Source organism: Lactuca sativa, chromosome 1, assembly GCF_002870075.4.
Source record: "Lactuca sativa cultivar Salinas chromosome 1, Lsat_Salinas_v11, whole genome shotgun sequence".
Taxonomy (NCBI): domain Eukaryota; kingdom Viridiplantae; phylum Streptophyta; class Magnoliopsida; order Asterales; family Asteraceae; genus Lactuca; species Lactuca sativa.
This window is the reverse complement of record NC_056623.2, coordinates 92,555,617-92,627,705: the sequence shown is the minus strand read 5'-3', so window position 1 is coordinate 92,627,705 and position 72,089 is coordinate 92,555,617. Positions and strand designations below refer to the sequence as shown.

The following is a 72,089-nucleotide window of genomic DNA, read 5'->3' as shown; positions in this document are numbered from 1 at the left end:
TACGATTGACCTCTTATGTGGGCGGGCCTTAAACAGGTAGACATATATCGCTCAGATTATTTGTTTCACCATTTTTTTAGATGTTATCTAATTTACTTGTTGTGGACAACAACACTAGCTGAACATGTGGTAGTGGTGTGACGTATCAACACCATATTACTCAATTATTTCATGTTTTTAGGTCGATACAATGCATTGTTACACAAATAAATGAGTTACCAGTATTAAATGGACTAGACAAATTCTTGTTCGTTTATGCAATTCTTCCGGTAAACTAACCCAAAAATAAAAATTGTATATTATTATGTATTATAGATATAGAAAACTTATGTATAACGTCACGTCTAAAAGTAGTAAGACCTACCTAATGAAAATGAACGCACTTTGAAAATGAGTTTGTAACGCACTTTGAATAAACGCAATTAGTTGGTTCGGTACCCCAGAAGTTGACTCCCACTAACAGTTTGTGGATACGAGCTCTCATACCTATAAACCAATCATCTTCTTCCAAACAGTGGCTGCCCTTCCAATGACTATCGTATATAGTCATTTTGAATGTTTTCAAATCCAAAGCACCCAAAAACCAATGAGCTTGTGGTATATTGATTGGGATGTAAAGCTACAAAAAAGTTAGAAATAATTAATTAGTATATAAAAACTTAGGTAATGTAATCCAAACAAAATTATACCGTATCACACTATGCCCAAGTTGGGTAAACGGATCTGTCAGCTATGTCACTCCAGTCAAATGTATCAGTGTTGAAAGCTAACGACATAACCGTCCACCGAGCATCATCTGATCTATGCTTTAGCAGCAATGGGATCCACATCATGATGTGTTGCCAATTAATATTTTTGCAGTAAAATAAGCATTGTTTTTACAAGCATAATATGTAATGATCAAATAATTATATTACTTATATCACATGACAACCATCCTCCATGACTATCTGCATGTAACCGTGTCCAAAAATCAAGCGTAGCAAAAAACGGTAAAATAATTGTGAGCAAACAATAGTGAACCATCCCGTTCTTTATATACATTGTGTAAGGTAGGGTCTACAAGATTATCCAACGGTGCTGATTGTTGATGTATAACATTGTGATGGGTTTTGAGCACTACATCAATCCTATGGTGTACATGCAAACCCTAAAGCTTTGGATCTAATTTGTCTAATGAACATGCAATAATCATCCAAAGCTCATAAACTCTAGCTCTAGCATACAATAATCGAATCAACATATGAATTAGGGTTTAGATCTTACCTTGATTGTTATGTAGCAATAACAATCTCAATCCTTCTTGATCTTGACCTTTGAAAGCTTAGAGCCTCAAATGTTGCACCTCTAATGGAGTCACAAACACCATGAGCAACAAGATGAACAAAGAAGAAGGAGGAAGAGCCACAAAAATGTTCTAGGGTTCTCTCAAAGAGTTGGTCACGTTTTGGGGGGTTAGGGGTTCCTTATATAGGTAGGCTATTAGGGTTTTCAACTAGGAAACCCTAATTTGACTGCTTAGGCCATAAGCCGCCCATGGACTCCCTCCTTAAAAGCCTTGGATGAATTCTAATGGGTTTCTCCATAGATTTCGTCCACTCCAACTTCTATGGAGTCCATTAACCCAATATTCAACTATCACACAATTGACAGTTCTAGTCCCCTTTATTTAATTAATGTCTTTTAGCCACAAAATTAATTCTTATTAATTCTTGACTAATATTCATTAAACAATATGATTTCTCTTTTAATATTTATTCATATAATATATTAATAAATCATAATTAATCATTTTTCTCCTTAGTTCATCCTATCAGTTGCTATGATGAAGACAACCCAAAAGGATCATGCTCACAATCGGTCAAGTACATACCAAAATAGTTATGAGCTTAGACACCTAATCCAACACATTATTCCTCTTTATTTGTATCCATGGCGACTTATATCATATAGACATAACTTTTTGGCGCTTAGAACGCCTAAGAGGTGCTGGTGACAATGTTTTGTATTCATCCCGCGGAATCTCTTTTACACTCGACGATGGAATATCCGGAGACGGCTGCTCGGGGTCGTCATTCAGCGGCTTTTCGGGGGTGTTTAAGACATAATTATGCTCCCATAAGGCATCGTTATTGTAGTATGCCTATATGGTTCAATAGTGTAAACTTGTAAACGATGCAAAAACATAACAACCATAAACAATGAAATAATTAAGAATGTACCTCCACCCCCCTTCGAGGTACCAACAACGTCTCCGGTAGTCTTATTGATGAGTTTTAGAAGCATAGCTAAAGTAGCGTCATGCTCTGCTAAACGTTGATCCTGAGACCTTAAACACTCATCCTGAGACTGTAATTGCTCGCAACATTCACAGACCTCGTTTTTCAATTGACCGACCTCGTTTTTGAAGTCACTACTAATTCGGTCCTTATCAGTTGATGGGTCGGCGGCCGACAGTGATAGTGGTAGCGTGTGAGTTGGATCATCTATACATGCCTTCTTTTCTCAAGGCTCATGGATAAGGGAGTTTTTGGGTGATGGTGTTAGGGAAGGTGTCCTCTGAACTTCAATGTCGGGAAAATTGGGGCGATCAATCCACGTCGAGCTAACAATCCACCATTCAGCCCGCATCTCATCTTCCATCGGCTCTAACTTTGGTACGAGTCTATTACGCTGATAACAAAATTATAAAATTATAAATAAACATAAATTATAAAATAAATAAATATTTAAATAATAAAGTAATCATACATCGTCGAAGACACCAATATCGGCCCACTAGGTTATGTATCATGGTATGTAGGATGATGTTATGTTGGTTATATGATAGATTGGTAGATTTGTATAATTTTCTATATTTGTTGGATATGTGTTTATGTTATATGTTGTATATGTCGACATATTTTGGTTCGTTTGAGGCGGTCATGCTTCGTGCTGAATGTTAAGATATCGGGGCGGTCTGGATAGGTTGTGTAACATCCATAAATTTTACGCCAAATTTAAACTTTTTCAGTCATAAATAAAAATCGTAAAGCATCGTTTACAAAATGTTTTCAAATCATTTTCCACCAGAGTGTCCCAAAAATCATAACATAAGGATGATGAGCGGTACGGTCACGCCTTCTCCTTTCCATGGACTCCTAAAGTACCTGAAACAATAAATTGAAAACTCTAAGCCCGAGGGCTTAGTGAGCTACCCCCAAAATACCAATACCACACTGACAATACCATATCAGTAATAGTCGATCAATCATCATGCATACTAGGCCATCGGCTTGACTGGACCGCCCTACCGGGCCTACAGTCTGTCTGAATCTATCCCGAGCCTTCGGCATGACTGGTTCGCCACGTGGGCCTACAGTCTCCCCGGACCGCTCATAGGGTATGTTGGCCTTCAGCACAAAGCAGGACCGCCTCAACCCGACCAACAAGCAAATAACCATGTGTGCATAGCTATCATATACAGGCGTATACAGACATCAAGCATATCAATCTCACTGATCATAATCATAGAATTCTCCTATAACTAGAGTACCGACCTATCAGGTCACTAACACACCAATCCCTACGGATCATAAAAGCATAACATACTGTCTACCTCGATTCCGAACTAACAAATCATAACCACATGCAACATACCATAACAATAACAACTAAAGAGTCGGCCTTGGTGCCGTAGACCCTATCGATATAGTGAGGATAACTCACCTCGTAGATGTCGACACGAAAGGTAAACTCCAACTCTTGGATCACTTGACATAGGTTCCACCACCTATCATCATAGCACATCATACTCATAAGTCCTTAACCCTACAAGGTACTCCATAAACCACTAGTCAACCCCTGGTCAAAGTCAAAGTCCTCAATCAAGGTCAATAGTCCATGTTAACCTTAACTCGCCGAGTACCCTTGGCTACTCGCCGAGTTCCCTGAAGTACATTCCAACTCGCTGAGTCATCGGAGTGACTCGTCGAGTTCCTTTGATCCTCGATCAAACTTATGGTCACATGTTGAGTTCCCTCCTTGCAACTCGACAGATACACACGCATGCATAATCTAGGAAAACTCATCCGAATCGCCGAGTTGTTCTTCAACTCGTCGAGTCTTATGGTGATCTTCATCGGGCTCGACAAGTTGTTCATCCAACTCGTCGAGTTCGCGGCCATCTTCGTATGACTCATCGAGTCCATTCAGTTCTTTTTCCATGCAGACTTGATTTGAGCCATGCAGCGGCCCCAAATCACAGATCCAAGCTTCTAGGGCATACTTATCACGTAAAGTTGCAAACTTTACGTGCGTGCATGGCTATAAAGGCTCTAAATGTCTATTTTAAGTCCTTAATGAAGCTTTAAGTCTAAGAGGGACTTCAATCACAACCAATACAACAACTCTATGATTCTAGCATCCAAGGAGGGTCCAGATTTGAAGTTACAACCTCAGATCTAGCCCATAGTTCAACCTTTCAACTTAATACTTCACCAAAAACCCTAAAACTCAACAATGGAAGAGATTCACAAGAAGAAAGGTGATTTGGTTACCTCCAGAAGATGATAACTGAGATAAGAGCTGATTTCCACACTCCACTTGCTCCAATACCATTCTCCTCTAAGCCTTCTCTCTCCAAAATCATATTTTCAAGCTTCAATCACACAATGACACACACACGTATTTGGGTTTTAAGGGCTCTCAAAGACTGCAAGGAGGCCAAAGGAGGCTGAGGCTCCTTTAAATAGGGGTGCAAACCCCAAGATTTAGTGTTTCTTCTGCCAGATCCTACTCGCCGAGTCCCAAAGTGGACTCGTCGAGTAAGTCACTTAATACGCGGTCCCACCCCGCTGTTACTCGGCGCGTAGGTCGACTGACTCGTCGAGTAGGGCTTCATCCAATAATTCTTATGTAATTAATATCTAAGAATCGGGGCGTTACATGTTGTAGGCCCTACAAGGCGGTCCAGTCAAGCCGAATTCCTGGAGAGCAGTCCAGATAGGCTGTAGGCCCTACGAGGCGGTCCAGTCAAGCTGAAGGCTCATATATGCATGCTATTGTTTGTTATGTTGTGTGGTGGTACTTTGGGGGAACTCACTAAGCTTTGGCTTATGGTTTCAGTTTATTGTTTCAGGTACTTCAAAGGATCATGGGAAAGCGAAGGCGTGATCGTGCACATCTTCCTGTTTTTATCATAGTAGATTTTAGGATACTCTGATTATGATTATACTTTGGAAACAATGGTTTTGTAAACATTTTATGATTAATGGGTTGTTTTTGAAAAAAAAAATTCTAAGATTTTTGGGGTGTTACATGGCTAAAGTAGTGTCACGCTCTACTAAACGCTCATCCTGAGACCTTAAACGCTCATCTTGAGACCACAACTGCTCGCGACATTCACATACCTCATTTTTCAATTGACCGACCTCGTGTTGCAAGTCACTAGTAATTCGGTCATTTCCAGTTGATGGGTCAGTGGTTGGCGGTGGTGGTGGTGGCGGGTGGGTTGAATCATCTGTTTGTGCCTTCTTTTCTTGAGGCTCATGGGTAAGGGAGTTTTGGGTGATTGTGCTAGGGAAGGTGCCCTCTGAACTTTAGTGTCGGGAAAATCAAGACGATCAATCCACGTCGAGCTAACAATCCACCATTCAGCACGCATCTCATCTTCCGTCGCTCCAACTTCGGTACGCGTCTATGACCCTTATAACAAAATTATAAAATTATAAATAAACATAAATTATAAAATAAATAAATATTTAAATAATAAAGTAATTATACGTCGTCGATTTGTAAAAACTAGTTGCAGTGAGTCTTTTGTAACGACCTCAGTTTTGACCATGCAACAGCCCGAAGGATGACATTCTGTTTTCGGGTACCAAACAAACTGCTTACCGGAAAAGTCACAAGTTTAGTGGTGTTGATTATGATGACAAATGCAGAATATGAAAGATCTAGCGAATCATTGTAAGAATCATGAACATGAAGAACACAAGAGAGTAAATAAAATATGGTTTTAAGCTCTCATTAGTTTTTGATAGAAAGAGTAAAAATGGGTCTTGCTATTTCTCTCTCTAAACCTAATGCTCTCATAAAATGTTCCTTACATAAATAAGTGTCACTCACTTCCTATTTATAGCAAAGACAACTCATTACACAATACAATAGGGTAAGCACAAATTACATCCAAAGTAGGGGTGTTGAACGGGTAATTTTTTCGGGTTTCGGGTAATTCGGGTCGGGTAATTCGGGTTTTTCATGTTAGAAAAATTACCCGTTACCCTACCCAAACTAAATTCGGGTAATTCGGGTTTGGGTAATTCGGGTATCGCGTCGGGTTTGGGTAATTCGGGTATTACCCGAAATATATGATTTTTTTTTGAATTTCACCTAAAAATAAATTTAATGAAATAAATACGTCGTGCTTTATTAGTCTTGTTTATATAAACAAACGAGACATAAACGAAGTTACTCAAGCTTTGAACATTGAGATTTTCTACTCAATAATACATGAGATATCAAGTAATTTTTTAACGACTTAATCTAATCTAATAAGATGTTAAAAAAACAAATACCTAAAAATCTTAATTTAAAAGTTTAAAATGTTTAAGATAAATGTAGTAATAAGTTTTGCCATGTTCTAAAGTTTCATCAAGATAATGAGTTTGTTAGTTGTAATAAAAACTATAATCAAGAAAACAGTTAAATTTTAAAGAACGTGATGATATATAAAAATTACTTTTAATATTGTTAGTGACGTATTGTCATAATAAATATATTTATGTTTTACAATAATGATAGTTAGTTTAAGCGTGATCAAATACCTGTTATATAGTACAAGCTCTACAAAACAAAAAAAAATTAAATAATTTGGGTAATTCAGGTATACCCGAAACCCAAAAAATATACCCTTTACCCGATACCCGATTTACCCGACCCGTTTTACCCGATACCTGAAAAAATCGGGCGGGTAATTCGGGTATCGGGTATTTTCGACAGGGCTAATCCCAAGCGTGACTTTGCACCGTTACATTCTCCCCCTCAAAGTTAGGATTGGATGTCCTGGCTTCAATATCCAATGAGCTCGCGCGATCAAGACCAACTCCCCCTCAAAACACTATCGGTCTTCAAATCCACAAATGAATACTCGAGAAGCTTTGAATGCCCACTCTTCATTCTCCCCCTTTTTATAATCAAAAAATGATTATAAAACCTATTAAGGGTGAAAAGCGTCCGATGAATAATCTTCACATAACTCCCCCTTGATTGTGCCAAAAATGAAACCTTCCAAAAACTGATTTCGATTTTGACTTCCTGAAACTCGTTTGACTTTCAACTAAGGGACTTGTGATACAAACGAACAACTAATATCAACGAAATCACCATTGACGAAGACTCAATCAACAAATATTAGCAAAATCGAGTTCGATTTTAGGTTTTAATGACTCAAAGCCAAGTTCAATTTCAATCAAAATTGATTCCATACGAGTTAAAATGGAACATAGATTATACTTCTTTGATCTCGATCATTAATTCAATCGATTCCAAACATGTGATTTCAAGCCAATATGCATTGATTACCAAGCAACTAGGTTTTCGAATCCAGTGGGTAATATACAGACTTCGATTGAAAGAAACAATTTACACGGCGGATGCACAAGAAAGAAATTATATATATATATATATATATATATATATATATGGGCTTAACAAGATGAGTAGTAACAATTCATTATTTTGGATCGAATGAGATGTTGGACTGATTAATGAACATTAATGGATTCAAAATGTGGGCTTTGAAATATTAGCAGTGAATTTCGTTATTTTGAACTTGATCTAAGCAAAAAATAATTGGATCAACAATGAGGTTGAAACGAATTAGATCCAATGAGACAAAGCGATTAAAAAATGAAAAAAAGCAAAACACGAATCAAATTCATGAACGTTTTGGAATCCCTTTGAGAATTTGAGATACTTTTTTGACGATCCGAGTTCCATTTACAACGAACGAATCAAATTTTGAAGATTTTGGTTCTTTTGTTGGAACGAGAAAATCTCCAATTTGAACATTGTACCACCCATGATGCGTGTTGTACAACCCGTTCTTCGTGTTCTTCAACGATCTGTGAACATCTTCATAAGAACCATCAACACTTTTGGGTTTTGACTTCAAATTCAATGCAACACTTGGAGATTGTTTCTTTGGAACCCAAATTTGCTTCATGGATTTCGGCTTCACAACAACATTTGATGATTTTTGTGAATAAACCCGTTTGTTCTTACGTTTGATCTTCTTCTTCTTTTTCTTTCTCATATTCTTGCATCTTGAAGGTATGATTTCAAGAACAACTACTTCATTCTTGACAACTTTAACTTTGCAAGTTTGAATCAAATTTTTTGGAGTTTGATACTTGTGAACTTCTTTGATTGATGGCTTTCGATAAGGAATCATTCCTTCAAACGAATCACAAGAACACAAAATATCATCGATTTGAACTCTAATCGCGCAAAAAACGTTTTCATCTTCATGAGAATCAATTTGAATCTTCTTGTCATGGACTTCAAGAACATTAAGAACATCACATTGAACTCCATAGTCTTGAACTTCAACAAACTTACGAGCATGAAGATCACATGGGTTTTTAATAAGAGAAATGTATTTCCTATTAAACAAAATCTCTTTCTTCTTCTTCCTTTTGATTTTCACTATGTGTTAATATGGACAAGGTGATTTGAACCAAACAATCAATCTTCCCAAGCGGTTGAAATATCAATCTTCCATGATCATCTTTCAAACCTCTATAAGAAACTAAAGTTTCCCATGTAATCAATCTGCCTTTCAACAATAACCCACACAATTGATTTTCGTTGACTTTCTATTTGACATCTTCAATGATCACAACCCAAGAATCATAATACAAATACACCATGATCACAAAAATTTAGAAATTTTCTAAAGAGAGAAAGTGACACAAACAAGTATTCTAGAGAGAGAAAATCGAATTATGGATCAAATCAAGGAAAAAATTGATTTCTATAATACAAAACACTCTCTAAACGAAGATCAAAACACAATGAAGAATAACCAAATCAAAAATGTCATCATAGATCAATTCTTGATCAAATAAAGAACATTCGCTCTGATACCAATTGTAGTGGTGTTGATTATGATGACAGATGTGGAATATGAAAGATCTAGTGAATCATTGTAAGAATCATGAACAAGAAGAACACAAGAGAGTAAATAAAAACTAGGTTTAAGCTCTCATTAGTTTTTGATATAAAGAATACAAATGGGTCTTTCTATTTCTCTCTCTAAAACTAATGCTCCCACAAAATGTTCCTTACATAAATGAGTGTCACTCACTTCCTATTTATAGGGAAGACAACTCATTACACAATACAAGAGGGTAAGCACAAATTACATTCAAGCATGACTTTGCACCTTAACATCAAGAATTCATATCTGAATGTTAGCAAACAAATAAATAAAAAATAGTTAGAATGTTAGCAAACAAAAAAATCATCATATACTTACCTTAAAAGCGTATAAAAACCTATGTAGGGTGTAGGTCAATTTTTGAGGTTCGTTCTCTTTTGGTCCGTCTGGATGTATAAGTTTGTCAACCTTATTGAATACAGTAAAAATTTGTTTGTACAATTGATCTCAACTTATCATCCCATATGGATATCTGTCACATCAAAAATTAGTTAAAAATTAAATTTCTAAAAAATATTAGTAACGGTAAGTAATTTTAATCAATAATTATAAAATATACGACATTATACTTGTTGAATTCATTAAGGTTGAATAGCAAAGCAAAATACTATTCTGTAACAGGCTATTTAGCCAACTGCCCATTGAAACCCTACTCTTACAGGTATAGAAGACATACACAGACTACATCCTCGTCCGATAACTCATTAAGTGAATGTTTAAACACACCCGTAACATGTTGTAATTTGACCGAGCCATTTCTCGGGAACATAGGAAAGGCACGGGAACGAAAGGCGCCGCTATATGCAAAAGCAGGAAAATAGTCAGCAAACCGGAAGCCAATGATGAGACAAAAAATTTTCTTCCCAAAAGACAACTCGTAACCGCCAATCTCAAAAACCATTTCCACTACTTGGCTTTGGGGTCGGTGACAACTTCGTGGCAAAAGACGTAATGTAGAAGCAAAGGATCCCCATCTACATTAGGAATGTATAACCACCTCCCGAAACATGTATTCCGGAACATAGTCTCGCATTCAGGTTTGTTTCTGAATGCCGCAAGAATTTCCCTGCCAATTTTGGGTTTACACGAGAGTGTAATTGATGCATCAAAAACCATGTCGTGCTGCACAAATAAAAAAAAGGTGTTATTACTTCATTCTAAAATGGAAATGAACAATATCCCGGAACAGTTTCGGACCTATTCTTCATGTTCCAGACGAGTTCATCGTGTTCCAGAATAGTTCTTCGCGTTCTAGAGGCTTCCGTAATGAAATTTTAAGATACAGAATACAAATTTTTGATGTAAATCAACAATACCTAAACATCTAAACCACTTTTCAGTTGGTCTTACAACAATTACCTCTTTAATTTAAACTCTGGAACGTTTTCAGTTCATTAAACAAACGAAGAACGTACCCGTAAAATAGTGGGGTCGTAGTGCTCGTCTTCCATGTCAGAAATGGGTGTCGATGTGTGTCAGGGATGGGGGTTGCATGTCGGAATCGAGTCGGAACGTCGTAATCGAGTCGGAATGTCATAATCGGAATGCACCTTTTCAGAATGAAATCGCCGCCTCAAATATATTTCTGATTTTGAAATTCAAAATCTCAATCTGGAACATATACGGTTGATCCGGAATAGGTTTTCCGGATCCAATGAAATGGGTTGGGAGACCCAAAAAAATAATCTGAAATTCGTTCCGTAACGACCCATTAGGGAATACGTGGTTATTTTGCAAAAAAAGAAAAAATGTTATACTAAAAAAACAAAAAAGTGGTTAGATTACTCAATTTACCTTTAATCTATGATATTTATTTTCTTCTATATAAGATTGTTTTTCTGCTCTGCAAAATCGTAATCGTAAGATCCTATATAGGTTGTAAAAAAAATATAAGATCCTACCAAAAAGTATTTTATAACATAAAAAAATATTTTCATATATCATTTCACCATTCAATTAACAATAAATACTACAAACTCAGTTGAAATGGAACTAGAAACTTACTTAGAGCTTACTAATCACAAATACATTCGCATTTGAAGGATTTTGCAAACCCTAGTTCAAAGTCAAGGAAAAAACATATGAAATGATTCCTTTTAAACCTCTATGAGTGATTCATAGCTTTAGTTGTTGTTTGTTTTTTCATAGACAAAATATTTATAGTCTACGAACCACATCTGCAATAGAAGATGTGGACTAAATGTTTGCAGTATGCAAGAAGAAGACTGTTTATTTTTTAACGTTTGCATGTTTTTAAAATAAACTGAGATTTAGATATACTAGTTTTTTTTTAAACATAAAAAATATTACAACAAACTAAAGTTTTCATCAACTGTAACTTAAGCAACTAAATAAAGCATACAACTAATCCACAAATATAGTTAGTGGTTAGCAAAAACGGAACCGATAAAAAAAAACTTGATAAAAACACAACAAACCGAAAATAATAAATTGGAACCGATACAAAATTCGACGATGTGATGATTCGAAGGGCTCAAATTATGTTGGAATTCAATAATCAAAAAATTAAATGAACTTAGTTATTAACATGGTATAAATTATGATAATTGAAAAATAAAACTTCATTAAGATTTTTGATACTATATATATGAACTAATTAATCGATGATATTGTTTCTATAATAAATAACATAAAAAAGCTATCAAATTTACTTACTAAATGTAAACTAGCACAAAAATAAAAATATCTACAAAACTATGTCAAATTTATTTGGATAAATATATTATCTAAATAGAAAAACATGAACATAATTATATACATAAACATTTGGGTTAATACATAATTATTATATAAAAAATTAAAGAAATAAATAATTACATAAAAAAGAAAGGATGACAAAAATATAAAAAATGAAAAACGAAAGTAATATTTACCAAAAAAAATATTTTCTTTTTTAAAAGTTAAATATACATTATAGAAGAGATAATAAAATGCTAGAAGATGTAAGAAGACATAAGTCTATATATGGATGAGAAGTTGGCCCGGAAACCCGAACCGAACCGAAACGAATTAGGCTCAAATAAGCAATTCGATTCGATTCTCGAGTATCTATATTAGGCTTATTCGGTTCTCGGGTTATTCGGTTCGGGTTACCCAAATAAGGGCTTATTCGGTTCTGAATACTCGACCCGAAATTGAAAAGTCGTTTTTTTAATCGTATTTTTCTTTGTTACACTGAATGACCTACATTTAATCGATTCGATTGTGTTTTTCCATGTCTCTCCTTCTGTGATCGAGTCGTACATTCAATACAGGAAAAAAAACCCTATGGTTTCGTGTTACCGAAGTCAACTTCCTACTCAATCGTATTACCAAAATCGACTTCCTACTCAAGCATTCCTATTCAAAAATTGAGTGTCGATCCTTCCTCTTTATATTCGAAAATCAACCATTCCTTCTTTGTCGCTAAGGATTCACAAATTCATATCTTCTCATAGTCATGGAAAATTATATTAGGTTCTTTTCGGGTTATAGAATCCTAATACAGTTTATTCGGTTCTTTTCGATTATATTAGGTCTTTAATCATTGTGTACATGTTATTCGAGTTATTTGGGTAATAACCGAATCGAGCCGATTAATATCCAAACCAAGTCGAACCCATATTGGTTATTTGATCCGGTTTTCGGTTCATGCAATTACCCTTATTCGGTTTTCGGGTTATTCGGGTTCGGGTCAGTTCGGTCCGATTCCAACCCAAATAACATCCCTAGGTTCATATCTATGCCAAGAAGAGGACGCATATACCTTTTTAGGTCTGTGGTCTTCTAAAAAACAAAGAGTCTACGAGACCAAAGTCTATGCGTTGTCTGCACGACACAAACATAAGAGGCCAAAAAAAGCTTTGCAGAAAAACAAACACCATTTTAGTTTTTCAACTAATCTTCAAGTTTCACTTCTAAATCTTCCTAAGCCATAAGAATCGCCATTTAGCTCCAAAGCTTCCAAAGTTGATTTTTGATTCAAACGGGGGAGGTAATGCTTTCTTCGTATTGACAATATGGACCCCTTATATCCCATATGTTTCACTTTGATCACAGATAGTCACCAACCAACCTAAAAGTTTCTATACTTGCTAGATTAACCCCCACATAATTAACTCCTAGCATTTTGGTAATCATACTAAGTTAAAGCTAGTTTTGCAAAATTGACACTTTTAGTCCTTCATTGTAAATTTGTAGTTTTAAACTAATATTAATCCTCTAATTAATTTATAACATGTTTTTACTTTTCTAACCTCGATTATTTATTGTATCCATTAATTACTTTATTTTATTATTTACTTCTTAACATTTAAAATTGCTCAAAATTAAGATGTTACAAGTAACACGGTTTAAACAAAATGAAAATATTGATAATCTATTTCGTACCATATCTTTGTAAATTGTAATTACGCTTTTCCTCCTAAAAGGAACACCAAGTAAAGGTGATAAGTAATGTACACTTAACTTGTTTGTTACAATATACAAAAAGTTTCAAACATTGGGTATATATCTTATACTAAGTTTATTTAGTCATTTAATTTGACCAATGTATTATAAACAACAACATGTAGATGAAGCATCTTAGATGCAAAAAAAACTCATTGATTGAGCATTTGGAGAAAGAAGAGCTTCAAAAGCACCTCAATTGATTGCAGATTGACATAATAACCACCAGAATCAAAACAATCACAATCCCCACAACTATCAGCTTAATCTTCATGTTCTGAATCCACATCTTCCTTTTCATCTTCGTTCCTTGTTTCTTGAAATCATTCGCCTAACCATTTATTCAAAAAGAAATTGAATTTATAAACAATTAATATAATAAAAAAATGTTGTTCATGTGATACAAACCTGATTGCGAAGATTGTCAGTTTTATCTACCAGAAGTTCAATCTTTTCTCCACGATCAAGAACCTACAAAACATCACACAAGATGCAAAAGTTTCTTATAGAATATTGAAGAAAATGTCTTAATGAGAAAAAGTCTTATTATAAAATAAGATACCTTTTCAATGTTACCCATCATAACTCCTTTGACTTCATCAACCTGAGCTTTGACCTTAGCAATCTTGTCAATCTCTTCAGGATGAGCAACACAGTATGCCATCTCCTCTTTCATTTTTGGTCTAAAATCCACCAATTGTTATAACATTCATGAAAATAATATTAAAAACAAACACCAATCTTAAAATTTATGTATTTTTTAAGTACCCAAAAGATTTGCTTAAACTCTTGGCAGCAGCAGTTGAAGCTTTTCCACCTCCATATTTCTTGTTAAATTCGTCTTTCACACGTTCCAAAAAGCCCATGGGAAGGGTCCTTCCAGCAGCTTCCACTGCAACAACACAGTATGCTGCAATACCCAAACACATCCTTTGTCTTCAACATTTTCCATTTCAATGGTTTCTCCTTTTTAGAGGATGTTTCTTTTTGATTTAATATACTTTTTCAATTGGTGTCATTTACAATGCATCTTGCTGGAAAAAAAAGGTAATTGAACCTCCAACATTCTCGATCCATGATTGGAGGAAATTCAAAGTCTTAAATATTAGAATTCAACAGCTAGTATATGCAAATTGCAAGCAAATATATTAAGCTGTAATCAATTAATATGGTATCCTCTAATTAGCAATGTGTCATTGATTTTTAACGACGGAGTTGGTCATGCAACAGGCTATAAGAACAGGGTCGTAAAGGAAATTCAAACGGTGATGAAGAAAACCCTAGGCCGGATTGTAATCAACGTAAGAATCTCAAAAAATTGACGAAATTAAAGGAAAATAACTCACTAAATTCAGTATCGATGTAGTAATTGAAGGTATGGCCATCGCAATTATACGTAAACCGAGGCTGATTGGCAGGAAGCTTTTGAAGACATTGTTGGGCGACGGTTGAGAAGTTCCCCTTGAATTCGGTATACTCAGCGAGGATCACCGTGCCTCTGGCAACGAAGCTGTAGATCAGGGATTTCTGTCCCATTTCCTGTTCTCCAAAACCCTAATGCGAACCAAAATTTTCAGAATTTTCGAAACCCCGATTGTAGAAACATCAAATTGATCAAATCGAGGACAAAATGGCTGATAATGCGTTCGGAAAATTCAAATTCTGTCGGCTTATGTTGGTTTGAAATCATATGAAATTTCAAGAAATGAGGATGGAAGAAAACACATCTATGTGAACAGATAATTTGTTGGAAAGAATAAAGGAAGGCCGAAAATCTATGATCGATTGGTGTTCGTTTTCAATGGTGATGGTGAATGTGTGTTTTGCGTGTTTGTGCGTGAGAGAGAAACAAATGTAGCTGTTTTAACAGTCACGCGGGTTCTTTTGAATTTCTGACGTATGCATTATGTCAATACTCATTTGGTATTTTAATTTGTACAAAAATAACAATTACTATTATTATGCCACTGGCTCTCTTACTTTTTGTTCACTTGGGTTAATTGGTATTTTATTTTTGTCAATTTATTTAATCAATCATTTTTGTTGCTAAATTTGACATCAAGTATAATCTTACCTGATATTTATGTTTAGGTTGTAACATGAGTCAAAATCTGGATATAGCTATTAGAGATGTTATATGGTTCGTTTAATTCATTTTAGTTTGTTGGGTTGGTTTAATAATTTTTTAACATGTATAAATAAAGAACGCGGCTCGAAGATCACCACGGCATAGCGAGATGATGACCACAATGTGATCGTTGTTGCATCAGCCTAGGATTCTATGGTTTTTTCCATATTTGAAGACACTAACTCTTAGATTATGTCATTCTCTTTAGCCTATATCCTCCCATCTTGAAACCCTAGCCTCCACCCATGGTTGTGGGCTTCTTTACTTAGTTTTGGAGCTTGTTCTTTGGATTGTGTGAAGCTTAATGAAGAAAGGACTTCATATTATTGCATAAAATCAAGGATATAGCTCAAATCTACCGTCTCCTTTAGATTTATGTGTATTTTAAGGTATAATGCTTGTACCTTGACATTTTTTCTTTTAAATCCAAGTTTATGCTCTTTTTGGTTGGATCTGGTCCCTTTCTTGGATGCTATTGGAGTTTGCGGAACTCTAGAGCTTAACATGACACTCTTGTGATCAATAGACTTCTGTTAAGTAAGAAAAAGAGTTCATGTTTGGGAGTTCTTGATCCCATGCACAAAGACTTAGCCTTTAGAAATCTTATTGGGCTTAGTTCAAGATTTTGCTTTGTGGTGGTGTCTTAGTGGATAAAGTTGAAAACTTTATCCATTAAGTCAATAAGAATAACTATAGGTTAAGAGCTTTGATTTGTAAGGATTAAGCTCTTAGTGAAGAGATTGCATTCTAACCGAGACCACGACATGATAAAAGGAATGCTTATGGTGTGGTGGTTTACTACATCACGACTGTTTTATCTGGACTTGCCCACTTCACAGCCAAAAACTTGCCACGCGCGTGGATGTCATTGACCTGGTTGACCGTTGACTTTTGTTGACCATTGAATTTTGACCCGTTTGAATTTTGTTCAACCTTGAGTAAGATGGCTAAATGACTAAAGGTTAGTTTTGATTTAGGTGTTAGGTAGCTTTCGTTACTCGTTCTGTTGTTGTGACTCCTGTTGAGCTTTTACTTCTTATCTCAGGTGAGTTTCCTCGCTATATTATGTGTTACGATGTATATCATTTCATGGTAGGATATAAGTGAGTAGTGGTATGTTGGTTTGAGTAACATTATGTTGGTGATTGCCGAATTGAGTGTCGTAGGGTTATGTGTAGTAATATATGATAATACGGGAACTCTTGATATAGGCTTTCTTGCTACAAAGCCATCCCACGTACCGGGAACAAATTTGGGCCATATACAATTATGTAATTGAGAACGCGAGAACAAATATTGTTCATATGTTTCTTTTTGCCGCAAAACCCTCCTGCATACCGGCGCACTGGATAAATGTAATATTCATATGTGAATATAAATCACCACCACTGCAACCACCATTGGACAACATGTTTCTTTTTGCCACATACCCTCTAGCGTAATGGCGCGAAGGAAGAATGTAATATACATAATTGAATATAAAGGTAAATATATTTTCGTGTTACCACCCCCTCCACCACAACCACCACTACCACAACCACCATTACCCCATCATCGCCACCAATTGCCATATTCATATATGAATAATTACTTTGGAATAGACACATACTTATTCATGTATGAATAAACTTATATATTTATATGTGAATATAAATGTAAGTATATTCTCACATTTACCACCCCTGCCGCCTCAATCACCATTAGCACAACCACCACTACTCCTGTCACCGTCACCACCTCGCCCACCAACCGTCATATTCATATATAAATAATCACTTGATAATAGACACACACACACACACACACACACATATATATATATATATATATATATATATATATATATATATATATATATATATATATGAATATTCGTCATCGTCGCCAACATCTCTGACACCTACCCACACCACCACTGCAACTGCCACCACCTCCGCCATAACCTACATATTCATATATGAATAATCACTTGTGAATAGACACAAACTTATTCATATATTAATATACTTGTATACTTATATATGAATATATTTATTCATATATGAGTATTATATGTTCCATCGTTTCGATACGGTAGAATGCTTAAGTGACAGATTTGAAATATGTGATAATATATTTACCTTTATATTCACATATGAATATTACATTCCTCATTCGTGTCGGTGCGTAGGAGGGTTTTGTGGCAAAAGGAAATATGTGTCTCAAAATTGTTCTCGCGTTCTTTTTTTCATAATTGATCTCATTTGAACCTTTATATATATATATATATATATATATATATATATATATATATATTATATATATATATATATATATCGAGATTATGAAAAAATAGAGATCTTGAGATTTAACCTCAACTACATATTAATCATTTGCCGCTCTAGCATTCTGGCGTATTGACACGGCGGGAGAGTTATAATTATAAATGATTATAGAGTACCACCGGTTCCATTTTCCCCAGACACCATAATCGCCATCGCGACTACCACAACTACTACCTCTTCTACTAACCGACCTTATCATTGCTACCTCCGTTACCTCTACTATCGTCACATCTGTCACCACCACTTCATTTGCGACCAAACACCATAATCACATATGATTAGTCATTTTGTGAACATACATATATGTGTAATCATTTATGATTAGATATATATGTATAAACATGTATAATCATATATGATTATACCTTATAATTATATATGATTATACATTTTTGTTATATAATCATTTATGATTAGGCATATGATGCTCGTAGATCTGGGCTAGTCAATATAGAGACAATAAACATCAAAAATAAGTTTTTGATGAAATATTATTTAGAAGGATTAATCTTAACTAAGTTATAATATATGTTACAAGGGTTCCGTACATATAAAGAACACCAAAATCCGAGTTATAACAAAGAAGTTATGGCCCGTCGAAGTTTTACGGTAAAACCGACACGACACTGGGAGACGTAAATAATGAATTTAGGATAGAAGACTTTTTGGCCTTAGTTATCTAAACAAAATTTTTAGAATATGTTAAACCGAGAGCATCCATGTAACATCCCAAATTTAGAGTCCAAAATTTTCAATTTTAATATGACAATTTAGGAAACATTTGTCTTAAAACATTATTGTGTCATGTCGTTTCATAAAACTATAATCTCATGTCTGGAAACCATATCATAAAAGTAGTAAAATTTAAGAGTACAATCCCAAGAATCTCATAATGCGGAAATCCAACGTGTGCGTGTATGATGTACAGCTACTGCGCCAGCTCCTTCCCCTTCGCTTAAGAGGTACCTAAAACAAAACTGAAAATTGTAAGCACGAAGCTTAGTGAGTTCCCCCATCATACCACATAACATACATATACTGTCAGGCATATTTGGGTGCCCGACCTACCCCTTCGGTCCTGTCGACCGAATACTGCCTAGCATATCTGGGTGTTGGCCTCCCCTTCGGTCATGTCGACCGGATACTGCCTAACATATTTGGTTGATGGCCTCCCATTCGGTCCTATCGACCGGATATTGGGGATTATTTCACTCCTCTACTACTACCACATAACATATATCACATAATTATATTCTATCTAGTATGACTGGGTATGACTACCCCTGTTCGGCCTTATCGACCGAAAATCTTGGGGACTATCTCCCCTCCTGGTACTGGCATATGACATCATATTATACCGGAACATAACATATCAGGTAGTAGTAAACCTAGATGAATATCACAAAAACAATCATCTAACATACAACTCTTGCTGGTGGGTCAGCATTGTGGCCGTAGACCCACCACTACTGAAAGGTAACTCACCTTGTACAAGTAGCTGCTGATAATCTGCACGAGAATTCTTTGTATGCTACTGCTCCAGAAATCCTCCGGCTATAATTCCCACAAAACACTCAGTCAGAACTTGATATCTACTCTTAGGGTAAAATGATTATTTTACCCTTGACCAAGTCCAAGTCAAAGTCAAAGTCAACTTCCAGTTAACCTGACTCGTCGAGTTGGGCCGCCAACTCGTCGAGTCCCTATCCTTTCGTCTGGCCTTGCTTCACGCCTCAACTCGTCGAGTTTGGCAATGACTCGACGAGTTCTCCTTCTAAAATAACTCCGAATGAGCCTTCATCCGACTCGCCAAGTTGTATGAACAACTCGTCGAGTTCATCTCCCTCATATGAACACGTTCAGTTTATGACTCGTCGAGTTGTATGAACAACTCGTCGAGTCTATCTTCGAAGATTGGGAGATTGCCTTGGACTTGCCGAGTCTGTTCATACACTCGTCGAGTCCCATGGTTCTCAGGTCCTTTTCGCATCTAAACATCTACGGGACTCCCCTCCCTAACAACTTGTCCATTCGTATAATGGATTCGGTGGTCATTATGCCTTAACTCGGCGAATCCCAAGAACAACTCGGCGAGTCCATCCTTGACAAATACCATGCAGTCGATTTAAATGGGTCTTAACATGTCAAAACCATATATCTAGCCTCCTAATGTCCATTTTATACGTAAAGTTCCAAACTTGGTGCACATGCATGGGGTTTTTGGATCAAAAATCCATAAAAGGTGCTCTACAATGTGCATGGAGCTCTCATGGACATAAAGTTGGCACCTTTATGCCATGAGACCCCTCCAAAAACTCAGATCTGAAAGTAGAGCTCCATGAATCGCTTCACAAATCTGGAAATGGCTTAGAAAGCCCTAAATGCACCCAAAATCTAAGTCATAAAGATGAACAACCAAAAGAAAGACCAAAACAGGGGGCATTTACCTTGATTGAGCTGAAAATGGAATAAGATATCTGGATCTACAAGCTCCAAATCGAATTCCCAAGCTTCCTCCTTCCTTCCAAGCTTCACAACCACCCAAAAGCACAAAAAATGGCCTTAGATCACTCAAAGCGGCTAGGGTTTCGATAAGGGGTGTTCTGAGAGCATAAGGGACAATGGAGGCTGCAATAAGACGTTTAAATACGGTGCAAACCCCTTAGATTAGGGTTTTTTCCAGACAGTGTGGACTCGTCGAGTCCGGACGCCGACTCATCAAGTTGCTCATTTAACTCCCATGTCCAATCCGCTTCTACTCGACGAGTTGGGCCACCAACTCGCCAAGTCCCAGGTCAAAATGAGAAATATACTCGAATAAAATACATACCAGGAATCGGATGCTACACTCCATAAAAAGAACGCCCAGATTTGACTTCGTATGAGTAAGTTATGAATTTTCTAAGATTTGGCATAGAAGTGCACGACCCGAAACTCGAATTTTAGATCGAGCGGTTTTTAGCCTATGTGACCTAGATGAGAGTTGAAGATCTCATTAATAGGAACTCAACAATAAAAAAGGCAGAAGAAAATGGAGTCCGTATGAAGGAGTTACCATTTTTTCGCGGTCATATAACAATATAATCTCCTCCTACCATTAAATTTAAGATCAATCGAGAATTAGCTGACATAGTCATAATGAAAGTTGTAGATCTTATTTTTACCCACGCGTGGATATAAAGAATGTCAAAAACGGAGCTCGTATGCAAAAGTTACAGATTTTAGAAGTTGGAAGTGTGTTGTGCGAAAATGGGTGACGTGGTACAATATTGGCCATTGCTTTCTCCCCAAGTCTTATCACCAGATGGTGACATGTGGCACAAAGTCCAGCTATATTTCACCCTATAAATAGAACCTATATCACTCTCATTTTCTTCACACCTTTCCCATTATTTATTCTCTCTACACTCTCTCTAAACCTCCCAAAACTCCCCTAGCGCTATAAGAAAGCCTCGGAGCGCTCGACGGATCCGAGAAGAAGAGCTTTCGGCTGGGAAGTTCTGCCCCTGCAGAGCCCGACTTCTAGCCAAACTCCCTCGCAGGTAAGATACGCCTACGCCATTTTAAATATGGTTTTTATTTAAATATAGTAATGTTATTAGGACCTTATAATAAATATTTGGGCTATTATTATGAGATATATAAGTGTCGTTATAATATCTTTTTAACCACTCGCGGTACGAGGAATTTGGTTTGGAAGGCCGCTTGGGTTGCTGGATTTCAGAAGTGCTTTATGCCAAAATGATCCTGCCCTCCGGTGTTCCATGTCTGGCCCCTGTCTGTACATAGTGGGTGAAAAGTATTATTTAACGCTTATATAATAGTAATAATAGCTAGACTATTAATTAGTCTCGTCGAACCTTCGAGTAAACTCTAGTTGTAATGATACTAGGTTTTGTCAAGGGAAAATTGTTTTAAGAGTTACGAAGCGTTGTCCGAGTACCGAGTCACCACCGTATCAAGTGAGTGCATAGTTACTTTCATCTTACACATAAATATGAAGTGTTTTATATAAATTACGTGTTATGTGTGCATATAACCTGTATACTTGCTATATATGCTGGATGAACGATTTTATCCATGTTTTAAATGATTTAAACTGTATACATATTTTATATCTACAAATATGTTGGGTATAACATGGGTAGACGAAGGATGAGAGATAAAAGATGATGTGAGTAAACATTGACATCTATGGACTTAGTGCCTATCGAGTAAACGTTGGTAGCTATAGACTTAGTACCTGATGGATAAACGTTGGTAGCTATGGACCTAGTACCTGATAGATAAACGTTGGTAGCTATGGACGTAGTACTTATTATATAAACATTGGTAGCTATGAATTTAGTACTCGGTGAATGAACTTTAGCAGCTATGGATTTAATGCTTTACAAATGAGCATTGACGGCTATGGACTTAATGTCTGTCTTATAAACCCTAGAAGCAAGGGACTTCAGAATGAACAAATGCATGATAGATGACTCTTAGGGTAAACCCTTAAGAGTGAGGAAGATAATGAGGATGGGTAATTGGGTTGATTGTTTGTTGTTTAAACATAATAATTATATTATCGTGGGTTGAAAAACCATATGTACTCACCAGGTTTTCCAACCTGACCCATTCAAGCTTATTTGTATCACAGGTGTCGATACGAAACTACTTTACACTGAGAGATTTAAAAGAGATGTAAATTACTAGTGTAAATAAATGTAAGTTCTGTTTATGCTAATATTTATGTATTGACGATGACATCCCAATGTTTTGAAAATGAATAAAAATAAATTTCTTCGGAAATGCTTTGATAACCTATTTATCATGTTTTCGGGGAACAAATTCAACAACATTTTTATTAAAAGAGGTACTCTGATTTTATAAAGCATAAACAAAATCGGTATTTTTTGGCCGTGAAAATGGGAATGTCACAAGACATTATCCCGTCATGCTGGTACGCTAGAACATTAGAGTGGAAAATGAAAAATGTATGACTGAAGTTGAACATTAAGATCTATATGGGACCCATTTTCATATGAGAGGGTATTTTTACAATGTTTTAGTGTCCGACGACAAGTTTTACCCCGATTTAATTTCCGGGAACGGGGAGTTCCTCGCCCCCGCGCCCCTTCGATATAATTACCATATGTTTAACTGTTTTATTTGTAAAAATAAACATTAAACTTAAAGTAGCCATTTGTAATGTATGTTTTGTATTTGAATAAATAGTGTAATATGTAAGGTTAAACAAAACAAAAGAGTGAAGAAATAAGATAAATAAGGTTAAACAGATAATATCAGGCCAAACGAGGTTAACTGGGATTAAGAGGAAATGATGACGACCTTTAAATTTGGGGGTAGGAAACGAGGGAATTCAAGATCAGGGGAAATCTACGAATTCGGGAGCGGTGACGGGGCAAAGGAGGCTATTTATACCCCGTTTTCTCCTGTTTATATTACTTATAGGACGAAAAAAAATATATATCAATGATTTTATTTATTTATTTATGTTTTGTCTTGTTAAAGCCATGTTGGAAAGATGCTGAAAACTTTAAATCTATGTGATCTATCAGAAAAAAATATAGTACTTATGTATAGTCGAAGGTGGGTACGAACGAGTGACAAGTCATTATTTTAATGGAGATTTTATAAGTTATTAAAAACTTTGAGTTATAGGACTTGTTTATATGATTTATTCCCCAAAAAGTGAGATAGAAACGTTAAACAATTTCTAAATATATGAATGATTTTGAAATTTAAAATACTAATCTAGTATTTTTCTTTAATTATTTTTAAGTTTTTTTTATTGTTATTTTTTTGTTGAAGAACAATAATAAAATCCATATAATTCAAAATTCTCACAATGATTGAAATACATCTTTTGAAACAATGTTATGAAGTGGTCAAAAATTTAATGGTGATTTTAGCTATTTTTCAAAAATATACCAAAAGTTAAATATAATTAGCATACTAGGATGATATTATTCTTGCTTTGCTGACTTTGTCTTAGGTAGGGATCATTTTTTGTAAAATTTTAAACATATGGATCATTTATGTGAAAAAATATTCTATGTAGGCATCAAACCTAACTTTTGTAAATTTATTATTAATAAGGGGCATTTATGTAATTTTATAAAACATATACACCATCTTGTAAATATAATTATGCACAAAGACCTCTTCCGTAAATTATAGTGTCCCTTATTGTAAACATGCCAATATACAAAAACTAAATGGGTGAAAATATCGGTGTTTACATTTGATGGGGGTAAAGCTACCATTTTACAAAGTATAAGGGTTAAAAAGGAATATTTAACAAAGTAATGGGGTGGGAAGCGTTAACGTAAGCATATATAGTGACCAAATATGCCGAAAGTTTTATTGCGAAAAAAAAAGTCTTATAGCCAAATAAATAAGTTTTATGGCCAAAGTTTTCCATCATTTGTGACTAAAGCTTAAAATGACAAACTTTTATCTTCAAGTGTAAAATATAAAACTATACACTATTACCAAAATCTAAAATCATAAAACTATAATATTACTTTTGTTTTAATATATATATATATATATATATATATATATATATATATATATAATATGATATTTTATTGAATATTTCTAAATCTTATAAAATAGACAAACTAATTGATTGCGGGCTAAAGTGGACAAAATACAAGACAAATTGGCTAAATGTAATCTCTTTATTCTTTGGGGGGTGTTGCGTAATTTTAAGAGTTTCACTGTATACCTTCCCCGCGTCTTTCTACTTTTCCCGCCAATACGTTTTCACTCGACCCTCATCGCCCTCTCTTTGACACACAAACGCAGATTCATCCACGCCGAGCTCAGATCGGAGATGGAAATGGACATTCCGATGCCGGACGAACTCGAATGGCTCGAAGCCGACTTGCAACTCCACGAAGAGTATCTCGACGAAGATCCCGAACCACCACCACTACCCGAAGAAGAAGCATCATACATTGAAGAAGTATATGAAGCTCTACAACCGGAACCCATCGTTAAACCTGCTTTACCGATCCCGGAGAAAGTACAACCGAAGAAGCGATTCCGCCCATTAAGCCCTAATTTACTCGACCCTAGCAATGTTGACGATTCGGTGGAAGATAAGCGATGCAAAGTTAATGATTCGAGTGCAATTGAAGCTGATGATGACTGGCTTCGGTACTCCCCGCCGCCTCAGGAAGAATCAGTGGTTATTGTTGAGGAGGAGAAGGAAACGTTTATCTCGCGATATGTAACTGATATTGAAGGAGATTTTATGCCTGTGACGGCGCCTGATGGCGATAGGGTTTATGCTAAGCTGGTTAAGGAGGAGAAGGATGGCAAGCTCAAGAAGTTGGACGTGAAAGCTCCATCCAAAGGTAGAGTACTGTTGACTTGGCTAATTTCTACTGTTAAATTTGGATGCTTATCTGTAATTGTAGTATAAGTATACGATATTGTGCATTTAATCATGATGAATTAATTGCGCAGGCCTTATGCTGGAACCTATAAGCGTTCTATTGCAGAGGGCGGAAGAAGATGCTATTCAAAAGGTACGCGTACTCTGTTGTCATGATCACCTGGTCACCATAATCTCTTACCATAGTCACCCTCTACTTCTTACATAGTGGAACACAATGAGTTTTATCTTGATTTGCCTCCTTTAGGACCTTCATATCCAATCTCTGTGATGATAGAGAGACAATAGCATGTTATGTATGGAATCACAATGTTACTACCTAGGCTAAAATTTTCAATCCTTTCCAATTGTTATAACACACTGACCATTATTACTGTGGTGTTCAGGCTTTGCAAGCCAGCGTGTCTAGTCAGGTTGATGCAAATCTTGTGGGAACACCTGTGGTAAATGAACGACTCTGGGTGGATAAATATTCTCCTAATTCATTCATGGAGCTTCTCAGTGATGAACATACCAACAGAGAGGTGCATATATATGCCTTCCAAACTGTGCTATAACCTTATTATTATCTTAAACTATTGAATCTTATCCAGTTTCCTAATTCCAGGTCCTTTTATGGTTGAAACAATGGGACACTTCTGTTTTTGGATCTGAACTCAAGAGTACAACAGACGATGTTTTATCCGCTTTAAAAAGGCATTCCACTGTTTCTCAACATAAGAAAGTTTCCAGCAAGAATTTGAATGGGTGGAACAAAGATTCTACATCTAACAATGAAACATTCAGAGAAGACAAATATGATCATCATGGCATGCAAGAACTTCATAACAAGAAGATCAAGGACTCTGGCCCACCAGAACAGAAGGTAAAGTAAACTTTATAACTTGTTTCATAATTCATACACTGTTGCTAGAGCTTTTCAATACCATATGTTCAATGTTCATACAACAATTGTTGCAGATCCTTCTACTATGTGGTGCACCAGGGCTTGGGAAAACAACACTTGCACATGTGGCAGCTCAACACTGTGGATATCGTGTGGTGGAGATTAATGCTAGTGATGACAGGTCATCATCAACAATTGAAACCAAAATTCTTGATGTGGTTCAGATGAACTCTGTCATGGCTGATTCAAGGCCAAAGTGTTTGGTAGGTTACATCACACAATACTATTATGACTTTCTATTTTGGGTAAGAATGTAATTTAACTTTTTTTGTTGTAGATAATTGATGAAATTGATGGAGCTCTTGGTGATGGTAAAGGGGCAGTGGATGTAATTTTAAAGATGGTAAATCATGCTTTTCTAATTTTCTTTATTAACCTAATATACACATTTTAACCTTCTCTTATATCACTTTATTTGTTCATTTTTTCACACAAGTTACAATTATCAATGCAGGTTGCTGGTGATAAGAGATCTGATAGTGGGGTTGAAAATATTGTTCAAACAGAACAATCAGGAAAAACATCTTCAAAAAAGAAAAAAAAGGACACTCCACTTTTAAGACCTGTAGGATCAATTTACTTATGTAGTTATGTGTTTATTCCATGATTTAGTCTTTCTCATTTATTTGATACTCATGGGTTGTCTTCATATGTAGATAATTTGCATTTGCAATGACCTATATGCCCCTGCCTTGAGACCATTGCGTCAAGTAGCAAAGTAAGTTTTATCTCAGTTTGTTGATTTTTCATGTATTATTCAGACTAAATTATTGACAACATGTTTTGAAAAATTGCAGGGTTCTTGTATTTGTTCAGCCAACAGTAAATCGTATTGTCAGCAGGTGATTATTTACATAGACACAGTAATCAAATGGTATTAAAAATTTAAAATGCAACTAATCTCAGATTTATTACTGAATATTTAGGCTTAAGTATATATGCAACAAAGAAGCTATGAGGACAAGCTCTGTTGCACTTTCTGCATTGGCTGAATATACTGGTATGTGATTTGCTAAATTGTATCTCTCAACATATTGTTTATGTCGATAATAAACTTTGATATTGTATTATTGTAGTTATATGAAAATATAAAAAAGTGGTTATCCCTTATCACTTATCGCTTATCACTTCATCTATATTTGTATATCTAATTTTTCTTTTCTTTTTTTTAGAATGTGACATTAGATCATGCTTGAATACTCTACAGTTCCTCAACAAAAAGAAAGAAATGCTCAATGTGGTATGTGGAATTCAGCTTGTTTATGTGTATTTCTATGCATAGAAATTATTATGAATTGACAAACTGTCTGTACTTTTTTTATTCAATTAAATTTAAAAGAACTGTTTTTCTTTTCTTGTAGTTGGATATCAGTTCTCAAGTGGTTGGTAGGAAGGATGCATCAAAAAGTGTTTTTGATGTATGGAAGGAGGTATGAATGCAAGAAATAACAATTTACTTTCATCTATTTGTGTATTATAACATGCCATTTTCATTTCTTTCTATTACATTGCTATTTTTTTGAATCTAACCCTTTTTTATTCAAAAGGTTTTCCAAAAGAGAAGATTAAAGGGGGCAAGAAAGTCCATTGAAAGTTCCAGAAGCATGTTTAACGAGTTCGACTCTCTTCACTCCTTGATCTCTAACTGGTATATTAAAATATTTCAAAATATTACAATCTCTTTTTCCAGAATTGCCACATCATTTTCTTTAACTGATGACTTTTCAGTGGCAACTATGATTTAATATTAGATGGAATCCATGAGAACATCCTCCATTTAAATTATCATGATCCTGTGATGAAAAAAACAGTGAGTTTTATACTTTTATTCCAAGGATATATATATATATATATTAAGTAACTCGACATATTAATTTAACAAATTTCCATTATGTAGGTCAAGTGTTTACACAGTCTTGAGGTTTCTGATATCTTTCATCAATATATTATGCGTACACAGAAAATGTCTCTTATGGGTATTTAACCTTTTTTCTGTGTACAAACATTTATAAAATTGTAGATTTTATATAAAAGCTAACACAAGTATGTTATCTTTTTGCAGCTTATCAACCCGCTATTGCAATTTCTATACATGGTGTGGTATCTCAAGTTGAAAAACCTAATATTCAATGGCCAAAATCTTTTCATAGGTATGTCAATCAAACTAAAGATTTATACTTTTTTTTTTAAATAAACACTAGCTTTTGTTTTTTAAGGTTGAATTAATTCATTGTTTACTACAGATATCGAACGACACTCATAGAAAAAGTGGAGTCATTGCACATGTGGCACAATAAAATATCTCCATCAATCTCAAGACACATATCCACTAAATCTTTTGTGGAAGATTTGGTTTCCCCATTATTGCATATTTTATCACCTCCAACTTTAAAGCCGGTAATTTATTTCTTCTCAATTCTTTTTTTTAATACTTTCTTTGTATTGAAGTTATTTTTTTTATTATCAGGTGGCTTTGCATTTATTATCAGAAAAAGAAAAAAAAGAAATGGCTCATCTGGTTAATACCATGGTGTCATATGCCATAACATACAAGAACAAAAAAATCGATCCTTTACCTAATAAACTTAAATTTGAAGTTGCTACAGACAAGGACACTCCAGTTCTTTCTTTTGATCCCCCAATTGCTGACTTTGTAAACTTTGAGGTTAGGGTTTTGACTTTTGATTTTTTTTTTTTTATAATAAAATCTAAATTGAAATTATATATATAATTTCTAATTTATAATAATCTGCTTGCAGGGGTGCAGTAGTAATTACTTCATTCTTGGCTTAGCTGTTAAGCAGCTTCTATGCCATGAGGTAAGCAATACGAGTTACAAGTTACAAAACCACCCACTTGACTTGTATGTGAAAAAGACTAAATTGCCCCTAACATCATATGGTTAATCTATGTTGCTATAATAGGTTGAAAACCAAAAGATACTACAAAGTAGCATCAACAGATCAATGCATGGAGATGATGGGAAAGAAATTGTGAAAGAGAAATTTAGTAAACCTAATCGTGTTGTGGAAAATGACAAAAATGCCACCAAAGTAAAGAATCCATCGGGTCCCACTCCCACACAGCAAGAAAAACATACTCCTATTATCACTGTAGTACCAAAATCATCTGAGACTTCTACTACTACAAAGAAGAAATCAAGCTCTTTCAATTTCTTTGAAAGGTAATTTAATCCAAATATTTTATATTTTTTGTTTTGTTTGTGGCTTATAGTGAAATTATTAATTATTAATTTGCAAACCAGGTTTAAGAAAGTGAGCGTGAATGGTTCTCAGCTGACCGAAACTGTGAAAAAAGTGGCAACATCTGAGAGGGATTCACGTCCGGTGTTATTCAAGTTTAATGAGGTAGGTAACTTAAATATTATGAAAAATTCAAATTTTATAAAATAATTAATTTATTAAATGTGTAACACTAATTTTATATTATCTTTATATGTGTTGTTGCATGAATGCAGGGATTCACTAATGCAGTTAAAAGGCCAGTCCGCATGCATGAATTTTTTTTATGACGTGTCATGTAATGTTGTTTTTGTTTGTATTTCGGCTTTTTAGTGTAATATTATTCTTGATGCACTTTTCTCAACATTAAATTATACATGAATTACTTAAATATTAGGTCATTATAACATAACTACCAAAAACATTTCCCTCCAAAATAAACCAACATTAAAACATATAACTCCATCACATATAGCTACACAATTAATGTAGACTTAACATATGTAATTCCATCTGAAATATTTTGGTGGTTGTAAAAACATAACTACAAAAAGTACCCCAGTCCCCTAAACATAGTTTCCTCCAAAATAAACCAGCATTAACTGTTATTTTCACATATAACTTGGAAGGTTTTTCACCAATTTATGTCATGATCATGCGTCTACAGAATGAATATCAATACCTTCAACAATGAGCCCAGATTTCCAATGAAGTTAACGTGTCTCCATAAAATATATCTCCACTTCATCATCAATCTCATTCTCACCTTTATAAAATCTACCCCATTCAATCTCCATTCACCCATCCACCCGCCTCTGCGGGCCCCCACCCATCACCTCTCCATATCTAGACCCACCCTCCAAATCACCGCTCATTTTTGGTGGTATTAAGTAAACAATCCTTGCCATGTCATATATATATATATATATATATATATATATATATATATATATATATATATATATATATATATATATATATATATATATATATATATCATTTTTTTTTCAAACACACATATTTTCAACACAAACACATATATTCACTAAAAAATATTCCTTCCTCATATATTGTTATGGATCCAAACCAAAATACCTCAGCCACTTCCAGTGGCGGATCTAGCTGGGAAGTCAAGTGGGGTGCACATTGACCGTTGACTTCACCGTTTTGTCCATGTTATTTTGTTAACTGTATGTCATTGTAAATTTTAAAATCTGAGTTTCCACGGAGGAGCACCAAACACAAGAAACAAGAGCAAACATGGGATGAAGAACATAACGCAAGGGTATTTTGGGAACTTTTTATGTTGGGATTTTATTTAATTAAAAAAACTCATGGTAAATATAAAAAACATCTTCTATTTATACTAGAAAAGAAAAGCTAACCAACTATTATTATCTACTAATAAATTTGCAGGAAAAAGATAATGAATCAAATGCAAAAACGGATATTTAAAGTTTGAAATTTCTGGATTATTCCAACATTATTCTCCTCTTTAAATAACATTCATAATAACATTTTGAAATGGTTCATACAAAACCATTACACAAATTAGAAAACCATTACACAAATTAGAGACAAATCAGATTTCACAGTATAACATTCCAAATAACATTTTGTATCAACTCGTCCCACCAAAAATCAGAAAAATCATATTTCAGAGTATAAAATAACCTTATGATTTAGTTTATACATATTATGATTTCTGAATCAAAAGCAATCAATGGAATAAGTTCATAAATATTATGATTTCAATGGAGTAAATGTACAAACTTTCCAACGAAGATGGTGTGTGCTAGGTTCGAGCAATTCCTTCATTTGTTCAATTATTTGTATTAATGGTTTCTATTATTTCCTTCATGAGTTCTTGCAATTGGTAGCTAGGTCAAAAACAGGGGAGAAAAGAGTCACACTAGAGAGAAAGAAATGTTGGATAACAGTTGGGAGTGGGGACCAAGTATTTTGAAGAGGGGACCAACCATTAATAAATAATAATATCATTATATATATATATATATATATATATATATATATATATATATATATATATATATATTACTGCTAGCAATTTTTTTTAAGTGGGGGCCATGCACCCCACTAGTTGCTAATTGAATCCGCCACTGGCCACTCCAAATGATCCATCAGTGAATCTTAGCTACATGCAATTGATATCCTTTCCAATTCAACAACCTCTATTCACCAATCTTTCATACCACCCATACTACTACCAACAACAACAACAACCACAATTCATTCAACCCCAATTTCAAGTCTTTCAATAACAACATTCTCCGCAATTTCAACCCCAAACTTCCCAACGTCAACAAACTTCACAATCATCTCAGGTTTCACTATCTCAATCTCAACCCATAAACCTCGACAATGACGACGACGACGAACGGGTTGAAGAAACACAACCAAATCGTAGAAGGCAAAAAAAATCAAAAGATCAAAGGAAAAAGAAAAGTATGCAATGGACCGAGGAGGAAAGTTTAGCTAAAGCTTGGATTTTCATATCACAAGACGGGGATGTTGGCAATGCGCAAACGAATCAAAGCTTTTGGAATCGTGTTTTAGACCACTTCCACACCTTATTAGGAAGACAAACGAGCCGGACATACGACTCGGTCAATGCAGAATGTCGTGACCTTCGAGCAGCTTGCACCAAATTTAACGACGTATTTGACAATCTTAAAAATATGCATAGAAGCGGTAGCAACGATTTCAACATTTTATCAACCGCGTTTTACCAATACAAAATTACCAACAATGGTAAACCATTTGCCAACCAAAAAGCGTGGGAAGTTGTTGCAATTGTCCAAAATGGGTCATTTATCCAGAAACTGCGTATTCGGGATCTACCACCGGCTCCAACAACCGAGAATGTCCGAGTCGAACATTGGTGTTAACCTTGACCTCAATGATGAGTTCGACGCCACCAAGGGGGAGGGTCCACCGGATGTCCAAATTCGTTGACCACCGGGAAGGGACAAAGCAAGAAAAGAGGCGTCTTCTAGCGGAAAATCAACAAACGAGGACGTACTAGCGGATAAAATCGACAAAACTCTAAATTTTTTAGAAATTTTTTTTGAATCAACAGAGGAAGCTCGTCGGCGACAATTGGCACACACCGATCTTCAAATTATAAACACGGTGCCGCAACCGAATCTCAACCCGGAAAATTTAAGTGTAACGTCCCAAAATTTAAGACTAAAAATTTCTTTTAATAAAACATTACTTTAAGAAAATTCATCATTTCAAAACATAAACAGAGTATTAGTTTCCAAAATACATCTTCGTTATCAGAGTAAACATTCCCAGGCTGTCTAAACTATGGTGTGTGCCATGCGATCACCCCGAGCTCTTCCCTCCGCTACCGGAAGTACCTGAAAACAAAACTGAAAACCGTAAGCACGAAGCTTAGTGAGTTCCCCATCCTACCACATACCATGCATAACCACATACTGCACATACCGGGCCACGCCCGCTATCCTGGGCCTCGCCCCTACCTCGGGCCTCGCCCGCTACAACGGCCTCGCCGCCCCAGGCCCCGCCTGGCTTCGATCCCCGCTCGGATACAGATCTGTTTTACTTAGGCCTCTCCTGTCACAGGGCCCCGCCCACTAACATATAATAACACATACACATATCACATAACATCACATAAGCTAAACATATACTAACGACTCTTGTTCTAAGGCCTCGCCTATCTCTGGGCCCCGCCCTTGTCCTGCTACTGATGAGTCATGGAACCCCGTCCATACTCCTGATGATAGTGAGGTACGGGCCCAACCCACCCTCACTCCTTCCCTAACTTGGGCCTCGCCCCTGCTCTGCTGCCACTGAGATGTGCACCATCCACACTCTGTTATTGGTGAGATACGGGACCTCGCCCACACTCACCTCCCTACCAGGCACATACAAGTATCACACAAACAACAAGTATAAACTACCACATAAACCATTCCTTGGGCACCTGCCCTTTATCATTGGACCTCGTCCCGAATATCATACTAGCATACCGGGCCTAGGGCTAACCCCTGATCTTCTACTCATAACTACATGGGCAAGCATTGTGGGCGTAGACCCATTCATACACAGGGAAACTCACCTGATACTGCTGAACTGTGACAACCGTCAATTTTCGGTCAAGTCAAAGTCAACTAAAGTCAACAAGTCAAACCGGTCAACCCAATTCGCCGTGAGTACTAGAGTTTACGTTATATAACTTCTAAACAACTCTCTATTCTAATGAGAGATCAGAAATCGAAGAGTGCGTTCATCTAAATCTCCTTAACCTAAAACGGTGGTACGTAGAAAGCCAAACCGATAAAACAATGTTACATACTCATCGGGAGTATGCAAGATCCCTAATCAAGGCTTAACGGGGTTTAAGGACCTTGCAGTGCGTAGCCGGACACTCAAAAAGGTCACCAGTGAAACCTCTCCCACATATCTCTAAGTATGTGAAACCTCTCCCGCATATCTCTAAGTATGTGAAACCTCTCCCACATATCTCTAAGTATGTGAAATCTCTCTCACATATCCCTTTGTATGTGAAATCTCTCCAAGTATGTCAAATCTCTCCCAAATCTCTCTAAGTATGTGAAATCTCTCTCACATATCCCTTTGTATGTGAAATCTCTCCAAGTATGTCAAACCTCTCCCAAATCTCTCTAAGTATGTGAAATCTCTCTCACATATCCCTTTGTATGTGAAATCTCTCCATGTATGTCAAATCTCTCCCAAATCTCTCTAAGTATGTGAAATCTCTCTCACATATCTCTTTGTATGTGAAATCTCTCCAAGTATGTCAAATCTCTCCCAAATCTCTCTAAGTATGTGAAATCTCTCTCACATATCCCTTTGTATGTGAAATCTCTCCAAGTATGTCAAATCTCTCCCAAATCTCTCTAAGTATGTCAAATCTCTCCCAAATCTCTCTAAGTATGTCAAATCTCTCCCAGTATGTGAAATCTCTCTCACGTATCTCTTTGTATGTGAAATCTCTCCAAGTACGTCAAATCTCTCCCAAATCTCTCTGAGAACGAGGAATCTCTCTCAAATCTCTCTCGAAATCTCTCCCCGACTTTCTATAATCACTCGGGGCATCCCGACCCTCGAATTTGGCGAAAAATAGCCCAAGAACGGAAGTCTACGCGAAAAACGGACTTAAGGAAACGAACCCTCCGAACCGAAAGTACTATTCATGAACCGAACCGAAAGCACTATTCATGAGGGTCCAAACCGAAAGTACTGTTCATGAGCTGAACCGAAAGTACTGTTCATCCGAACCGAACCCGGCCATGAAGGAGATCCGAACCGAACTCTGCTAAGAAGAAAGGTCCGAACCGAACCTAGTGTAGAAGGGAGATCCGAACCGAAGGTACTGTTCACTACTGTTCACTACAGTTCCTTCGGTTCTAGCCTGATCTCGGACCGAACCCTTGTTTTCGCACCTGACTCCTCATCGGACCGAGCCTTCGGACGGACCCCGCCTTCGCTTCTTGCCTTCGCGTCGGACTGCATCGCCTCGGACCGAGCCGTCGCTTCGCGCCTTCGCCTCCGGACCCAGCCACCCGCGTCCGAACCGAGCCCAGCTGACCGAGCCTCGGCCTAGATCCGAAGAAACACGCTGGAAATTTGCATTTTCGCCCCGTTTTTGCATATTTTTGCATTTTAAACCCATTTTTAATTATTTTAACATGAGATTTTCACCCAAAACTTTATTTTTAATTATAAGACCCCTAAATTTATGATTTAATCACATTTTAAGGATAAAATCTTATTTAAAAAGGAGTTGGTAAAGTACAAAAAGAAGAGTGTTGACATTACCTTAGTTATGACGCAAGCAACCTCCACACCCACTCCATGACAACCCACACTCCTCCCCACCATACCTTGTACTTTTTACCTCCCTCACAAGCCATCTCCATGTTTTGAGAGCTGGATATTCATCCTCTCTCCTCATTTTCTCTCATTTGTTCTCATTTCACAAGAAGATCAAACTCCTTTCTCTCTCACTTTCTCTCTCTAGAAATTCGAGATTCAAGGGCTGATCTTGAGTTTTTCCTCCACATTTGGTAAGCATAATCCATTCCCTTTATGATTATCTCAATTATTTCCACTCAAATCATGGATATCTTACACAAACTCCATTATATTTGTGTTAGAGCTTCGAATCTTCAAGTGATTCTTCAAGTGTTCTTGGGTTGAACACTTATCTTCTTCAACACTTATCTACTGAAATCACACAAGGTGAGTTCATACCCCTACATTTTCATGTTTTCTCAAGTTTTAGGGGGGGAATACAAGTTAAAACACCAAGAACATAACTACATTTTTCTAACAGCTTTCATCAGAAAAGTTCAACTCCATTCACGGACTGTTTTGGACATCTTAAACATTTTTGTTTTCAAAACTGTTTTAGGTGCATATAGTTCCACTTCTTAGCTTTAAAATGGCTACTTGCACATATCCATACGATTTTTCTACAATTTATGGTGATTTTTACAAAACTGCCTATCATTTCAAACACCAATCCGGACCAGTCTGTGATTATGGACTTTTTCACCTAAGTTACAGGTCATTAAAAATCATGATAAAAATTATGAGTAAACTAGACACATTTTGGGAACTCCCAGAATTTACGGATTTAGTTTTCGACTTCGTATGATTTTTCTATGAATTTTCAAAAACAGTGTAGAAAGGCTGAAAATTTGTTAACAGCTTGTAATTTTTAAAACACTTTGTATTATGTTGAGCAAAGTGTATAATGTCAAGTTCTAAATATTGAATGTGTTACCTTGTTAGTATATCATCATACTGAAGTATAGGCATATATGATAAGATTATTCATTTATTTGGAACAAGTACATTAAACCATAATGAGCATAGTTTATGAATTTATAACATTAAAGCATTCATAGAAGAATTTTTACATATTACAGACGTTTTGGATAAACTATAATAGGTATAGTTTATGTACCATTACCTCTTAAACTTATTTATCAAAGGTTTTCCGTTTAGTTCACGTAAATCTGTTAATGAATAAATTTGTGAGTCATTCCCTTCGGGTTACTTCCAAAGTAACCAATTTATAAGTCCTGTATTGTAACCAGAGTCTCCAGGAGGGAGAGCGTGATAGTTGTATATAGATCTATATTGGGTTTGACACCCCACACCTTGCTGCTAGCTACAGTTGGACCTGCAGGTCTACGGGTGACAAGTGTCATTTCAGTTCTACGACGCCTGAAGAACGTCGTTTTCAGGCCATCTAGGTCATAGTATGGTTATGATAGCTCACATGTGATATTAACAATCATAAGATTTACGGGTTCTAACTTTAAATTAGCAAGTTATGGCTATTTAGCTCACTGAAATTACTTTAAGTATAGAAAAATACTTGTACGCCTTCATATCAAAAAGGGTTTTATGCCGATTTAAAATCGCTTTTATATCTTTAAGTATGACATATAGTTGTTCATTTTCGGTCCTGGTATTTAGGACTACATAACTTTTGTAAGGAAAATATTGGATTTTCTTGGTATCATACATCTCTTTACAAAGATCGATTTTCAAACTTTTACTGTCAAAAGCTTATGAACTCACCAACCTTTGTGTTGACACTTTTCAAAACTACTTGTATTCTCAGGAATTCAGTGAAAACAGGAAACCAACAACGTTTTGAGGATGGGACGATAAATCGTCGAACAGTTCACTTTGTATCATAATGTAATTGATTTGAATCATGTAAACATATACTTTGGTGAAACTTTTTCAATTATATTTATGATGGTTGTATTTACTTTGAGCACTATTATACTCGTTGTTGTGATACTTTACATGAAGTCCTCCACCCCCGGACGTTTCCGCCATCCTTGGTTTGGGGGTGTGACATGAACTGCTGCTGCTAATCCCTTTGACTGCTACCTGACCATTGACTCCGAACTGCTGCTCCACTAGCTCCCCGAGCTACCAATATCAATACAACACTGAGTCAAACTGACCCCTGACAGACAACCAAGTAAACTCTGGTCAAGTCAAAGTCCTGGTCAAAGTCAACCTTCCAGGTCAACCCTACTCGCCGAGTCCACTTACTGACTCGCCGAGTCCCTATGCTCAAAGTCCTTCCAATCACGACTTGACTCGCCGAGTCTACTGATTCCTGAATCATGTCCTGTCCAACTCACTGAGTCCTTGCTCGACTCGCTGACTCGAGTCTTAACTCGAAGGGTTTGGGACTACGCGACTTGACTCGCCGAGTCTAAGAACAGACTCGCCGAGCACAAGGCAATCTTCATCCAACTCGCCGAGTTCATGCCCATCTTCATCCGACTCGACGAGTTGTTCATCCCACTCGTCGAGTTCCTCCTCATCTTCAAGCTACTCGCCGAGTCCACTCGAAGGACTCGCCGAGTCCATTCAGATCTACATTCATGCAAAGGACTTTTGAGTCATGCATGGACTCCAAACTGTAGATCTACCCTTCCCAAGCCTATCCCCCATGTAAAGTTGCAAACTTTACGTGTAGAGGGGGAGATCTAGGCAAAAAGCACCATAAACTAGAGTTTAAGGCCAAGGGGCTTCAAAATCGACTCAAGGGCTGATACTTTATGCTTCTCCAGTCCATAACACACTTGGATCTGAAGTAGCAACTCCAGATCCGGCTCCTAACTCAAAATAATATCATTATGGCTAAAGAGCCCCAACAACCACACATAAATCTAGATGCAAAAAGGGTCCAGGAACTAGTTTATACCTCCAAAAGCTCAGAAATGTCTTCCCAATCCCGGATCTACAACCCCTTTCTTGCACTCTCAAGATTCTTCTTCTTCCTCCAAGCTAAATGCACTCTTGAAGGCAATAAATGGTTCAAATAGAGGATATGGCGGCTAGGGTTTGATATCCAGGGCTTAAGAGGCAGTAAGGAACCCTAGGAAGGAGATTAAGACGTTTATATAGGCTCCAAGTCCCGAATTTAGGGTTTTCCACGCACAGACCAGACTCGCCGAGTCCACTTGGCCGACTCGCCGAGTTGGTCACTTACTCCTCAACCCGGATCCCGCTCCGACTCGCCGAGTCCCTCCTTGGACTCGCCGAGTCGACCCCTAAACTTAGGGTTTTCTTCCCTTTCTTGGCCTTCAAAACTTTGGGTGTTACATTAAGGGTGTTTTCAAAAATTCAACAAGAAGTTCTCGACAAATATCGCAACTAGATTCTATATTTTTATGTTTTTTTTAGTAATTTAAGTTTGATTTTCTATGTTATTTTTATGTTTTTTTAGTATTTTAGTTTTCATTTTCTATGTTCTTTACTAATTTAGGTTTAATTTCTATGTTTTTTTAATTAATGTAATGTGGTTTCAACTAATGTAAAATACTTTATTATGTTTTAAATTAATTTAATCATAAAAAAATAAAAAAGAAAATTGTGAAGTGGTAACTATTTCCTATGTCTTGTGGGTTGGTGGTGAAGTTGACGTGGCGTGAGGTGACAACACTTTTTCGGTGGGTTGGTGGTGACCACTTCCCATAACCTAATGTCTTTTCCGTGAAGTCAAGCCCATGTGACATGTATCCAATTTTATACACAAGATATGTTGCATAATTAGTCTTTGATGTCAACATATTTGTTCTGAAATTCCCTTTTATTTCAAGCCAACACACAGCTAAAAGCTCTGCTATCTTTGAAAATCTGCAAATTCTTCACAAAATAAATAAACGTTTGTCTCATGGTCCGATAAAGGGAATATCATAATAGCAACGCAATTACGATTAGTTTTTTTTTTTTTTTTTTTTGCTTATTTGACATCCAACCAATGATGACTTGGTAGATGTTAAGATCCTACACTGTTATATGACTGAAACCCCGTTGCCTCCATTTATTTTAGTAAATCACCTGACAATATTTTTTTTGAATGCTGATTGAATATTTGTATTGCCACATAAGCAAAAAATCAATTTGATATATTTGGTAGAAAATTGTAAGTACAATGCTATAATAGATTTATTTATTTATTTTGTTATTGGTTAAGAATGTAATAGATATGGGGCAAAATAACGAAAAGTCAAAGTCAATGGGAGAGAAAGAAGGGACCTTGATTCAGGCAAAGATCTCCACCTCCAGAATATACTAAAATGTCTCCCCATGCAATATAAAACGCCTTCGCTCCTAGCATTAAACATTTTTTTTCTGTTGTGTTTATTTAGGGAGAAGCTCTGTAGTGTACCAAATCGTTTTTAAAAATTGAGTTAGAAACAGAGTTATATGACAAACGTGTCACAATTTCCTGGATAATAGAATAAAAAGAAGGTGCCTTTTTAAAAAGGATTCCTTGTTAGATGTAACAATAATAATAGGTCTGTTGTTGTGACCAAAAAAAGATTTTCTTGAGGGAAAAGAGATGCGTCTTGTGAAATGTGAGTAAAAATCTCAAATTAAGTTAAAAAAAACGGGTGAATATGCCTAGTTTTGTAATTTTGTTCCATTATTTCAGCCCTAAACAATAAGATATTTAGAAACAAAACATATTAATTCAAATAATGGAAAAGGAAAATGACATAAAAGCATTACATTATCAGCCTAAAAATCAGCAATTATTAAATTTTGACAAAGTTATATGAATGTTCCTTGTAGTTTACCAAACCCAATATAATTTTTGAACCGGGTAATTATCCAGCTTTCTAATTATCCACTAGGGATAATTCTAGAAACCCTAAAGACTTTTTAAAACCCTCCATAGCCTCATGGAAGGTTCTAGAATGTATCTTGCTTAACTATTGAACAATTACACTTCAGTCTCTGCACTTTCAATTAATTATTTTAATCACCAAATTAATTCAAATTAAATTCTGATTAAATATTAATTAAATATTATTATTTCTAATTAATATATTATTTCCATAATATATTAACAAATTATTTATTTCAATTTATTAGTCAAATAATAAATCATTCTCTCTCTCCAAAAATATCATGTCCATTGCTATGTTTGAGGGCAACCCAAAAGGACTGTGCTATTATTAATTCAAGTTTATACCAGGTAATTTTTTTCTTCATTATCGTCTGTTCCTGGATCAATCGTTGTCCATGCTTTGTGAATTCAGAGCACTACTTTCATCCTTAGTGCCCAAAGAGTATAGTTGGTGGAAGAAAGCATCCAACAACTCGATCTCACAGCTTCTTAACTCAAGTTATGATACCAATTCTATTTGAGAAAACGAGAATGCAAAACAAAAGTAATCAAAATTCACTCTTTGATTTAATTGGAAAATCACTCAAAACCAATGGTTTTACAATCTGTTCTTATAATCATAAACTCGATTATAGATAGGTATATATAGATTCTAGAATAGGAAAATATGACCAACTTGCCATAAAACAAACTTGCCATAAATTGGATTGCTTGATCCTGAAACTTAGGATTCCAACAAAATCATGGGAAAGAAACTGTGAAAGAGAAATTTAGTAAACAAAATGGTGTTCTGGAAAATGACAGCAAAGTAAAGAATCCATTACAGCAAGAAAGACATACTCTTATTATCACTATGGTACCAAAGGCTACTACTACTACTACTAGATCAAGCTCTTTCAATTTCTTTGAATAGTAATCCAAATATGATTTTATATTTTTTGTTTTGATTGTGGCTTATAGTAAAATAACCAGGTTTAGAAAAGTGAGCGCCAATGGTTCTCAGATTACTGAAACTGTGAAACAAGTTTCGGCAACATGGGAGAGGGATTCACGTCCTGTGCTATTCAAGTTTAATGAGGTAACTTAACGATTCTGAAAATTCAAATCTTTTATTATCTTTTTGTCTTTTTGGCATAGTAGACATGTTTTGATGATATTATCTTATCTTTACGTTAGTGTTGATGCATTCATGCAGGGATTTACAAATGTAGTTAAAAGGCCAGTCAGCATGCATGGATTCTTTTTGTGACGTGACATCTATTTCAGCTTTTTAGTGTAATATTATGTATTCTTGCTCTGCCTTTTCTCAAAATTAATTATACGTACACACAATCCACTTGTATCAATATGGATTCTGTTTGTTCGTGGGATTTCAAGAATCATAACTAAACTACTTCATAGTGTTCTCGATGCTTCCATAATAATATACTAAGATAGTATCTATGGATAATGGATTGTACTTAGATTTTCAAACGAACATATAATCCTCAACTCTGTGTTTTAGAAAATCATTTTGATGGCTATCTTAGCATATTCTCCTCCAAAGAAGTAACTAGTAAACATATTTTCCCTCCAAAATAAACCTTCATTTCCCCACAAAAGAAAAAAAAAACATAGTGACGCTAATAAAACCCACATTCCAAGATTCAATCCAAAAGCATGGAAGCTTTCTTCCATTAGTAAGAGTATTACAAGAGGGATTTTCCTTTTAGTGCAATTTATTGAATTTCCTTCAAAACCCCATTCAGAATTTTGAAAGCTATGAGTCATTAGATATAGATAGCTTGCTTCTTTTTTCATCCAGCTCTTTCTAACCTCAAGGCTTCCTTCTATTCTAGGCTTTCCCTTTTGCAGCCATTTGAAATGACCAAAATACCCTTCTCTCAGCTTACGCTCAAATGAATGACTACAATAACAACCCGCTTAATTTCTTCAATCTATAGGCCGAATATCAATACCTTCAACAATGAGGCCAGATTTCCAATGAAGCTGACGTGTCTCCATAAAACACATCTCCACTTCATCATCAATCGCATTCTCGCCATTATAAAATCTCCCCAACTCAATTTCCATCCACCCATCCACCCGCCTCTGTGGGCCCCCACCCATCATCATCACTTCCCCATCTCTACACCCATCCTGCAAACCACCACCCGTTTTTGGTGGTTTCAAGTAAACAGTCTTTGCCACGTCATCATCATCATCATCTCCACCAACATGTCTCACCAATGTCTTCCCTGTGAAGTCAAGCCCATGTGAGATCTCTCCAATGTTGTACACAAGATATGCTGCATAACTAGTTGCTGATGTCAACATTTTTGTTCTGAAATTCCCCTTTATTTCAAGCCAACACACAGCTAAAAGCTCCGCTACCTTTGAAAACCTGAAAATTTGATATTCCTTACAAAAATCAGTAAAGATTTGTGTTGTATTTTTTTTAAAGTTAATGTCGTAAATGGGGAACAACTAACAACCTTGATGAAAGAAAGAAAACACAACGGGGAGAGAGAAAGGAAGGGGGGACCTTGATTCAGTTAAAGATCTCCACCTCCAGAAAACTAAAGTGTCTTGCCATGCAATTGAAAGCGCGTGTGCTCCTAACATAAAACATTTTTTCCCATTCTTTTTATTAAGGTAGAAGCTCTGTATCCAATCATATGATAAAATCTGGATTAGATACATATAACTACGTATATGTATATCACACACACGAGAGACACAATATTCACCATAATAAAAATAAAAAGAAGGCGTCTTTTTCCCTTGTAGATGTGATCAGTGAGAATCATAGGCTATAATACTCTACGTCTAAGGTGCTGTTTCTTTTTGAGATAACATGGAGCTGACTTAATAAGTAATCAATTATATATTATTACTGTTTCATAGTTGAAGTTAAGCATTTGTGACACTTCATTCCTCTTACTCACAGGTCTGTTGTAATGCACACTTCATTCTTTTCACATCTCACTTCACAATGAAATTTGGGTTAAGCTCATAATAGGCTCTTTCACATTCTGTTGTAGGAATTATCGACTCATTTACTTGCACCTTGATTATTTATCTACAATATGACAAACAAAATCTAACACATTCAACTTGACTCTAAATCAGAAGATTCATGATAAAGTTTTAGTTCTCTTCTTATTTTGCTTAGTGACTAGTGAGGAGGTCCTCTTCCCTTTTCTCTTTCTTCATGGTGTTCACCTCATCTCATGGCCACATCAAACATGCACGTTTCGATCACGATCAAGGTCCATACAACGTTTCATGAGCTATTTTTTGAATTATTTTTTATTTAATTTTAAATGGATTAGACTATTGGCTAATGAATAAATTTTAAGTGGATCGAGTCACTAAGAGAGTGTTTTGGGATAGCTTATTTAAAATGATAAACATTTAACTTATTAGATTATTGACTTATAGCAGTATCAAAAAGAGTTTTTAAAAAAATGTTTGACAAAGTTTTGATGAGTCAGTGAGGAGTGACTTATAAAAAATGGCTTATCTCCGGTGTAGAACCACTAGAAGCTATTTTTTTTTAAAAATCTCTATTTAAACACTAGTTTTAGCTTATACCGGTATCAATCTGATAATAAGTTAAAAAAACTCATTAAATAAGCTTTTAACCAAACACCCTCTAAGTGGATTTGAATATATAAAATATGAGCTTCATACATTTTGATATATATATATATATATATATATATATATATATATATATATATATATATATATATATATATATATATATATATATATATATATATATTAGTGGGTTGGCTTTCGGGTTTTGTTTTTACTATTAAGCAGGTTTTGGGTTCGGACCGTACCCAGAGCACGAGTTTTAACCCGGAACAGGAAAACATTTTCACTTTAATTTCTTTTATAGATATCCCCTACCAATATTTATCATTAATCTAATCATATATCTATGACGTTTCCAAATAGAAATAAGTGAATTTTAAGGATTTAAGTTACTGTTGTTATCGTCCTCTAATGATTATAAAGCCAAACAAGAACTTTTTTAAGTGAAATACATAATAAAAAGAATATATGATTAAATGATAATAATAATACTTTATTTTTTTCACCAAAATATGTTGTATTGGTTTTGAAGAGCACAACATAAAACTTATAACATTTATTTCATTACAGAATAACATATAACTTTATGCGACATCAATTTTTAAAAAAATCAGAGTAATATAATGCTACTTATTACCTTTATATTCATCTTCTTTTATGTATATTTTAGTCGAATTGTGAAAACAACAAAAATACGAATGATGGATGTTTCGTAGTAAGATTATAAGTTGAAATAGTACACTGGAGAGTAATATGACAAACAAAAGTCGAAACTGTAAACAACAAATATACGAAACCAATTTAGTGCTCATAACATAACTGGACCAAAACTGTAAACAACACTGCTAAAGTTTAATTTGGTCTAAAACCCGAAACCTGGTTTAGTACCCAGAACCGGACCGGGCCGAACGATAGACCCAAAAACGGTCCGGTTTTCAGTCTTCGGGTCAGTCCGGTCCAATCCGACCCATTGCTCATCCTTAGGACCGGACATAGACAAAAAAAAAAAAAAAAAACAACTTTCCAGATTGGTCCACAAAAAAATCTTCCCAATACAATTTATTAAATATAATTAAAAGACTAAATTGCACAAATGGTCCCTATGGTTTACTCAAATTGCCACCTTGATCCAAAAATATTTGGATTAGCACCACAGGTCCAAAGTTTTCATTTTGTTGCGACTTTGATCCAATTTGTTTTAAAAATATTTAAAATGACGGATCTTGATATATTCTTTTTCTATATTATTTATTTATTTATATGTTTTTCTGATTAAAAAAATAATCTCTCTCTCTCTCTCTCTCTCTCTCTCTCTCTCTCTCTCTCCACCGTATTCCCCTACATCTTTTTACTTTTTACCCAAGAACACTTCATATTCTTCATTTCTTCCTTCTTAAATCGAGATGGGGTTTTGCAGACCAGATTCCAGTGTTCTTGGATCTATTCTCCATGATTTCATCATCGTCTCTCAAAAACCCATAAAGCAATATGAAAAAACCCAGGAAATCGATCTATGTGCAGATTCAGAAACTGACCCAAAATCCATACATGCAGATCTTGATCTAGATGTGGATTCTTCAATAATGTAATGGTGGGAAAAGAAAGGAAAGATTTTTGAAAAATCCGTCTGATGACCTTCATCAGTTGTTACTTTGAGTTTTCAATTTTCATCACATCTTTAAGACTCTTGAGCTCACCTTGAGCTTTCTCCAATTGAGTCTCCAACTCTGTAAGTTGCGTTCAGAGCTTTTGCTAGTTAATCGGCTCAGAATGTGCACTTCTCGACGACCAGTCAGTCATTGGATGGTGTTGTAGCAGATTAGAGTAAAAAAACACTGAAACCCAAGAACCAAAGATTTGAAGAAAAAAAAACAGAGAGCCCTAGATCGGCGTTTTTAATGGTTTCCAGATTCGAAGACACGTATGTATTCATCTTCAACTGATTATTCATGTTTTTCATCTTCATCTGGGTTTCTTGAGGATGATTTGTAACGAGAAGCACACATATGTTTGGGTTCTTGAGATCCTGGGTTGTTCGATGGTAGGTTTTTTGAATTTGGCTTTTTTTCGTAATGGTGGATTTCTTAAAAATCAAGAACATGAACTCAGAGATGAACACATATTTGCGTAAAAAAATTCCTTGGATATTCAATTCTATTCTTGGGTTGAAGATTAAACACAAAAACCGTTTCCTAAATAACACACACATTTGATTTCTCTTTTTTTTAAATGATTTCTAGAAATATATATCTTTTTGAAATTGGGTTTTGATTTCTGATTTTTGGAATGGTGGGTTTCCTAAAAATCAATAACATAAACTCAAACATGAAAATAAATTTCTGCAAAAATTTCCTCATATCTTTGATTATTTGGTTAAAGAACACAAATAAAATCATAGAGAGAGAGAGAGTTTCTTTTTTATTTTTTTTAATTAAAAAAACATTTAAATAAACAAAAAAATAGAAAAAGAAAAATACCAAGAGTAAATCCGTTATTTTAAATATTTTTAAAACAAATTGGACCAAAGTTACAACAAAATGAAAACTTTGGACCTGTGATACTAGTCCAAACATTTTTGGACAAAAATGTCAATATTGAATAAACCACCACAGTGCAGTTTAGTCTAATTAAAACACATGCACTTTTAGGAAGTTGTGTAACTTTGCACAAATGGTCCCTGTTTTAGTGTAAATTTGCAAAAATGGTTTTTGTGTTTCACGAAATTTCATAAATGGTCCATGTCTAATTGGGATTTTAAATAATTACACAAATGGTGCCTTCTTTTATGTAGATTTGCAAAAATAATTTTGTGTTTCCCAAAATTTCATTAATGGTCCATGTCTAATTGGGAATCTATATAATTGGGCCTTGCAATTGTACAAAGTCACAAAAATGGTCCATTTCTAAGCGATTTTATAGAAATAGACCTGTGGTTTTTCAAAAATAGAAAAGTCATCTTTGCCTAATAGCAAATTCTAGAAATGGTCCATCCTAAATAGCAACATTAGATAAATGGTCCCTATGTTTCACAAAAGTTACATAGATAGTCCCTACGTAATATTGAAATTATAAAAATAATCCATGTGTTTCTACCCAAGTACATAAATAGTCCATGTTTAGGCAAAATTATAGAAATGGGCCCTATATTTTACAAAACTACATGAATGTTTAAATGGTCCTTGTTTGATAGAACAAATTTAAGTGTGCATGCAAATTTATAAAAACGGGTATGCTTAATAGAAAAATTTTAAAAATGGTCCTTTTGTTTCTTAAACTCATAGAAATAGTCCATGCCTAACTGGAAATTTACATAAATCGTCCTTATCTTTCACAAAATTACACAAAAGGTCCTTGCCTAATAGATAAATTGTCGATCTATTTTATTAAAATACATAAATGGTCCCTACAATTACCAGAAGTACAAAAAAGACCCTGCCTAATAGCAAAATTATAGAAACAATCCCTACATTCCATAAAACTACGTAAATGGTCCTTGCCTAATTACGAAATAACAGAAATGGTCCTTGTATTTCACAAAATTACAGAAAGGATCCCTTCCTAAAACGTTATTCTTTTTTCTTAAATCACTTTGGCCATTAAAGATTCAATCCGTGCAGCTGTAAGAATTGATACACTATAATATATTAACGGAAAGGAAGTATACGAAAAAGAGTAGAATAATCAAACAGTTGGTGGTAGAGATTAAAAAACATGAGCTAGGGACCTTACCAAGTTGCCATCATCCAGAAGGATCGGGGAATCACACAGACGAAAGTACAATTCTTTCTTGGATGAGTAAACCACCGGAGAAACCGATCGAGCAATGATGTCCAGGTAATCGGCCGGCAAAAATCGCTCCCAAACGGCGTCGGAATCAGCGAAACACTTGAAACCCCTAGAAATCGAAGACGCTCTACCCACATCGCGAGGTGAGGTTTGTGATAAAATATACGACACACAACCTTCTGAAAGAAGCGCAAAATTTGTAGGCTTCACAGCACTTGTTACACCTGAACTGCCTCCTCCTTCATTCTTCATGGTGAAGGACTTTATCTTTTTCTTTAAGACACAAACAAATAGTTATCGAATGGGAGAGATCTGGGAGCTTTATTGAATAACGGGCCATAAATTTTGCTGTGATTGGTGATGGGCGATGGCCACCGTCATGAATTTCTGGAGGTTTCTGCTTCGTTCACTATACGACCAGCCGAAAAGGGTGTGAACGCCCATCTACCCTAATAAATGAAAATGACTTTGCCACATGTCATTCTCTCATAAAATTAGCCACATGTCATTTTTTCATAATTTGAGATATATTTATTTTCCACTTGTCATTACTTTAATTTTCATTTTCATTATATTATTAATTTGGTTTCCATAAATTAAACCTATATTAATTTCAAATTTTAAATTTCAAATAATTTTACAGTTCAAACATTTGTGTTTATCATTTTGTTATAATTAACCCGTTTAGTACACACTAAACACATAATTTTAGTTTATTTATTTTTTGTATGTTTTTTTTCTCATAATTTTCATTTATTTCAATTTCAAATTCAAATAAAATTTCTATTTAATCGTTGGTACTTACCATTTTGTTTTAATCAACCCGTATAATATACGGGTCTCACAACTAGTAGAATAATAATGATAAAATGCAAAAACTGTCATGTGTTTTTTATTTATTTTAATCCAAATCCAAAAATATTATTTTGCAAAAATGATCGAGTATATTACAGTTTTGCAACCTGAACTTTGTAAGGTGTATGTGGTTTATTGTAAGTTGTAGATTTTTGGGTAAAATATGGGTTTTTCGCACTCCGTTTTGGTATTAAATGGAATGCGTATTATGTAAGATAAACTTGCTGATATATGATACAAACAGGGTATAATGGCTTGTAATGACTAATGACCATAGTTACAAATGATAATTACCAACAATTTGTACTTTAAGACAATTTAAACCCATCAAGAAACAAAGAACTATTAGGCTAGAATGAGTGGTAGCATGTATTAAGTTATCGTCACATCATATTTTTTATGGACACCTTAATATAGTTTGACGATATGGAGTGATATGTGTGTAGAAGGTAAATTTTTTTTCTTAAATCAAATAAATATTTATTTAAATATTAAATTAATATAAACTTTAATAAGGTACAAGTTATTAAGCTGAATTTACAACTGTTTAAAGTTGAAACAATGAAATGGTTAGTGGGGACCACCTGCTATCCTTTTCATATTCTCTTTCGTCTTGCCAAGCACTTGGCAAGACGATCGTTACACATGAGTTTAACAATTGTAAAAGAGTTGTAGTGAGTAAGCCATGTAAGCATAGCGAAGGAGATGACGAAGTCACTCCCTTCGGTCTTAGTGTCCCACATATTTATACATTAGTTGCCTTATATATGGTATTGTTGCAACATAAGTTAAACCCTTCAAAAAGTGTTCACTTGTATTTTTGGTACTTACTTGATATTGTTGTAACATTTTTTTTTTCTTTTTCTAAGTAATATAGCTATATTTTTTGGACCAAAATTTCAAAAAATCAGCTATACTTGTTACTTAGAGACCAAAAGTATTAATTTTATTTAAAACATGGACAAAAAACATTACAAAAACCTTAAATAAATATAAAAACCTACAAGAGAAAACATATTAGGACCGAAATAGAGAACAAAAGATCAACTGCAGTCAAGGACCAAAAAGGTAATTTATTCAAAAAAAAATTCATATGGTTAATGACTTATAAGTTAATAAATTTATCCCATATACACATTTAGTCACTTATATATTTTTTTTGTATATATATTAAGTCATTTATGATTTTTGATAAGACCTTATTCGAGAGGGCCAATCTCCACAGAAAAACAGAGGAAGAAAAGAATGATAACTAGATCAATTTTTTGATAATTTAGCCGTATTCTAATTGAAAGAGAGAGGTTACAAGTGTTCTTGATAGAAAGCATAAAAGCTAAAAAACAAGAAATGTAGCACCTGGTTCCTGGTACGTAAAATTTATCTTAGTGTTTTTCATTTTTAGCCTTGGACTCGGCGAGTTGCAGGTCCGACTCGCCGAGTAGAGGCGGGATCCGGAACACGTTTAAGTTGGCGACTCGGCGAGTCCCCGCTGTCTGATGAAACCCTGAATTTCAAGGGTTTGCACCCTATTTAAACCCTCTTATCCGCCCCCAAGCTCGCCCCCATTCACCCTCAGAGCTCTATACTTCGTTCAAGCCTTGTTCCTTGTGAGTTTGAAGCTTTTTGGTGTGTTTTCTTGAAGATTTGTTGAGGGAAGGAGTGTGGATCAAGAAGAGAAGAAGGAGGCCAGGCATATTTGGGTTATCTCAATGATTTCCTGGAGGTATAACTTAGTTTCCCTCTGTTTTCATGCTTATTGTCCTTTGTAGCTTCATGAAAGTCCTTCTTGAGCCTTTCCCCAAGCTTGTTTGTGCATTGTGGGTTGTAATAAGTTGTTAGCCTCCGGATCTAGGCATGATTGAGCTCCAGGAGCTTGGATCCACTGCCTTTATGGAGCCCTATTGCATGAAAGCCCTAGATATACTCTTTTGATGCATTTTGAGCCCTAAAACCCTCATGGGTGTTTATTTACACGTAAAGTTGGAAACTTTACGTGTTAACCAGGCCCTAGAAACCCAGATCTATGATTGTCATGAGTTGGATTCAAGCAGAATCACGTGTAGGGGTGAAATAGACCCCGAGGATCGGTTGTTAGGACCGATGGGTAGTCAGCACCCCAGAACGGCTTGACACGGGTAGTCAGCACCCTAGAACAGCTAGACACGGGTAGGTCGGCACCCCAGAATGGCCGTACCGGGTAGGTCGGGCACCCTAGAATTGCCCGGCAGTATGCATGATATGTAAATGTATATATGTGGTATGTTGGGGGAACTCACTAAGCTTCATGCTTACAGTTTTCAGTTTTGGTTTCAGGTACCTCTTCTTCGAAGGGGAAGGAGTTGGCGCGGTAGCGGTACATCACACACATGCTTGTATTCCGCATCATGAGATCTTCCTGGGGATTTGTACTCTGACACTTTTATGTTTTATCAAAATGTTTTCCAGACATGCACTATCTTTTGTGAAATGATATGATTGTTGAACGTTTATTTCTAATGTTTTGCTAAGTACATGTTATAAAAATGAAATTTTTGGCTCATATTTTTGGGATGTTAAAAGTTGGTATCAGAGCCCTGGTTTGAGGGATTCGGACACACCTTCGGGGGTGTTTGAACTCAAATCGAGGGATTAAAAGATTTTGGAAAAAGAAAATGTTTTCTAAAAGGCTAAGTAAAGGGTTTTAAGAAAGAACAAAGTGTGTGATGTGTGCGGCCGACCAAGCTCAAGTAAGTATTCCCCAAAGTACCCATACAAGCTTATGTTATGCTTATCAGTTTCAGTAGAACAGCATGCTAGAATAAGACTAAGGATCTAGGAGTGATGCCTTATGTGCCTGCTTTATGTGCTTCAGTGTATGAAAAGTTGCATGCTAGAATTGAGTAGACAACGGTAGGATAGCTTGTTTAGGTTATGCCTGATAGTACGAGTTTAGCATTGTATGCTAGTTCAGTTTTTCTCTACGAGGATAGAGTTGCTTGAGATTGTTTCCTTTTGTCCAAATGATGTTTGCTTTGTGCTTTGTGGGATTCTGAGTGATGGGAGTTAGCCATTAAGTGAATATGTCACGTCACATGTGATCAGAGTTGAATAATCTTAGAGTGCTGGATTTGGCCCTGTTGCACAGCTCTTGTTTGAGTCTAACTGTTATAGGGACGAATCTGTTACTCAAAGGATTATCTGAGCCTCATCACATGTGATGGTGTTCAGGTAATGGCTAACTGGCATCACAAGGAGGCCTTCAGCAGCTGAGGACCAGGTCGAGTAGAGATAAAGATATTCCTAGGGTAAGCCTAGGATGAGTATAGCGGTGGTCAGTGGTAGTGACAGGGATCTGGTGGAGTCAAGGCATCCCTTGGAGAAGGTACAGATAGATGTGGAAGGTATTATGGGCCCGTACTACTGAAAGCAAAGTATCCGTACCCGAACCGAGGAAGGCCAAGATAAGACCAGGAAACTTGTAGTAGGTGTGATTCCTCTAGAGGTATCAATATCACTAACGATTATTATTTATGTGTTTGAGAATGGTGGTACTACGCTCGAGGCCAGCAGTTGGCAGTACAGGAAAGGGATCGGGTTCGGGATAAGGTTCCGAGCCAGTAGATGAGGGGCTACGCGAGTTCATCGCGTAAGAGATCACCAGAGGCATCCTTGAGTCGACCCCCATTATCTTCGAGTCGATCAAGGAAGGGATATTGGAGTTGATGGAGGATTGCCTCCGGGCATTTAGGAGCGACATGGCATCTGGCCAGTCGGGATCTCGCACACTGTCCTTCAAGGACTTCTGGGGCAGTGGTGCACCGGATTTTCACGGGGCAAAGGACCCCATAGCTGCCAGACGATGGATCACAGACATTGAGTCTGCACAGAAGATTAGCTTCTGCCTTGAGGGGTCGAAGGTGAGGTTCGCAACAGGATGTTTACGAGATCGAGCTAGGGATTGGTGGGAGTCCGTGGGGGACTCGTTGGGAGCCTCGGCTGTCGAGGCTATGACTTGGTCGAACTTTGCGACCAGGTTCAGGGCAGAGTCCGCACCAGCTGTCAAGCTTCAGTAGTTGGCCAAGGAATTCTTGGATATGAGGCAGACGACGGAGACTGTGGCGGAGATCACCGCCAAGTTCCGGGAGAGGGCATTGTTGGTGCCCCAGTATGCGAGTGATGAGGACATGAGGAGGACCCGCTACCATGATATGCTCTGAGCTGATATTCGGGAGCATGTCAGTTTTTCAGCTTGCCCCACCCTGGACTCTATGATTGCCAGGGCGAGGGAGAGGGAGATAGATCTGGAGCACATCCGGAAGAGGAAGTCAGAGGAGGGACAGGCAGGAGGGGCTTTGGGGAAGAAGCCCAAGGGACCAGATGGTAGGCCAAAAGGCCAGTCAGGACTGAGCCGCTGCAAGAAATGCGGCAGACCTCATGAGGGGGCGTGTAGGTTGGGATCGTCGGGCTGCTATAAGTGCGGCAAGACGGGGAATTTCAGCAGGGATTGTACCTCCCCTGCACCTGTGTTTCAGACATTGGAGTTGCTATGTTTTCACTGCAACTAGAGGGGCCACAAGAAGGCCAGTTGCCCCCAGTTGACAGCATCAGCGCCTGTTAAAGCGCCGGCTCCAGCTACCCTGCGGATTACAGATGGCCGGCAGGGCAAGGCAGAGGCTCCAGTGGTGAGGAGCCGGGCGTTTCAGCTGATGGCAGAGGAGGCACGCGCCGCACCCGATGTGGTGACGGGATCGTTCCATGTGAACGATATTCCTGTCCAGGTGTTGTTTGACTCGGGTGCCACCCGATCATTTGTTTCCCTTGCGCTTAGCAAGAGGTTTACTGAGTCTTCGGGCATGTTGGATTGCCCTTTAGAGGTAGAGATTGCCGATGATCGATCGGTACGAGCATCAACAATATTCAGGGATTGTGTTCTGAGGTTATTTGAGGAGCGTTATTTGGTGGATTTGGTTCCCATCCCATTGCGGGGGAACAAGGTAATTATAGGCATGGATTGGTTGAGCCCTAATGGGGCGGTGATAGATTGCGCACAACAACTAGTGCGGATCAGGACCCCGAGTGGGGGAGAGTTGGTGATCCACGGCGAGAGGCCACAACGTGGACCAGCAGTATGTTCGGCAACGAGAGCTAGGCGCTACCTTCAGCAGGGTTGCGTGGGATACGTCGCGTATGTTATAGATACCCGGGAGACGGGTAAAGCGACGGTGAGCGAGGTTCCAGTAGTGCGAGACTACACTGATGTGTTCCCGGAAGAGCTTCCTGGAATACCTCCAGAGCGTCAGGTGGAGTTCAGAATCGACCTAGTTCCTGGTGTGGCTCTAATGGCCAAGGCACCCTATCGGTTGGCTCCTCCCGAGATGCAGGAGTTGTCTACGCAGCTGCAGGAGCTGCTAGACAAGGAATTTATTCGACCGAGCAATTCACCCTAGGGAGCCCCGATCCTGTTTGTGAAGAAGAAGGACGGGTCACATCGGATGTGTATAAATTATCAGGAGCTGAATAAGGTAACGGTGAAGAACCGTTACCCACTCCCGAGGATTGATGACCTCTTTGATCAGCTGCAGGGAGCATCTTGGTTCTCCAAGATCGATTTGCGTTCAGGTTATCATCAGATGAGGGTCAGAGAAGAGGATGTACAGAAGACCGCGTTTCGGAATCGCTATGGCCATTATGAGTTCGTGGTGATGCCGTTCGGGCTCACCAATGCTCCTACCGCGTTCATGGACCTCATGAACCACGTGTGTAGACCGATGTTGGGTCGGTCGGTGATAGTTTTCATTGATGACATCTTGGTTTATTCCAATACGCAGGAGGAGCACAATGAGCATCTGAGAGAGGTTTTGGAGACCTTGAGGAGGGAGAGCTTGTATGCCAAGTTCTCCAAATGTGAGTTTTGGTTGCGCGAGGTGCAGTTTCTTGGGCACCTCGTCAACCAGAACGGGATTTCTGTAGACCCGGCCAAGGTGGAGGCCGTGATGAGGTGGGAGGTTCCGAAGTCTCCATCCGAGATTCGGAGTTTCCTAGGATTGGCAGGCTACTATTGGAGATTCATTCAGGATTTCTCCAAGATAGTCGTAGCCCTGACACGGTTGACTAGGAAAGCCGTGGTCTTTCAATGGGGGCCTGAGCAGCAGGCAACGTTCGAGATTCTGAGGCAGAGATTGTGCGAGGCGCTGATCTTAGCCCTGCCCGAGGGTGTAGAGGATTTTGTGGTATACTGTGATGCGTCGATCTCAGGCCTAGGCGTAGTATTGATGCAGAGGGGGCATGTCATTGCTTATGCCTCGAGGCAGCTGAAGCCTCACGAGGCGAACTAACCGACGCATGATTTAGAGTTGGGGGCGGTGGTTTTCGCCCTCAAAATTTGGCGGCATTATCTCTACGGGGTTCGATGTAACATTTACACGGACCACAAGAGTTTGAGGTACCTCATGGATCAACCGAATCTGAACATGAGGCAGCGTCGGTGGTTGGACGTGGTGAAGGATTATGATTGCGAGATCCTTTATCACCCGAGGAAGGCCAATGTGGTGGCCGATGCGCTTAGCCAGTTAGCCGCAAGGCGGCACCGATCAGGGATATTTACATGAGGATGACTATGGTGACTCCCCTGTTGGAGCAAATTCGGGAAGCTCAGCAGGAGGCTATGAAGGAAGAACATCGGAAGAGTGAGCGAATAGTGGGTCAATTCACCTCCTTCGATTATGATAGCCGAGGATTATTGACACTACACCGTAGGGTGTGGGTGCCGTATCATGGAGGCGTGCGCCAGATCTTAATGGAGGAGGCGCCCAAATCCCAATTCTCTATTCATCCAGGGGCGAAGAAGATGTAACGGGATCTTCGCTTGGACTATTGGTAGCCCTACATGAAGCGGGATGTGGCGTTGTACGTCGAGCGGTGTTTGACCTGCAGGAAGGTCAAGGCCGAGCACCAGAGACCGCACGGCAAGATGCAGCCGTTGGATATCCCGTTGTGGAAATGGGAGTGATATGTGTATTTTTATATATATTTTTATGCATTATATCTTAATATTTTGGCCTTTATTATTCTCATTTAGAACTAAAAAGTACTCATAATGCTTTGAATTATGATTTGCAGCTATTCGTTGACGATAAAGCACAAAAGAAAAGACTGAAGCGGAAATCGAGCTTAGAAGCTAAAAGAAAGGAAAATGCTGGAGGAACGATTACGCCCCGCGTAAGTTGCAAGTACGCTAAGTGTAATGGCTAAATTCAAATTACGCCCAGCGTAATATAAGGTTACGCCCCACGTAATGGCTGGCATCAGATAACTCCAATCGCGTAATAATCTTCACTACGCCCAGCGTAATCCGACTTACGCCCAGTGTACGTAAGTCGGTTACAAGGGTTATAAAAGTCGATTATCAGCTAACCAGAAGGGGGGATTCGACTTCCAACTTAATTTAGTCGATATTAAACTTCTGTTAAGCCGTTTTGAGGGTCTAGAAGGCGGCCGAAAGGTCGTTAAGCTAACAGGAGCGGAGATCAGAAGGATTGGAGAGCGGATACATGTCGGTAATCATATGGGTTGTTAACGTGACCATGTTTAGCATTCCATTGTGTTACTATTATGTGTTTATTTTCTGATTTAGGTGTAAAACCCTTTTACTTTGCGTTTATGATTGAATGAAACTTTGATCATTAGACTAATTGCTATATTGAATTGTTTGTTTATGTTTAATTTATCTTGCCAAGCTTGTTAAAAGATCCTTACGGGTTAATGATAATTATTTTCTGTTAATTGTTAAGTAAATTGAGTTGTATGAACATCTGCTTGATTGCTTGTCTCTTATGATTTTGATGACCATCGAGATTATAAGTCTAGGAATAACGAACGTGAAACTAGGATTAACTTGGGAATAAGTAAGTTAATGTGTGAGCCTTGTTAGATGACCATCAACAAGAGGTTAATTGAATGAGTAATTTGATTAACTATATTTACAAGTCTTGCTTGATACGAACTGAACACTAGGAAGCATGTTAGTTTAATCAACTGATCACTGTTTGAATTGACTTGTTTGCTAAAGGATTAGTTATAGTGAACGCGAATCTAATCATTTTAGGAATCGGTGAACATGAATAAATGAATTTGTATATGCAATTGTCTATGTTTTTAAGGTGTAATTTATCTAAACCAAAGTACCTGAAGAGATTTTCTTTCCTGTTAGTTTATCGAGAGTTGTTAATTAATTGCTTGTTTGAGAATTATTAAATTACTTCTTTATTCTTTTCGTGTGACCTGTAACCTATAATCAAATATTTTAAATTAATTCACCACCGTTCCCTGTGATCGACACCCGACTTACCTAAGCTATACTGTAATCTGACTAGGTACACTGCCTATAAGTGGATAGTTAGTCTAAGTTTGTTAGGTTATAAATATTAAAATTAGTGGGTACTTTTGTGCACATCAAGTTTTTGGCGCCGTTGCCGGGGAACGACTTGTCATTAATTTAGTTTATTTGATTATTCGTTATAAGTTTTTAGTTAGTTTTTATTTTTAGTTTGATTTTCGTTGATATCATTTCACTTGTCAGGAAGGTTCTTGTTGTTATTTGCAGGAATTTGGGATTGTATACATTGCTTGATTTTACTTTTTGCATGGGTTTCGAGGATGAAAGCGATTAGCGAATTCTTGACCTGGTTGGCCTACTACTTTGTTGATTTGTCCAACTCAATTCATGAGGCGTAGTATAGCAAGGCGTATTGTGGTGGTTAAGTGGAAGACCGAGCTCTTGCTGTTCTTGACTAGTTAGGTCACTTCTTGTTCCGCTTTTAGTTAAAAGTGCAAAGAAAACAAAGGAAATATTCTAACCGGTCCCGAAAGTGGTTGTTTTCGCAAACCAATTCTTGCGTGCACAGGTTTTTGATCAACCGTTGTTGTTTGATCTCGACAAAGACAAGTGATTATGACGTCTCATTTTTTTTATGTCACTCATCAGAAAGTCATCAGTTGTTGAAGCAATTAAAAAGAAAAATAATTAATTATAATAAGTCCCTAAATTAATTAGTTAAAAGAAAGGAATTTCAATTAAAGAAAAGGGGAATATTTCAGTTTCAGTTACGCCCAACGTACATTTTAATTACGCCAAGCGTAATAGACCATTGATCGCGGATGGCCTTTTCACGGAGTTGGGGTTACGCCCAGCGTAACTTTGCCTTACGCCTAGCGTAAATCAACGACCAGGTTTTATCTGTTTACCTTTGACTTTTTTTTGTTATTCTTTCAAACTCTTCTACTTCACCGCATACGCTGTGACGAACAACCCTCTCCAAGAATCTCGATTTTTCTTCTTTTCCTGTAAAATTCGACACACAGGTATGTTTTTCGGGTACTCAATGGCTTTGATTTGTGTTTCAATCGATGAAATTGGCTGCATATTGCCTTTGTTCGAAATCTAGGGTTTATACAATTCTTGAATTAGGGCCGATTTCACAAATGTATGTTTTGATTAGGGCTTGAATGGACCGATTTCTATCAATAAAATGAACCCTAGGACTTAATTTATCCTTAACCCCGTGATAGACCCATCGATTTGCACTCGGGGACGGACGCCAAGCGTAACCCCTATTGACTTCGATTCTTGACTGCCCCTATGAAGTTTCCCTGTTAAGTGTTTGCTAATCTTGAATAGATAAGAAACGAACAGGGGATTGATTCATCTTTTTGGACATAAGATTAAAGGTGGTCCCATTTTTTACTGTCTTGGACCACGAGGTTGTATATTTGATATGGTCCCGTTTGCTAAACACGTATATGCCCCCATGTGTTTGACCCCTGGATTGTTTATACATATGGAAAATACCCCATGTGTTTAAATGTTTTGAAGAATACTCCTGCGAACAGGTTTTACCGGTGTAATATGGCCTTTGATCGAGAGGGACACAGATTAGTGAAACCTGGACGTACGCCCAGCGTAAGCTGGATGTACGCCCAGCGTACAGACCAAGTCCAAGACCATTATTTTGGTTTTAAAAAAATTGTTAATGCTGTTATATGTTGTTTGGTTTTGTGTTGGTGTTTATTTGTGCAGATTATGGCCCGAAGAACTCAAAGGACCAACCCACCCGAGGACGTGACCGATCACCGGTTCTTACAATTTCCGCAAACTCTGAACGATGCAACCCGGGCACGATATGTCACCAATCTGAGTTTACTTCTCACCAAGGAGATCGACATAGCACCCTCATTTGACTGGGAATTGGCGACCCGTACTGGACTTGTTGCACTGATCCAGGATTTTTTGCAATACACGCACTCGGACGCGAGTGGAGTGGATTTGTTCGTATGTCAGGGATGGGCACGATTGTTCAGGATCCAGGAGCCTGTTTATCGGGAATTTTTGTTGGAGTTCTACGCTACAGTTTCCTATGACCCTAGGAAGGCACCCGATGATAGGACAACTTTTGCCTTCAGACTGGGGGGTGTGAGCCGGGAGTGCAGTGTTATAGAGCTTGCGACTCGAGTGGCTATATACACAGTAGATGAGACGAGGAGTATCCACTTCCCGACATTCCTTGTTGATTGTCTCACGGACCGACCAGATGACTATAACGAGAACACTTTTTGGGCCGAGATTATAGGAGGAGTTTATACGCCATCTACTACACGGGGGAGGATGATTCGGTCTACTACATATAGACTGCTGCACCGTTTTATTTCTATGTCTCTCACGCATCATAAGAACAATAAGAGAGTGCCTTCGATAGACTTGTATTTCTTGTGGGCGCTTGTTACTCCAGGGAGGCACCTGAACCTTCCAGTTGCTTTAGCCGCATTTTTGGGACGGAGGGCCAGGGGACTTCGGGAGGATAGCCCGATTTGCGGAGGGCATTTTATCACGCGATTAGCCTGATCATATCAGTTGTTGACGCGTGAGATCACGAGATCAATGGTGTTTCATGATATGAGGCCGATGAGCCTTCAGTTGTTAGAGTCGATGCGTGTACTCGAGCGGGTCGGAGATGGTGTCTTGCGAGTACGAGCAGATGACGTGGCGGACGAGGAGGGTGCCATCAAGCCACAGCCGAGACGGGTCCAGCGGCGTAGACCTGCTCCTCGGGGAGCGCAGCAGGGACCTGAGCCGGAGATTGATATGCGCTACCTAGCTCAGGGCATTGACCGTCTTGACATGAGGGTTCAGAACCTTAGTGAGTATGTTGCACATGTGGACAGGCAACAACAGTGGTATGGGGATGCGTTGTGTAACAACCCGAAATTCATATCCCTAAATGTAACCCTTCTCGCGACTCGTTCCGATCATCCAATCGCCGTTTCCGATTTCGTTTCCGATTCCGACATTTTATTAAGTCATTAATGTATATTTTATTTTATGACTTAATAAGTGTCTTAATACCCTTAGAACTCATTCTAACGTCTCATATTAATGATCGGAACATTTCTAGAATCAACCATATCGGGTTACGGCAAATTGGCCGGGTGCGACCAAAAGCCCCGTCTAACGCCGGTATCGGGTAGAATTCTACCGTGTCCCGAACTTGGACACTATTTAAAGTGATCCAAGTCTTCATTTTGAAGCTTTTGCTCCATTCTACAACTTTCACTCCAACCTCTCTCCTCAAACTAGAATTAAAGGTCAAAATCTCAAGTTTAAGGTCTCAAATCTTCAAGGTACCTTCGTATACTCATTTTGCATCATATTGAGCCTTCAAATTCGAGTTTAAACCATGGATTAGGACCATTATCATGAGTTTACGGCCCTAGAACAGTCCTAGGCCGTAAACTCATATAAATGGGGTTTTTGGAGCAACAAAACCCTTCCAAACCACAATTAGACCTTGAATATGGCTAGATGACTTTATGAAATGGAATTAGAATGCCTCAAACCATGATTTAGAGCCTTATATATGAGTTTACGGCCCAGGATGGTTCTTAGGCCGTAAACCCATATTTAAAGGGTTTTTGAGCCCTTAAACCCTTCCAAGACACAAACAAGACTTAGATATGACTTTTAGAATATTGGTTATGGACCTAGAACACCTTAGACATGAATTTTGAGGGGTTTGTATGAGTTTACGGCCAAGTCATGTGCTTGGGCCGTAAACTCCTGTATCATGGGTGTAAACTCATTTTCAAGGTGTTAGAAAGCCATCCAACACCACCAAAAGCCTTGGAATAAATCATAGAACCAACCAAAAATAGTTTAAGGGCTTTAAACACATCAAAAACTCTTCATTTGAGATTTTACGGCCATATAAGGTGCTCCAAGGTCATAAACTCCAAAAAGGATGTCAATTGTGCCCAAAAATCATTTCAAGGCTTGTAGGAATTTTTAGAATCACATGTGATTAACTTTGGGACCTTAAAAACAATTATTCAAGGGAGTATGAGAGTTTACAGCCATAGGCTCCATGCCAAGGCCGTAAACTCCCTTAAGTGTTGTTTTTGGTGATTTTAATTCATTCCAAGCCTTAGGTAAAATTGTTCTAACCCTTTCCAAGTGATAATAGCCATTTATGACCCTTTAAGCACCATAAATCTTGCCAACATGAGTTCACGGCCGTGAACTCATGTGTGAGTGGTGTATAGGCCGTAAACTTCATTAGGGAGTTTACTCTTGGGGAGTAAACTCAAATCCCAAGTCCCTCGCTTCAATTCCCGTCCGTAGATGTCACCCGGGTCACTCCAAACACCCGTTTTGAGGTGTTTTCGTTCGTTGGAGTGTGACTTCATATCTAATTAGAGTTTATGAATTTAATTAGATATATTTGTATGCCATTTCATATTACATAGGAACCTCGCGTGTTATCAGGCCTCGATTCGACGTTTAGCATCCGAAATCGACACACTTCCGCGTCCGGTGAGTTCATACCCCTACCCTTTTTCAATGGTTTTTCAATGTTTTCAGGGGGGAATACAAGGAAAAGTACAAGAATATCTTGTACTTAATCACATGATTTCAGTTAAATGGTTTCATAATTGTACATTTTTAAGAATTGAAAACCTTTTAACAAACTATATTTTAACTTGCAGAGTTGTTTGTTTAACCCGATTTTCAATTCTTATTATACATTGTTATATTGTATACTTTATGTTTGATTGTTCACACTTAAACTGCTAGGACACATAAACCATTGTAATGTCTGTAATAAAACACTAAGGTTCGAGTGTAAAAGACAGACACCATCAGAAAACATAAAACATCTGTATGCCCTTAACAATACACCTAGGCTCGAGTGTGAAAGATAAATACCATCATGACACACAAATCAATTGTAATGTCCTTAATAATACACCTATGATCGAGTGTAAAGGGCAATCACCATAAGATAACACATATATATCATTTGTAACGTCCTTAATAATACACCTAGGATCGAGTGTAAAGGACAGTCATCATTAGATAACACCTAGGCTCGAGTGTAATGTCCTTAATAAAACACCTAGCACTACTAGAAAAACAGCCTTTTACGACGCTCATTGCGCGTCGTAAAAGGCTCAGACGACGCGCAAATGCGCGTCAAGGAAGGCCCTGTCATAAAGAGAGACGACGCGCATTTACGACGCTCATTTACGACGCGCAATTACGACGCGCGTTTACGACACGCAATGCGTATCAAGGAAGGCCCTGTCATAAAGGAAGACGACTCGCATTCGCGTGTCGTAACCTTACGACGCGCGTGTTAATGACACGTAATGCGTATTAAGAAAGCCCCTGTCAAGAAAGGCCATGTCATAAATGAAGATGACACGCATTTTTGCGTATCGTAAATTTAAATGTTTAAAAAAAATTATATATTTATTAATTTTTAAATTAAATTCGCATTTAATTTCTCTTAATAGAAATAAAATACTTTTTTGATAGATTTACTAATTTTCAAATTAAATAACACATTAAAAGTCTGATAATACAAAATAAAATACCATAAACAATAAAGATAATTCATTGCACTAAGGACCATGTTAACAAAAGAATATAACATTATATACCATAAGTACCCTCAAGTAATCAATCTCTTATAATGTTACTAAAAATACCCTCAAGTAATCAATGTCTTACAAAGTTAAGAGACTAAGTTGGTATGTAATATGGCACTAAGAAGCCCAAGAATTGTTTGTGTTTTTCCTGTTCCTGGTGGATCCTACATGGACAAAAGGTAAGAATTAATATTTTCAAAGTACAATGCCTCAATAAGGAAATCAATGGTAAAAGGAAAATCTGAATAAGAACAAACTTTATACATATATACATGGAAGTATTGTAATACACAATAACAACAACAAATACCAAATTACCCTTTGCTTACCTTTTCTTATGGCCACCTCCAAAAGGGAGAATTTGATAAAAGATTTAAAAAGTGGGAAAATATCAAGAATATAGAGGATAATACATTAAGAAAAAAAATTACCTTCACAAAGAGCAAGTTTCAACCTTCTTCCCCAACAATGTTTGAAAGCAAAAAGCTCATATATATCGATCTCTGCTAAAAGGATATCTATTGCTTGATGATCTTTCTGCAAATTGAAGTACAAAATATATTAGGCATATGATAATAAGGAGAGAATTATATTTTTGTTTTCGTTTTTTATTTTTAATGCTCCTTTCACTGCTGTAATCCAACACATAACAGGATAAATAAATAAATAAAAACTAACAGAGATTAATGTTCTCTAAAATGAAGAACATGATATTTGATAAAAGAGAGAGTTAATTCAAAATTGATGGATGTTTACCTTTAAAAAAGGAAAAAAGACCATGAAATATGTATATTCCTGATAGCAGAGAAGGCAGTGACAGTGAAAATCTTCATTTATCATGACAGATAACCATCCCCCAATCCTTCTACCCACTTATATACTCTGTTGCAACAAACAAAATATATAAAGAATTACCCAAAATGCCCCTCCCATTAATAAGCCCTTTATTCGTAGGATTTTCCCATAATACCCTTATCTAAAATATGTGGCAAGCTTTTTTGGTTAACTCATCAATTCATTATGTCCAAATTAAGTCAAAAGGAAACAACTATATGTAGCTTTCTGGATTAAGTGCTTAACCCATTAAGCATATTAAGATAAAAAAAGAAACAAAGTAAAACTAATATAATATCATATTATTTTCCATTCAGATTATATATATATATATATATATATATATATATATATATATATATATATATATATATATATATATATATATCATTTCACTTTCAAGACTTCAAGTTTTTAAAAAAATAAAAAATGCCAGTTTACAAAACTAAGCAATTTTAAGTTTAATAAAATATGGGAATACAAATCATCAAACTCACATCTGGACTTGTATGGCAATGATTCTTCTCCATTATGTATTCCATGTATCCCATCAAAAACCACACTAGGAGAACTTGTATAGATAAGCCTCTTCACATTAAGTTTAGTACAAGCATCAATTATGTTCTTAGTACTTGTAAATCCAAAAACAAAAGTTAATACTCTTTTATTATATTTCTTTTTACCTGTAATTATTATTATTAAATAATAATTAAAACTTAGGATGTGAGCAATAATATATATATCCATGGGTCCTACACAATATCAAATAAGGAAACTTACTAGCCCAATTACAGCAGAGACTACAATGGCTGCTAGAGCACACTGTAAAAAATAGTCAACAAGAGGTGAAGTGAAGTCAAGATAGAAAATAAAAAGTCTTAATAACTGTATTATACGTACCTGAGGTATAAATTCAAACAATGGTGTTATGAATAATAAAGCAGAGCAGATGATAATGCCCATGACAAATCCTGACAAACCGGTTTTCGCCCCACTTTCATTATTAACTGTTGACCTTGAAAAGGAACCTATAAAACATATTTAATTCCAAACTGGTCCTTTTAGAAGCATTTCAATATTTATAAAACCTAGCATGTATTACTATTATTAAGTTATATCACTTGTTCCTTTCTTACCTGTTGCAGGGTATGCTGAGAAAAAGGACCCAACAATATTAGCTACTCCTAGGCCAAACAACTGTTAAAAAAACATTGAATGAGTCAGGAAAGAACATTGATTGAATGATGCAGCTGGTAGTTATTAATGGAGGAATCAGGTGCAGCCATATGGAAAACCACTTCTGCCCCTTCACAAGCTGCATAATGGCAAAATCACACATCAAACCATGTCAAATGCTAGAAAAAATGACCATGTAGCTAAATGATCATAAAAAGTCTATATCTATAGGAAGGATTTAACAGACAAAACTAATTGAGTTACCTTTATACGCATGTACATGGTGGTGCTAAGGCAGATGTTGGATTTAACAGACAAAGTAAGTACGTTCCACCATTTTTGCAATAGCCATCATCACAGATGCAGGAATCTTGATTCTTGGCTTGCAAACTACATAAAATCATAAATAAAGGCAAAGTGGAGCTTAATCTTTCCATGAAAACAAAACAATAAGAAGAATATACCTTTCATACCCAAGACCTACAAGAATAAGTGACATGAACTCCCAAAATTGTATTGGTTCCATATTCGTTATAAAGTAAGCCTGAAAATTAAAAAATAATAAAAACTTCATACATTATCTCAAGTAAAATTGAAAAGGTTTATTTAAATTACATATCTTGCGGCTCCCTTTGATGTAGATCCATCTAAAGCTAGAGCAAGAAGGAAGTCAAGAATATATATTAGGATAGAAATAAAAAATAAAATTTAATGAAATATTAATCAGTACAGGTGTAGCAGCTGAGCCAGGGTTATAACTAGCAGGGGCTCCTGAAGCATATGGTCCATAGCTTCTCGCCATTCCAATATGTCCCGAGTTATTGCTTCCTAGCTTTATACTGTTAAAGTGGGTATTTAGAATTAGAGGCGGCAGCCACTGTTAGTGCTGGATACATGACACCACCTTGCTGTGGTTGTTTTGGGAATGTCCCATTGCTTAAAAACTGATGGATAGCAGTCAGTGAAGGGACATAAAATGGGGAAAAAGATTATTAGAATCTGAAAAACAAAAAACATGAAACAAAGTAAAATTTCACAATAATTTTAGCTTCTTATATGAAGATGATAGAAATTCGTAATTTTTACCTGCATTTCTGGTGGGCCCTAGCCAGATAGAATTTTCAGAGGGATGACTGGAACTTACTTTCCCATTAACATGAGTTTCAGGCATAAAGTAGTTACTGCGTTCATGAACAATATTTAACTTTACATATGTTCTCATACTTCTTGATATTTGCTTATGCGGAACACTAGTTTGACCAGAATCCCCTACAGAGGGTAAAAAGGTAACCTGATGCTGCTATGTATATAAGCATAACACTTTTTGGAGGGAGCTCATCACAAATTGCAGCCAATACCTGCACACACCAATCACAAATGAGTACACCACATTACATGTTTAATCAATTAGAAAACTAGAAAAATAGATAGTAACAAAGTGACCGGGCACCACACGTAAGTGTTATCAGCCTTGAATCTCAGTCCAAAACCCATAAAATTAGTTTTTTTAAACAGACATGAAAATGATAACCATAAACAATATACTGCTAATTATCATAACCCATATCATATATTCTAGATAGAAGAGATGAAGTAATAGTAAGGCGTAAGCATCTGACTAAAAAATATTTAAAAATGAAAAGCTCATAAAAGAAATAAATGAATTTTGGATTTAAGCCCTTTACCTGGATAGATTCCAGATTAGCATTCAGACAAGAAACAAATAATAGAGTTGTAATTTGGACTTAAAATTTACTGTTTTAGCTATTCTATGTCAATTCTTTCATTCATGTTACAATTAGAAAATCACAGGCTAGCTTATATGAAAGTTTCAGGGATATGTATTATGCATAATGTCTCTCTATACATACATACACTTCATGTCACATGAGTTATCTGAAAGATTCATGTTTTTTTATAAAACATTGAAATATTATCTTAAAGTTGTTGAGCCTCCTTGTACCCCTGTATCATTCAATCACAAATAAGGTGGTTATGATGGATTCTTAGCTAACTCGGTCATATTTTCAACAAACCCTTAACCAAATCCTTCATTACATATATTTTACTTTCCTTTTTCTCTATCTTGTTCACCTATATCTCCAATACCCCTTTTCACCCTAATGTGTCGATCTCAATGGAACATTTTTAGCTAAAAAGTAAGAAAAATGTATTGACAACTCATACCATTTTGCAAGAAAGGCACATACATGAAGACAGGGGCCATGATTCGATAATCAAATATTGCAAAACTCAGTGAAGCAAATAATCAAACACTTAGTGGGCAATAAAAATCCAACACATTAAAATAAAAAAATAATAAAAAAAACTTGCACCGGACATGGAAATAAAAAATAAAAAGAAGCTTGAACACAATAAAAAGGAAGTAAGTAGTTGGGGATGATGATGAATAGTTAGTGATGATGGATTTATTTTCAACATATGATTTACCTTGAGATCCAAAATTAGCATGAAGAATAGGAATCACTTTGATAACCCTGTTGTAAAGACTTTCCCACATCATTATGCTTGTCAAAATAAGAAATTACATCAACGAAACTGTAAAATAACATGTAGTAAGAAGCAATTAGCGTTAATTTTGAATTGGGGAAACAAACCTTAGTTCTTTTTTCTTCGCCATGGAAAAGCACACAAACGGAAGGATGTGTATGATGTTTTCCTTCAAGATCTTCGCCTTCAAAGGTACACGATTCATCTCCATTTTATCATGCTTCCCTACCGATTCCTAATCGAAAACCATGATTTCTAGAGCTTGAACTTTAGGAGGGGGAAGGAAGGAAGCATCGTAACTAGAGCAAGAGGGAAACAAAAATGGAGGATAAAAAAGAAGCGGGTTTTCAAAATGCTTGGGGATTTCATTTTCCCCAGTATCTACTAAAACCCTGGCGTAGCACGTGCTAGAGAGAAGGGAGGTGGCAATGGCTTAGGGTTTACAGAGAGATGGGAGGTAGACAATGAAGGGAGATCTAGAGGAGAGAGTATCAGAGAGAGGAGAGTGGATTGCAAGGATGAAAGATAGATAGAAGATTTCAAAACAAGGCGGGTTTTCAAAATTTTGGGGATTTCGTTTCCCCCATGTCTACTAAAAGCGTGTTTCATTAAAATTATAAAGCAATAGGTAAAGACGACGCGCGTTTAAGATAAAGCGCCCTCCGTGTTTTTAATTTTTTTCTTGAGACATTAAATTAAGGGCACGCAGTAATGCGTGACGTAAATCCTAATTTTTTTTGAAGAGATGACACTATTTTAAGGGCACGTCCTTTTGCGTATCATTAATCAGCGTGTGTCGTAAAAAGCGCGTCATTAAAGGTCTATTTTCTAGTAGTGTAGGCCCGAGTGTAAAGGACATGTACGTAGAATATAGCTAGTCGTAAATACTACTTTCCTAGTCGAAAAGTAAAGAGGAATCTTAAAGATTGGAGACACGTCCTTGTAACACTTCCATGGCACGAGATAGTGGAGGACTAACCCTGTAACCAGAATCTTCGAACATAGGAGGGCGTGGCTTGAGTGTATAGATCTATACGGGACTGACAATCCCACACTTGGCTGCTAGCTACAACCGAACCGAAAGGTTCAAGGGTGACGAAAGTCATAAAAAGGATATTGACCACGACTCGAGTCATATCCAGTCTGAGTATGGTTAAGGACTCGCAATCTAGATTGTTAACGCTTTAGACTCATTTACTAGCTTTATGTACGTAGTAAAGCTAATGTACGTTCAAGGATGACAGGCACACACATACACACATTCAGGAAAACATGGGGTTTTCCTGGGGAGAACACTGAACATAATTAGAATCAGTAACAGTCAGTATACACAGAATTGGTAATAGCACACCCTCACTCATTCAGGAAAACATGGGGTTTTCTTATGGATAATAATGAACATAATCGAAATCAGTATCAGATAGCTCACATAGAACCAGTAATAGTTCACACTCACACATGTAGGAAAATATAGGATTTTCCTGAGTAACAGTAGTATGTAACCAGAAAAGTATAACGAGTTGGATAACTGAACTACAATTCACAAGAACAATCATGTTTTCATTGTACATAGTTTACTTTACTTTTCGGATTTGGAAACTAACTTTACATAAGAAAATATGGGATTTTCTTGGATAACCACGTTTTCAGAAAACTAAGGGAACTCGTACATTTTCAGAAAACAAAACCGCTTATGAACTCACCAGCTTTATGCTGATTTTCAAACCGCTTGTATTCTCAGGTTCACATTAGATAGGTACCCGACGATCTCTTTTGGTGAAGAAGAAGTGCGTAGAAGACTCGTTTCTTGTTGTTTATATATGATATGTATCACTTGTATAACTTATGCTTTTGAAACAAATGTATAACTTTCATATATGTAATGTAATGGTTGATTTACTTTACTTACTATGTACATTGGATTTGATACTCAACGTGGAGTCAACCCCGGAAATGTTTCCGCCTTCAGTTTTCGGGGTGTGACACGTTGACCGCATTCTTTGCCCACCAGGGGTTTCAGTACTCGGTTCCCTACCCTCCACCATTCCAGCCACGACATGATTGGGCCGGTACTTTTGGGACACAGCAGCATGATGACGGAGATGATGAGTGATTTAGTTATCCTTTTTATTTTTATTTTTGTGTTATTTTTTTAGTTTAGTATTAGTTTTTTTTTATTTTGGTATGTAATTAAACTTTAATTTAGGTTGTTTTACTTTTGTTTTCCATGTTGATGTTCTTTGGTTGTTTAGATCTCTGCAGAATTTTTGCCCTTAGAAAGCTGGCAGTAAGTTCAGCAGCTAGGTCCGACTATTGCTAGAGAGAGTCGTATGAGAGTTCGAAGATTATAGTCAAGACCCACAATCTGTCATAAGTGTGGGGTGCATATTGATTTCGTGAGCGATTATTTAGAAGATTGACATTTTTACGATATTTTGACTCTTATGATATGGATGAGCTGTTCCCACACCATAGAGTTTTGTTTCGACGCGAGGAAGAAGTATCATCCCGACTGCCACGACATGGTTGACACTTTCCTATGTTGTGGGGGATTTTTCATCGTGAGAAGAGGATGTCATTCTTGAAGAGACGACGTGGTCGACACTTTTCCACGCCATGGTTATTACACATTGCATTTGTTTTCAATCTTGTGCACCACATTTTTTTGAAGTCGGCAGTCTTGATTTTTATTTTTCGGCAAATTCAGAAGCAGCAGTTCCAGTTTTCAGTCTTTCAGCAATATTTGAAGCAACTTGTAGCAGCCCCATTCGATCTTGCCACAACTACCCAGGGGAGTCTGTTCCTTTTTCTCCTTTTTATGTTCTTAATTCGTTTTAGCATACAATGAGGGCATTGTATGAAATAAGTGTTGGGTAGGGGGTCGGTAAAAGTAAATTAAATATATATATATATATATATATATATATATATATATATATATATATATATAATAGTTTGGAAATTGCTAGACTTAGGAAATTTAAAAACTTTAAAACTTGAAATAATAGTTTAATTTAGAAAAATCTAGTGATAATTTAAATTTTTGCTAATATTGTATGAGGTGATCCGATGAGAACTCAAATGTTTAGTTGAGCCAATATACGTTATAGTGCATTTGTGGCCTCCCTTATTTTAGTGAAATCATGGAACAAAAACATAACCCCGCTTGGTTTGAGGGATACAATATGTTTAGCAGCCTAAACCTGAAATGTATCCAGAAAAATTATTATCATTAACCAATAAAGGTTGAGGTTGAGCACCTCTTCTTAAGCATGTAAGTTTTGAGTGGAAAAAGTGAGGTACATGTAAAAAAAAGAGAGAGAATTGCAAGAAAAGTTTGAAGAATTTTGGAGCAAATAAAGTGAAGATCAAAAGATCAAAATTCCAAGAAATGCAAAAAGTTGAAGATACCAGAAATCAAATCAAACAAAGGTGGTGAATTCAAAGAAATCAAAGATCAAATTATCAAGGAAGTGAAGAATTCAAAAGAGCTCCATAGTGGTATCATAGATTGTAATTCTAGATTATGTATGCTTAGGTTGCTCAACTAAAAATACCTTGAGGATAAGGAGGTTTTCTGCGGATGGATTCGGAGGGTTGCATAAAATGAGCATTGTTCGGAAAAAGTGGGCGAGTGTTTATGAAGATTGTGAGTATTTAAAGTATGGGGTACTTTAGGAAAATTTTAGACACAAATGCATGCGTTGAGGTCTTGGCATAATAGCTGAGTTTTAAATGGATTGTTTAGTACGATATTGGTAAAATAAAAGTAAATTTGCTTGGGGGCAAGCAAAGGCTAAGTGTGAGGTATTTTGATATGTGTATTTTTATATATATTTTTATGCATTATATCTTAATATTTTGGCCTTTATTATTCTCATTTAGAACTAAAAAGTACTCATAATGCTTTGAATTATGATTTGCAGCTATTCGTTGAAGATAAAGCACAAAAGAAAAGACTGAAGCGGAAATCGAGCTTAGAAGCTAAAAGAAAGGAAAATGTTGGAGGAACGATTACGCCCCGCGTAAGTTGCAAGTACGCTAAGCATAATGGCTAAATTCAAATTACGCCCACCGTTTACGCCCAGCGTAATATAAGGTTACGCCCCGCGTAATGGCTGGCATCAGATAACTCCAATCGCGTAATAATCTTCACTACGCCCAGCGTAATCCGACTTACGCCCAGCGTACGTAAGTCGGTTACAAGGGTTATAAAAGTCGATTATCAGCTAACCAGAAGGGGGGATTCGACTTCCAACTTAATTTAGTCGATATTAAACTTCTGTTAAGCCGTTTTGAGGGTCTAGAAGGCAGCCGAAAGGTCGTTAAGCTAACGGGAGCGGAGATCGGAAGGATTGGAGAGCGGATACATGTCGGTAATCATATGGGTTGTTAACGTGACCATGTTTAGCATTCCATTGTGTTACTATTATGTGTTTAGTTTCTGATTTAGGTGTAAAACCCTTTTACTTTGCGTTTATGATTGAATGAAACTTTGATCATTAGACTAATTGCTATATTGAATTGTTTGTTTATGTTTAATTTATCTTGCCAAGCTTGTTAAAAGATTCTTACGGGTTAATGATAATTATTTGCTGTTAATTGTTAAGTAAATTGAGTTGTATGAACATCTGCTTGATTGCTTGTCTCTTATGATTTTGATGACCATCGAGATTATAAGTCTCGGAATAACAAACGTGAAACTAGGATTAACTTGGGAATAAGTAAGTTAATGTGTGAGCCTTGTTAGATGACCATCAACAAGAGGTTAATTGAATGACTAATTTGATTAACTATATTTACAAGTCTTGCTTGATATGAACTGAACACTAGGAAGCATGTTAGTTTAATCAACTGATCACTGTTTGAATTGACTTGTTTGCTAAAGGATTAGTTATAGTGAAAGCGAATCTAATCATTTTAGGAATCGGTGAACATGAATAAATGAATTTGTATATACAATTGTCTATGTTTTTAAGGTG

At 36.6% G+C, this 72,089-nt stretch overlaps 3 protein-coding genes across 3 annotated transcripts; 1 reads left to right on the top strand and 2 right to left on the bottom strand.

Moving 5' to 3' along the window:
* Positions 1-13,597: 13,597 nt before the first annotated feature.
* LOC111915879 (putative vesicle-associated membrane protein 726) lies at positions 13,598-15,591 on the bottom strand. Its single transcript, XM_023911507.3, has 5 exons — positions 14,998-15,591; positions 14,420-14,561; positions 14,214-14,334; positions 14,060-14,122; positions 13,598-13,982 (listed from the first exon to the last, which is right to left on the bottom strand). The coding sequence occupies exons 1-5, from the start codon at positions 15,185-15,187 to the stop codon at positions 13,836-13,838; spliced, it is 663 nt and encodes a 220-aa protein (XP_023767275.1). The 5' UTR covers positions 15,188-15,591; the 3' UTR covers positions 13,598-13,835.
* A 9,266-nt stretch (positions 15,592-24,857) lies between these two features.
* Positions 24,858-30,146, top strand: LOC111915909 (uncharacterized). The gene is made up of 22 exons (XM_023911548.3): positions 24,858-25,476; positions 25,589-25,650; positions 25,904-26,041; positions 26,125-26,382; positions 26,478-26,666; positions 26,741-26,806; positions 26,918-27,028; positions 27,120-27,181; positions 27,261-27,305; positions 27,390-27,463; positions 27,636-27,703; positions 27,825-27,893; positions 28,011-28,111; positions 28,192-28,273; positions 28,361-28,439; positions 28,526-28,613; positions 28,707-28,860; positions 28,931-29,128; positions 29,223-29,282; positions 29,388-29,647; positions 29,729-29,831; positions 29,942-30,146. The coding sequence occupies exons 1-22, from the start codon at positions 24,951-24,953 to the stop codon at positions 29,993-29,995; spliced, it is 2,847 nt and encodes a 948-aa protein (XP_023767316.1). The 5' UTR covers positions 24,858-24,950; the 3' UTR covers positions 29,996-30,146.
* Positions 30,147-42,018: 11,872 nt separating this feature from the next.
* Positions 42,019-48,208, bottom strand: LOC111915908 (putative F-box protein PP2-B12). The gene is made up of 3 exons (XM_023911547.3): positions 47,716-48,208; positions 42,926-43,044; positions 42,019-42,784 (listed from the first exon to the last, which is right to left on the bottom strand). The coding sequence occupies exons 1-3, from the start codon at positions 48,022-48,024 to the stop codon at positions 42,334-42,336; spliced, it is 879 nt and encodes a 292-aa protein (XP_023767315.1). The 5' UTR covers positions 48,025-48,208; the 3' UTR covers positions 42,019-42,333.
* Between the last annotated feature and the right edge of the window lie 23,881 nt (positions 48,209-72,089).

Bases quoted from the DNA above. Each gene is read 5' to 3' on its own strand.
- LOC111915909 (XM_023911548.3), top strand. From the start codon at position 24,951: ATGGAAATGGACATTCCGATGCCGGACGAACTCGAATGGCTCGAAGCC. The intron at 27,029-27,119 runs GTAGGATCAATT...CTTCATATGTAG, and splicing joins ACACTCCACTTTTAAGACCT to ATAATTTGCATTTGCAATGA. The intron at 29,648-29,728 runs GTAATTTAATCC...TTTGCAAACCAG, and splicing joins TCTTTCAATTTCTTTGAAAG to GTTTAAGAAAGTGAGCGTGA.
- LOC111915908 (XM_023911547.3), bottom strand. From the start codon at position 48,024: ATGAAGAATGAAGGAGGAGGCAGTTCAGGTGTAACAAGTGCTGTGAAG. The intron at 43,045-47,715 runs GTAAGGTCCCTA...GATTGGATACAG, and splicing joins TTCTGGATGATGGCAACTTG to AGCTTCTACCTTAATAAAAA. The intron at 42,785-42,925 runs GTCCCCCCTTCC...TCAAATTTTCAG, and splicing joins AGATCTTTAACTGAATCAAG to GTTTTCAAAGGTAGCGGAGC.
- LOC111915879 (XM_023911507.3), bottom strand. From the start codon at position 15,187: ATGGGACAGAAATCCCTGATCTACAGCTTCGTTGCCAGAGGCACGGTG. The intron at 14,123-14,213 runs GTATCTTATTTT...GATGTTTTGTAG, and splicing joins TGATGGGTAACATTGAAAAG to GTTCTTGATCGTGGAGAAAA. The intron at 13,983-14,059 runs GTTTGTATCACA...ATAAATGGTTAG, and splicing joins CTGACAATCTTCGCAATCAG to GCGAATGATTTCAAGAAACA.